At 46.2% G+C, this 69,673-nt stretch overlaps 2 protein-coding genes and 1 pseudogene across 2 annotated transcripts; 2 read left to right on the forward strand and 1 right to left on the reverse strand.

Annotated features, from left to right (window-relative positions):
* The first annotated feature begins 3,573 nt into the window (after window positions 1-3,573).
* FGF22 (fibroblast growth factor 22) lies at window positions 3,574-11,121 on the forward strand. Its single transcript, XM_021009141.2, has 3 exons — window positions 3,574-4,280; window positions 10,324-10,427; window positions 10,691-11,121. The coding sequence occupies exons 1-3, from the start codon at window positions 4,019-4,021 to the stop codon at window positions 10,883-10,885; spliced, it is 561 nt and encodes a 186-aa protein (XP_020864800.1). The 5' UTR covers window positions 3,574-4,018; the 3' UTR covers window positions 10,886-11,121.
* A 12,167-nt stretch (window positions 11,122-23,288) lies between these two features.
* LOC110223369 (small kinetochore-associated protein pseudogene) lies at window positions 23,289-24,062 on the forward strand (annotated as a pseudogene).
* A 2,186-nt stretch (window positions 24,063-26,248) lies between these two features.
* On the reverse strand, window positions 26,249-52,038 carry RNF126 (ring finger protein 126). Its single transcript, XM_021008917.2, has 9 exons — window positions 51,944-52,038; window positions 34,774-34,832; window positions 32,433-32,496; window positions 30,240-30,484; window positions 29,742-29,810; window positions 29,570-29,639; window positions 28,691-28,784; window positions 27,679-27,794; window positions 26,249-27,568 (listed from the first exon to the last, which is right to left on the reverse strand). Exons 1-9 carry the CDS (start codon window positions 52,016-52,018, stop codon window positions 27,419-27,421), a joined length of 942 nt encoding a protein of 313 aa, XP_020864576.1. The 5' UTR covers window positions 52,019-52,038; the 3' UTR covers window positions 26,249-27,418.
* Between the last annotated feature and the right edge of the window lie 17,635 nt (window positions 52,039-69,673).

Here is a 69,673-nt window from a genome sequence, read left to right on the forward strand (position 1 = left end):
GGAATTCCACTCCCCAAGTGGTCTCCCCTGATTAAAACACGCTCCTTTCTCACAAGATTGTTCTGAAGACTAAATGAGTAAGTGCTTGAAGTTTCCATAAATGCCACCTCATGAATGCAAGCGAAGAGGGTTCTCTTGGTCATCCAGTCTTTCTAGGGAACTTTGGGTCTCTGCCCCCCACCAATCTTATGCTCTATTCCACTTGGCTGACATTCATGTTTATTACACTGAAATTTCCTTAAACAGGCGTTTTTTCACCTCTGTATACCTAGGGCTGAGCATAGAGCAGAGTAAGCACACAGTAGGTGCTTACTAAATGAAGGATGAGTGAGTGAGCCACAGTATCCCAGGTCCTTTTTGGTGGGGATAGAGATTGTTGTTGTTTATCCTTCATTCTCAAAAAGGATCATTACGTCAAGTGAATTGGATTACAGTGAGGGAGGGCTGTGCAAAATCACTAGCTTCGGGGCACCTAGGGGGGAGCAGTGGATAGAGCTCTGGCCTTGAAGTCAGGAGGACATGAGTTCAAATCCAGTCTCAAGACACATGACACTTACTAGCTTGTGACCCTGGGCAAGTCACTTAATCCCAATTGCCTCACCCCCCCCAAAAAAAAGAAATTGTTTAAAAATCACTAGCTTCACTTTTTCCTCCGGAGCCACCTGGGAACAGTAGCAAAACATAGATCAGGATGACTGGGGATGGGCCAGGATTCCCAGGGCACCATGGCCTTTTCAAGCTAGAGTCTTTTCCAGGTCTCATTTTGTCTGAGGCAACACCCATTCAGTGACTAAGGCTAGGTAAGAAATGAGGCAGAGAATGGCAGTCTTTATCTAGGTGAAAAAAAAAAATCCATCTGGGAGAGGAAGACCCTTAGGGTTTCTGGCCAAAACAGAAACAATTGCTATTTACATTCACTCTGAGCCAATCAGGGCCCAAACAATTACCAAGTCGGGCTTGGCCTGGGACCTATTGTTGGCCAATTCCTGAGAGCCAGAATGGTTTGGGGTTAAGGTGAGGTCTTTAAAGGAAAAAAAAAAACGGTTTCAGGGATCAAAATTTTCCTTTAGGCAGAGAATCTGCAGGTAACAGTATGATACCCTGTGTGAACCGAGGGAGGAGAGAGACAGAGAGAAACAGAGAGAAGGAAGGAAGATCAAGCTGTGTTGCCTTACTGGCCAGTTCCAGTTGGATCCCCAGGGGGACAGCTCCTATTTTCTACTCACTGAGTTGTTTGTCCTTCATTCTTGAAAAGGACCGTGACATTAGGGAGGTGATGCCATGACCTGCAAGTGAGTTGGATTTAAGTGAGGGACTGGGAGGGATAAAGAAGGATTCTATGATTATGAAAATGAAGCCCTCTACTGCCCAGAGGTCAGATAATGCAGGGTGGGTGAGGGGAGGAGAGGGAGGCAGGGAACTCCCTGAGGGGATAATAGGAGACTTAAACTAGTGACCAGTGTTTCCCCCAAGGCTATATGAGGCTGAGCTCCTACCTGCCTGGGCTTAGATATCCTGGCACATTACACAATAGCCTGAGGTCTTCCCCAGGTAGATTTATGTCAATATCTCTCCCCTACCCCTCCTTCCCCCTACTTTTTTCCTCTCCAAGAGGCGGCTCACCCTATTTTCCAGATGTGGAAACTGAGGCCCAGGGAGGGGCAGAAATAAGCCAGAGGAGAGTGGGGACCAGACCACAAGCCTCCTGGCTTTTAGCCCTAGGCTTTGCCTCTCATTCCACCGAGACTCACCCTCATTTCCATCTCTGGGTCTGGTACCAGACTATCTGAGCCTTGGGCACCAAAGCAGAGGTACCTTCCTGAGGTAACAAGAGCTGCTGAGACGCTCTCCTGCCATCCCACTCTGCCGGTTCGGCTACTCATGGGTGTCACCAAAGCTACTGCCAGGGTGTCACCCATGCCTTCACCTCTTTGCTATTTAAAGAGCCTCCCCCAGTGAGGGGGGAGGGGACAGCTCAGACCTTTCACCCTTCCCTGGCCACTCACCCCACCCAATGTCCCTGTGTGAATCAGAGACTTATAGGCAATTGATGCCTGCATACAGGGAGTTTAGAAACCATCTAAGTCTGATCCTTAAATTTTACAAAGGGGGAAACTGAGGTCTAGAGAATGGCCATACTGGAAGATGCAGAATTAGGATTCAGACCTGATGCCTCTTATCCCAAATCCAGGGCTCTTTCCATTATGCAACACTGCTATATCATCTTCTAACCTAACGACTCCCACCCATTTATAAACAATTAAAAAATGAGGCCAAGAGAGAAGGAACTTGACCAAAGTCCCATAGCCCCCCACTGCTACACTCCCAAGTAGCCTGCCCTTCTGTGATCTTGAGTAAGCCCCAATCCCACCCTCTTCCAGGATCTGGACCTATGAAAATACCGCAGATATCACCTAGTCCATTTTATAAATGAGGAAACTGAGGCCAGAGAACAGAAGAAACTCTCCTAAGGTCACAGAAAGCTGCAGACCCATCTGTGAGATAAGAAAGTCTAGAAAGCCCAGACCTGAAAACCCTGGAGAGCTGGGTTCTAGCTTTCACTCTGCCACTGACCCTCTTATGGGACCCTGGCCAGGACCCCTTCTTTTTCAGTCCTCGGCTTCTCCCCTCTGCAAAATGAGTCTCAGCACTCTGAGGATCTCCTGGACTCCAGCCCAAGCGGACAAGCAGATGGGAGATCCCTCCTTCTAGTCACTGATGTATCTCACACACACACACGTACACACGTGTGACTTGCGTTCCTGACAGATTCAGCCTTTGACACATATGGCCCAACAGACAGACAGACAGACATACACATCCCCACCCCTGCCACAGGATCACATTACGCCTACATAACTGCTAATCTGCCACATCTGCTGCTGGGCACACGCACACAAACACAAACACACCCCCACACACACAAAAATACACAAACATGGCATAGTCAGAGACACCCACGCTAACAGAAGTCCACTTGCCTGCATTGTGACCCTGATGGCCTTGGGGGTCTCTCTCTCCCTTATCTGTCTCTCTTCCTCTCTCTCCCCTCCCCTCCTCTCCCCCTCTTTTCTCTCCCCCTCTCTCTCCCCTCTGTCTCCTCCTCTCCTCTCTGTCTCCTCCTCTGCCCCCTCCTTTTCCTTCTCCTCCTTGTCCCTCTCTTCCTCTCTCTCTGCCTGTCTCCTCTCACCTCTCTCGCTCTCTCTTGCTTTGTACCTGTGCCTGTTTTAGTCCCTTTCTCAATCCGTTCCCGTCTGTACCTGCTTCTGACTTAATTCTGTCCCTCTCTCTGTCTCTCTGAATCTCCCGGTCTCGCTCTCTCATTCTCGCACGCTCTCATCTACGCTCCGCCCCCCTCCCCCCCTTCACTAAGACCCTCAGGGCAGAAACACAGGCCAGTAAAGCCCAAAGAATTTTGTGAATGAGCCCCCACCCCGGACTCTAGCCGGGCAGGGCCGGCCCCCTTCCCCTCCATTCGTTCAGTGGGGGAAGCCCCGCCCTAGTGGGAGGGACTAGTTTGAATCAAGCCTCCGAGATTACCAGCCTCCGGTAGAAGCCCGTGGACCCTGGAGCCAGAGTCACCTGTCCGAGGGGACAGCAAAATCCAGGGAACCAGACACACTCCTCTCTCCTTGCAGCTGCTTGGGACAAGGGGACTCTAGTGGTATCTTCCTGGAAACATCTGTCCAGACTTTCTGAGCCAGAAGGTACCTCCTGGAGTGTCCAACCTGCCCATTTCACAGAGGAGGAAACTGAGGCCCAGAGATAGAGAAGTGACTTGCCTATGGTCGCACAGTGAGTCGGGAGTAGAACACAAGCTGTCTGGATGTGAAGTCTTTAGGGGACCAGGGCCAGGGAGGAGTGTGAGAGTCTGAAGTAAGGCTACCCAGGGCCTGATCTCCATCCTGTCTTGAACTGGACACCCTCCCCAACTGGCTGGGACATGGAGCATCAGCGAAGGTCATCCAGGTCCTGTGGCCTGGTCAGCGAGCAAGAGTGAGCCAACCACCTCTCTACCATGCCCCCGGGGCCCTGGCTTTGCTTGGCCTTGCTCCTTGCAGCCCGGGCCCAGAGCTCCTGGGGTCCCTGGCCCAGCAGGGCCCAGCCCCTGTGGCCCAGTGACCTCAGCATTAGCATCAGCAGTGCCCGTCACGCTCGGAGCTACCATCACCTGGAAGGTGACGTCCGATGGCGAAGGCTCTACTCATCCACCCACTTCTTCTTGCACATTGGGCCCAGTGGCAGGGTCGAAGGCACACGGCAGCCCCACTGCCCCAACAGTGAGTAGGGCAGCCTGGAGACAGAGGCCTGGCCTGGATGGGGTAGCCAGTCCCAAATTACAGGGGGGCCAGAGGTTTCCAGGGGTGTTAGAGAGTCCTAGAAAAGGATGAATAAGAGGGACCCAGTCCAGAATGGAAGAGAGAACTGGAGGAAGGGACCCAAGGAAATGTCAGTGTTTGGCCTGAGGAAGGGGGTGGGGGGCCCCACCAAGAGCAGGACCACAGAAGCCCTGGAGGGCAGCCATTAGATAGCCTAAGTCAAAGGATGGAGATGCTTTTTATCTAAGTCATTAGTGGGTAGGTGCCTTCCATCATCATACATATTTTAGGCTGCCCAATCTAGAAGGAGACCTTTTTATGGAGAAGGAAACTGAGGCTGAGAAGAGAAAGAATTTATCCAAGGTTAAACAGACAACTGTGGGCTAGAACTCCACTCTCCTGGAGCCCAGTCTTTGCCTGTCCCCATGGGGCAGAGGGGGGCAAGGTGTCCTTGTTGCCATCCTGACCTTATCTGTAGACCTCGGAGGGCAGAAGGACCGGTCCCTGAAGTGTGAACTGGAGAGAGAAAGGAGGAGGCCCTTAAGGCCTCAACTGTCTTTGGGATGGATAGGGGAGGGAGAGACACTCACAGCCAATAGTCCTAGATTGGGGGATCTGAGTAGCCCCAACACTGGACTCCAGGCTAATCACCTGCTGCTGTGTTTAATGAGAACCCAGTGAGTAATCACCATAATTAAGGAGGATAATAACCCTCTGCCCTTCCCTAGCCCCTTTCATCTGGGGATCTCAAAGCACTCATTAGCCCATGTGCCTCCCTGGGTGAGGACAGAGGACAGGGGCAAGTTGCTCACTCGATGACTCAGTGGTGGGCTCAGTGGCTGGCACCCAAGCATCTGGCTTCCCTTGGATGGAGGAGAGAGAAAGGTTCCTTTCACAATCAACATTCTGAGATGTCCCTTCCTAGGGATTTTGGGGGCCATGGGGACTAGAGTCCTGGGCCCTTCCATGCACTGTTGGGTGTATCTGGCATCAGTGCTTTGAACATCTGGACTCCAACCTGACCCAAGGATGTCCACCTCTTCCCCACCTCTGGCTCCACCTACCCTAGGACACATCTAGATGGAGAGTAGTTCTCTTCTGGCTGGACTATCCCACAACCACCCCCTAGCCATGTTACTGCTGGTCAGCTCTGACTAGAAGGGAAGCTCGCTGCACCATAAAGTCCACCCTGCAGCCTTAGGCTCCTTGCCCCATTAACCATGTCTGCCCCCCTCCTAAGGTGATACAGCATCAACAGAAGCAAAACTTCCCCAGTGAGAGACAAGGACAGACACTGCTCAGGACCCATCTAGGGTACTCTGCTAAGTTCTGGGGACCCTTTTTAGGGAGGACAGTGGAGGGTACCCAGAGGAAAGCGACCAGGAAGGGGGCAGTACCATAGAAGGAACTGGGAATTTCTGTCCGGGAAAAGAGAAGACGGGGGGACAGAGGAAGCCATCATTTGGTGGCCCTCTTCAAGTCTGAGATCACAGGTCATGAGGAAAGGGTTAGGCCTTCTCCTGCTTGGCCCTAGAGGGCACTGTATATTAGGGAGGGAGTCATTGACAGGCAAACTTCAGCTCAACTCTCTAATAATCAGTTATCTAAAAGGGGAATTCTCTAGTAAAGTAGGGAGTTCCCTCTCACTATAGGTCTTCAGCTGGAGGCTCAATGATCACTGGTCACAGATGTTGTGGAGGGGGCTTCTGCGCAGGTGTAAGGAGGACATGATGCCCTCTGAACTTCCACTTGCCCATGAGGTTAGATGGGTCTTCATATTTATATATATATTTTTTGGTTACACAGTGGGGTTAAGTGCCTTGCCCAGGGTCACACAGCTAGTAAGTATCAAGTGTCTGAAGGCAGATTTGAACTCAGGCCCTCCTGACTCCAGTGCCGGTGCTGATGGGGTTGTGGAAGGGGATGGAAGCTGGTCAGGAAGCTCCAACCCCAGCTTAGGCCTCAAGGAGCCTCAGAGGCTGCCCCGTCTAGCCATAGCTACCAATCCCCATCCCTTCCTCTCCAGATACAGCAAAGAGTGCCTGTATACATGAGTATGGAGGGGGTGATAAAGGATGGGTTCAGACTTGGGAGTTGGTACCCTGCACCCTCTGGGAAATAGAGGAAGGAGGCCAGAGGCAGCCAGAGGTGGACTGTGCTTTCTGCTTCCTCAGCATGGGAGGCCTTGGGAACCAAAGCTCTGTCCTGCCGCAAGTCTCCAGTTACCTCCAGGGGAGAGTAGGCCTCGGCCACAAGGTATAAGGTATGAATACAGAAAACCAATGTGGGCAGCAGGACAAGCTAGGGGCTGGTGAATGTTGTTCCAGTCCTGCCCCTGGCAGACTGTGGGCCAGTTCCTTCACTTTGCCCCTTCACTTCATCTGCTGTAAGGTGAGGAAATGGTAGAGATATTCTCTACGGGCCTTGTCATTTCTAATAATCTGTGAAGTTCTATAAACTTTTCCTGATAACAGGCTCCATTTCCTCTTCCTGGGAAGGGAGCGAGGGCAAAGAGGACACTTTAGTATCAGCAGAACTGAGCGACAAAGTCATTGGTGTCTCGATACCACAGGGTGGGGCTGGGTGTGTATGAGACAGAGATGGAGAGAGAGAGATCTCAGCAGGAATGGAGGGAGGGTCCCTAGAGGAAAGTCCTCTTCCCCAAAGAAACTCAGAATTTCAGAGCTGATGATAGGGATGGCTCATGGCTTTAGAGGTGGAAAGGAGCTTAGAGATATCATCCGGTCCGATCTCATTTTACAGATAGGGAACTGAGGCCTAAAGAAATGAAATCTCTAGCTAGTGAGTGCATGAACCAGGTCTAACTCTAAACCCAGGGCCCTTTTCAACAGTGCATCAGAGTGGGAAAGTTCCTTAGAGACAAGCCAGTCCCCACTTCTCATCTCACAGACACAAAATCCAAAGACCAGGGTCTGAATCCTCACCCCACACTTAACCAGGTGAGTTTGGGCAAATGAACTTGACAGAAAAATGCAAGGTATTTCAGGGGACTGTGAAGTGAGGCCAGTGTGACTGAAGCAAAGGGTCTGTGTATAAAAACTCTACAGGGGAATAGAGAAAAAAAAAAGATGGATTAGGGACCAGTCTTGGAAGACCTAAAATTTCCCACTTTGGACTTTCTCCTGTGGGATATGGAGTCTCTGGGGAGATGCCTGGGAGCTTTAGGAAGACAACTTTGGTGTATTGCACTAAAGAGATGCAACAGCAAGAGAGAAGAGTTAGGGAAACAAAAAAGTCCAGGCCAAAGGGGACTTGGGTCTGAAATAGGATTTGAGTGACTTTGAGGAATCTTCTATTAGAGATTTCCTTGGCCCTGGTCCTAGACAGTCATCTATGTCCTAAGCGTCTGCCATTGCCCACAAGGGCAATCAGATCACTGGATGGGGATGGCTCAAAGCAGGCCTTTCCTACTGCTGCTGGTGGTGGCTGCTATCTTCTGATGGGGGCGGGGCCGGGCAGATTTATGTCATTGCTAAAAGAGTCAGGAGACCCAAGTTTCAGTCTTGACTCTTTCTCCTCCCTGGCCTCAGTTTCTCCATCTCTGACGTGAAGAGGTTGGACATGATGGCCTCTAAGACTCCTTACAGATCTGATGCTCTCTTAAGGAATGGACAGGCTACCACGTGCCCAAGGGGTCTCTACCCCCCACGGTACCGACTCCATTCTCCCTTCATCCCCTCTCTCTGCTGAGATGGAAGACAGATTCTCTGGACCTGAGATAGGCGGCTGACGAGGTAGTGAGATAGAGCAAATAGAGGACAGAATTTGGAGTCAGGAATTCCTGGGTTCTAATGCTGCCTCAGATTCCTGCTAGCTGTGGGATCCTGAGTAAGTCATTTAAGCTTTGGGCACCAGTTTCCTCATCTGCAAAATGAGGGGGTTGGACTCAATGACCCCCCCACTCCCCAGACACACATACAACGTCCCTTTTAGCCCTAAATCTATGATTCTGTGTTAGATTTTGCCTAGCTGAATAAGCAGGGCTCCCCTGGTAGCTTTTGGGTCCGAAGCCAGCCCTGAAGGTGTGTTGATGCACACATGTGGAGGGAAGCCTCAGTTTGCAAAAGCTAAGGACTGACCCCATTCTACAGCCTGGCAACACTGTTGAGCCTTGGGGATTGCCTGCCAGGGAGGTGGGAGATAAGGTTGGATAAGTAGACAGATGGAAGGTTATACAAGGCCTTGAATGCCAGTCTGACAAGTTGGAACTTTTTCCTGTTGGTAATGGGGAGCCATAGAAAATGTTTGAACTGAGAAGAGCTAGAGAATCACAAAACACTAACTATTATCTGGAAAGGACTTCCAAATATAGAATAGAAATTGCCATCACACAAAGAGCCCTTAGAACACAGACAGAGCTGGGAGGGTCCTGAGAACACAGGTTGTCAGAGATGGGAGGACCCTAAGAACATAGACTGTTAGGGCTGGGAGGACCCTTAGAACGTGGAATGGCAGGGCTGAGAGGACCCTTAGAACATGGAATGGCAGGGCTGGGAGGGTCCTTAGGACAGAATGGCAAAACTGGGAAAGACCTTAGAATATGGAGTATCAGAGCTAGAAGGTACTTAAGGGATTGTATAATAATTACAGTAGAAGTAATAATAATAGCATTTCTATAGCGCTTACCATATACCAGGCACTGTGCTAAGCACTTTACAATTATTATTCCATTTGATTTCACCACAACTCTGGGAGATAGGTACTATTATGATCTCCATTTTACAGTTGAGGAAACAGACATTAAGTGATTTGTCCAAGGTCATACAAGTGCCTGAGGCTGAATTGGAACTCAGGGCACTCCATCCACTGTACCACCTAGCTGCTTCAACGTAATTTAACAGAACCCCCTTATTTGACAGATGAGAAAACTAAGGCCCATAGAGAGAAAGGGACTTTCTCAAGGTTACAGAATAAATTAATTGTATAGCCAAGATTAGAACATAGGTCTCTGAATCCCCAGTCTGGGGCTCTTCCTGCCCAATTTAAACGACTTTCCTATCAGGATAAAAAAACCTCAGGATGGTTCAATCAAGTTCCTGTGCATCTGATTGGAAGGTTGCCAAGTAGAGGAGCTGGGCAATAGGAAATAAGGTCAAGTATGAGGTCACTCCCCTCACCCCTCAGATCCCCCCTTACTCCTAGCTACCCCCTCCCCATGTCAGATAGACTCTGCCAGTTCCCCTGCCCCCAAGCTGGCTTCTGTGGTGCTCCCTCCACATTCCAGCTTGCTCCCACGCCCTGGGTCCGGCTGTCCGGCCCTGCTGGCCTGCCCACATTCCTGTGGGAGTTGGGCTCTCCCAGAACCTGCCCTATGGGCTGCTAGCCTCAGCCTCCTCCCTGCATCTTACCCCAGCCCACGAGCCTAGCTATGGGACAAGGAAGATGAAAAGGTCCCTGGAGGGAGATGGCCAGTGATCTGTGGTACCCACAACCCTTCCCCGCCTCCCCAGCACTGTGAACGATAGACTGATGAGACAGTCTTCCTGGTCAGCAGGATGCAGACACCCATGGTCCATCCATCAGGAAATGGCTCATTCCTCTTTTACTAGGATTATAATTAAATAACAGCAATTCCCATTTCAATCCCCTTTTAAGGTTTACAAAGTGCTTTTCTCATAAGGGCTCCATAAGGGAGGTGATGCATTATTATTCCCGTTTTAGAGATGACTTACCCACTGAGCTGGTTAGTGACAGGGCAGGGATTTGGGTTCCTGGCTTCAGCTCTGAGGCTCTTCAGCCATGTTGATGGAGCATTTCAACATTTACAAAGATTAACAGCTCACATTTGGATGGTGGGTGTTTCAGTTCATACAACAGCCCCAGGAAGAGTGAAGACCGTGTATTCTTGCCCACACTTTAAGACCACCCAGGTATCACCAGCAGAGCTGAGACCTAGACTCAGACCCCTATCTCTCAGTTGCTGACCTGGGTGTGAAAATGCCACCGGCTGCCCACGGTCCACCCCAGTGTCTTTTTTCCTCAGGCATTGTGGAGATCCGTTCCGTCAGAGTGGGTGTTGTGGCCATAAAAGCAGTCTACACAGGCTTCTACTTGGCCATGAATCGGAGGGGGAAACTTTATGGGACGGTGAGTATTCACCTGGGGAGGCAGAAGGAAGGGGGGCACGCTACCGTTGAGAACATTTCTGGAAGGAACCTCGCTGGGCAGGGCACCAGGGTAAACAGAAGTCTCACTATGCTTCTTGGGTGTGGAGCCCCTGGGAAGATGGAGATTTGGGTGCTAGTGCTGATACCGCCCCTGATTCCTGTGTGACCCTGGTCGTGTCCCTCTCTGGAATTCTGAGGGGCCCTTTAGGGCCTTTGCCCCGATCCTGTCTTTCTCTTCCGCAGAAGGAATACAGCCCCAACTGCAAGTTCATGGAACGGATTGAGGAGAATGGCTATAACACCTATGCTTCCCTTCGCTGGAGACATGAAGGCCGACAGATGTTTCTGGCCCTGGATGGACGGGGTGCCCCTCGCCAAGGTGGCCGGACCCGCCGGCAGCACCTCTCCACTCACTTCCTGCCCATCTTGGTCTCCTGAGCCTGAAGAAAAGACCACCATGTATAGATATACATATGTATTTTTTCCTCTATTTATTATTTTTTAAAAGACAAGCAAAGGAAAGAAAGATACCTTCCTTTGGAAGACCTGGAAAAAAGGCCTGGAACCTTCTGGGGAGCCCCCAAGCCAGCAACTGCAGAATATAGAGGCCCTGAAGTTTCTGGGATGCTCAGCCCCCAGAGAAGGGGTGGTCATTGCTAGTTCCAGGCCTCTGAAAAGACCACGTATTCATCAAGGATCAGTACAGCTGTATTAACTTGAATTTCTACAATGCCTTATGGCTTACAAAATATTTTCCTCACAACAGACCTATGAAATAGGGAGGGCAAGTGAAATTGTTCCCATTTTACAGATGACCAGAAAAAGAGAAGTGAATTGCTTAGGCTTATACAACTAATCAATGGCTGAGTCAGAACTTAAACGAACCCCAATCTCATGACTTCGAGCTCACTGTCTTCCCCTGTGCATTGTGGTGTAACCCAGTGGCATTGGGTCCCCACTTTCCTTGGGAGAGAAGAGGGTAGGGCTCAGGATCCAGAGGAGATATCTGCTATACTCCAAGGGGGCTCTGAGCTTCAGAGTAAGCAGTGTGGTAACACTATTGGGTGGGAAGCCCAGCTTTGCCTTTAACTCACAAATGGAGCTGTGACCTTCCCCACTGTGGGCCTCAGTTTCCCAATCTGTATAGTGAGAGATGTTGGACTCAGTGGTTTTTAGCATTCTTTGTATTATGAGCCATTAACACTCTATATTGTGTGTTCTAAAAGACCTTCCAACTCTGACCTTCTTTGTTCCACTGGCCTTCTGGTTCAGATATTCCATATCCTTTGTTTTCTGGCCCCTTCTGACTCTGACCTTCTATGAACATCCCATGTGTCTGTAAACTCTCGTTCTGACCTAGGTTCTAAGGTCCCCTCCAGCTCTGATGTTCTATGCTGTATGTTCTAAGGAAAGACAGTAATAAGGGCAAGCCCATTACATGAAAATCCAGATTCATAAATGATAATTAGGACATAAAGCTTTATAAAAAAGATTTTTTTTTTTTGCTTTTTTTGGTGAGGCAGTCGGGGTTAAATGACTTGCCATGGGTCACACAGCTAGTAAATGTTAAGTGTCTGAGGCTAGATTTGAACTCAGGTCCTCCTGACTCCAAGGCCAGAGCTCTGTTCACTGTGCCATCTAGCTGCCCCCATAAAAAGATCTTTGGAAGAGGGAACTTCCTTGGGGAATTTAAAATAGGACTGAATTTATAGAAATTCATTTTCCTCTCTACCTTACCAGGTATCTGCCAAAAAATAAGCCCAACCTCTTTCATTTCTAGATGGCCAGGGGCCAGGCTAGACCTGGAATAGGGCAATAGTATGCTGATAAAGCTTTAACAACCAGGATTTCTGGAGAAAAAGAAAAAGGTATGCAGGCCACACTTAAGTTTAGTCTGCATTATTAACATTGTCTCCATCACTTTCTTAAGTCTAGACAATCAGCAAAACAATAAATCGTGTGCTGATCTATAGCAGTTGCCAATTTCTAAGGTATAAATAAATATTCACAATAAAAATTTAACAATCAGGTCTTGAGAGCTAGTTAGAACTAGCTTTAACATACCTCTGGCTGGATTTGACCCAAAGTGCATCTGAGAACTGGGTGCCTCCTAGCTTCCTCTCCATCATGACAGGCCCCAGGAGAAGGCTGGGCTCAGGCGAGAAGACAGGTTGGCCCTAAGGCTAGACACATAGTGACTATCTATCCCTCCCTGGGAAAATGCTTATGCTTTTTCCTCTGAAATTCCTCTATTTCCCTACCATAATGTTACTGAAATTTGGAAAGGACAAATAGGAAAAAGAATGTCAGAGCAAGAAAGGTCCTTAGCTGCACTAAACGCTCTTCACCTTGCAGACTGGTGCCATTCAAATACAAGAAGTATTACTCCCTGCAGAACATCTTCTCAAAGGGAGTTTGCCACTGTCAAGTCTTCAGATAAGTAAGAATGACCTTCTATTTGTGAGCTTAGCAAAGTGGTTATCCCTTCCGTTTTCATAGGCTTGCATCACCCTGATGAGGAAGACGGGACATGGATTATTACTTCTGTTGTACAGATATGTAAGCTGAGGACTCAGAGCAGGGAAGGGACTTACTTAAGGAGTCACACATTTAGTGTAGGTAGTAGAAGATTCAGTACCATAACTAAGGGGCTAGTCTTATTTCCTAAAAAGAGGCAACTCAAGAGTTAGAATTGGGTCCTGGTCCTGTTTCCATCACTTACTTGTTGTAACCTTCAGCATGCCATTTTCTCTTTTCAGTGCCTCAATTTCTTCCTCCATTAAGGAATGTGTGTGTGAAATAATACCAGCACAGCCAGCCTCACCTGGTTGTTGTGAGCTTTCTAAAGCGCTAATGAAAGATACATGGGTGGCTATTATAAATTCATGGCTTTTTCTACTACTCTGCTATGATGTCACTGAAACTTGGGAGGGACAGATAGGAAAAAGAATGTCAGACCAAGAGATCCTGTTGTCTGGCCCTCTCATTTTATAGTGGAAGAAACTAAGGTCCACAGAGGTCACACAGTGAACTAGTGCAGACTCAGTTCCCAGTCCGGGGCTCTTTTCATCCAGTAGACTGCTTGCTTCTCATATCTGGGTGAAACCACAGGGTTTTATTCAGTTCAATTTCAACAAACACTTATTAAGCACTGCCTGTGTGCAAATGGAGGCTCAGTACAGGGGATACAAAGCAAAAACCAAAACAACCTTTTCTCAAAGAACTTACATTCTTTGCCTGTCCAAATGAAGGGAACTGGAAAGCAGGAGAACCCAAGCGATAATTTTGTTTCCTCTTTACCTGTTGTTATTCCCTTAATTTCTTTATATCGTTTCATTGCTATTGTAAGCATTTCTGGCACTATATCAAATAAGTTACTTGAAGTAAAGGATGATAGTGGACATCCTTGCTTTACCCCTAATCTTATTGGAAAGGCTTCCAGTTTATCCCCACTACATCTAATGCTTGGTTTCTGACAGATAACTTATATTAAGGAAAGGTCCATTTAGCCCTATGTTTTCTAGTGTTTTTAACAGGAATGGATATAAATAAGAACAAGGTTGGAGTGAGGTCCCCACTCCTCCACACCTTCATCTCTCCCTCCTTATCATCTTTCAGCTACCTCTACCCAGGCCCACAATCCTATCACATCACTCTCCTAGCAGGGAGGGAGGATTTTGAGTCTAGGCCACATATTACCTCAGTTCTGAATTCAAACTCTGTCCTCCTCTCTTCAAGGGAGAAGCCAAGGGAATTTTTTCTCTACTCTGTCCAAAAGGAAACACCCCATATTAAGACTAGGGCACATACTTGGGTACCTGGGGCCTGAATCACCAAGAAGCCAAGGCCCTTCCCAGGGAGAGAATGGCAGGATGTGGCAAGAGCCCAGTAGGAACCATTCTCTGAAACAGCAGATCTGTCTGGCATTTGGTACTCAAGCACAAAAGAAAAAAAAAAAGAGAGAGACTCATTTCCATTAGATTGTAAGCTCTTTGAGGGCAGGGATTGTCTTTTGCCTCTTTTTTGTATCTCCAACACTTAGCACAGTGCCTGGCACATAGTAGATGCTTAATAAATGTTTACTGATTAATTGATTGATTCCTAATTCTAGGCAGCCCAATGCAGATAGGGGTGTTAGCTATGGAAACCAGATTGGGAAATGGACTGAATTTGAGTACCCCAGAATCATGTACAAGTGGTCTCAATGGTCAGAAAACTTTCTTTGACATTGACTACTGGAAGGTTCTCATGCCACCTCAATCACAGGCTTTTTGAAGGCTGAACTCCTAGGGCTCAAATGTTCTCCCATAGGGAATAAGGAGATAGAAGGCTTCCCAGTTAATTAAGTTAATTAAAAAAATACCAGGCATTGAGGAAAGACATCTCGCTCTGATGGACCTCTGAGTCCTTGGGCTCAAAGGTTCCATTGTGAGCTGAGGCAGAGGGGAGAAAATTGACCTGAGGCAAAGAACCCCTTGGATAGTGAAGAAGGCTGAAGACCTAAAGCCAATCTTACATGAGGGTCATCTTCATCCTGAAACACATCTTTCTGCTGCTTCTATTATTTCTACCTCTAGTAATGAAAGCATAGCACTGGCCTATTAATGTGGGGACAAGGTGGTAACAGTGAGCAGGGACCTGTCACAGGTACTGGGTTAGTCTTGGAGCTGCTGAATGAGCTGCATGACGCTGGGCAAGTCAATCCTGATCTCTCAGCCTCAGTTTCCTCATTTATAAAAAGAGGATAGCTGCAGGTAGCAGATACGGTGCTGGACTTGGGCATTAGGAAGCCCTGGGTACAAATCTCACTTCTCTCACTTTGTAGTTGTTTAACCAACTCACTTTACCTCTTTTCTCAAAATGGGGATAAAATCTATAGTAACCAGAGGGAAGAACATGGCTAGAACACTGGACTTCGGAGTCAGGAAAACATGAAATCAAATTCTGCCTCACTTGCTTAGCTGTGTGACTCTAGGCAAGTCACTTAAACACTCAGCCTTAGATTCCTCATCTGTAAAATGGGCAACAATGGGGCATCTACCTCCCAAAGTTGTCATAAAACTCTAATGAGATAATGTACGTGAAGCTCTTTGCAAACCTTAAAGCACCATGTAAAGTCCTATTATTCTGTTATATCAAGCCTTTTAAAATAGATGGCTCCACCTCAGATCCATATTTGGATAGTAGAGTATAAAAAAAAAATCTGTGAAAAATCAGAAAATGCAGAGAACTGCCCAAAATTATTCTGGGGGGGGGGGGAATAGCTCCTGATAAGAAATAATTAAGTAAAGTGAGATTGTTCAGCCCAGAAAAGGTTGAGGGAGAATGTGAAGGTTTGCTGGGAGCAGCTGTATTACATATTTAGGGATAATCAAAGAGGAGGTTAGCACAGGCCTGGCATACAGTAGGTGCTACGTAAATGCACCATAAATTGCTTATTTAAAGCAAGAGGATATATAGCTGGATATGTGGAGGAAAACAATGGCAGAGCTGCGAAGGTTCTCAGAGACCTCTTAATCCAACTCCCTCCTTGTACAGAGAGGAAAACTGAGGTTCAGAGAGAGAGAGAGAGAGGCCTACCCAAGGTCACAAAGCCAGGGCTTTGGACTCCTAAGCCTCTTGTTCTTTTTGTAGTGGACTGTAATTTCTGAACTTTCACTAGCCTGGATGTGAAACTCCTTCTAGATCAGAGTACTAAATCAGATCATAAAAATGTTGGTCATCTAGCCTAAGCGAGGAAGGAAGAGCCAGCATGGTAAGCGAATAGCACCCACCTAAAGGCAGCTCTGGAGTCTTTTTTTTTTTTGTGAGACAGTGGGGTTAAGTGACTTGCCCAGGATCATAGAGCTAGTGTCACGTGTCTGAGGCCACATTTGAACTCAGGTCCTCTTGACTCCAGGTCTGGTGCTCTATCCACTGCGCCACCCAGCTGCCTCCTAGAGTCCCTTTCTCAACTGGCTTTGCAATTGCCACCTTCTCCCTTCTAGAATCAAACAGGACAAGTTTAAACCCTCTTCCGTTTGGGAAGAGAGGGGAAGGACGGGAGGAGAGTGCCCTCCCAGGACTGCAGGACCCCTGACTTTCCTCAATCTATTAGCATTTGGGATAATAACATCTAACACACATAGTCCATTAAGGCTTGCATCTATCATCTCATTTAGATACTATTATTATCCCCATTTTATTGATGAGGAAGCTGAGGCTGAGAGGAATAATTGACTTGCTTTTTTAAAAAAAAAAAGTGTCTAGTCTTCCTGACTCCAAGTCCAGTACTCTATCCACTGTGTTACCTGGTGAGCACCTTCTGGAGTTTCAAGTTCTCCAGAAAGGGGAACCTAGACCCCTGCCCCAAAGTACATTCTCCATCCATATCCTTTAAGCTAGCCAAAATTAAGACTGGGAATCTTAGCAGGGGGGAGAATGATTGTCCCATTGTGATCAAGGACAGGTAGGCTGGGCATTGTCTGACATGCACCTTAACTTTTGGGGAAGAACAGATTTTGAAAGGCCCAGAGAAAGACCAGATAGGATCCCAAGTATAAAATCCTACTGGAGACTTCAGACCTCAAGGCATGAAAAGCTCTCAGAGAATGAAATTCTGATGGCCCGGCATAATCCCAGTTACCAACGAGGAAGCTAAGGCTGGCAGATCCCTTGAACTGAGTACTTCTGAACTGCCGTGTCTGAAATAAGTTTGGCATTAATATGGTGAGAGGGAGGAGGGTGGCTACAAGGTTGCCTAAGGAGGATGCCAACAGAAGATTCCAGTGAGGAAATAGGTCACTGACTAAAATAGATTGTTTAAAGACCTAGGTAAAAGGTGGAAGCCGGGACAGCTCATGGTACAATTCTCAAAGAATAGCAGCAGGAATGAGAAAGCTTGGAATTAGCTAAAGCAGATATGAAATGCTATAGGAAAAATGCCTCTTTTTAGTGATAGCTGAAAGTAAAAAAACAAATAGATCAAAGAAAGAACAGCTCCTTGGGGTGGACTGGACAATGCTACTAGGTGATGGAAACTCTTTGCTTCTCTTTACTTCTGGCTAGAATAACCTTTCAAGAACAGACTAAAAATAAATGAATTCATCCTCCCCCTTTTTAGAGCCCAGGAAGGTACCCAGCTGCCAACAATAACTTCTGGCTGGTTCACCTGCCCAGTGGGCCACACTCCAAGTTACTTAAAGAATTATTCCAGGGTGCGATACTCGCTGTCCATAATTCTGGTAACATGATGGATGAGAAACAGAAGGGAAGAGAGGCTGTAGTTCACAAGACAGTGGGAATGATTTGGGCTTCTGAATGTATCGGGATAGCCAGTCACCCTTCCAGAAAGAGAAGCAATGATCTCTACAAGTCAGCATTCTCTAGACCTCTCTTTCCTCCCCTCCCTCCCAAGCCCCCACTTCTTTCAATAGGGACACTTAGCCTGCAGGTCAGGGAAATATCGTAGATATCATCAGCAAAGCATCTTGCACATCCTTGTGGACAAGATGAAGAGATGTGGGGACCAGATGATGGTCAATGCAGAACCAATGAAGATCTCTAGACCCACAGTAGTCAGTCATCACCGGGTTGTTAAATTGGAGATTCTTAAGTAGTTTTCTAGGGATCTGCCTTTGTGTGATTTTAACACTTTTATCAATGACTTGGATGAAAGCAGAGGGCAGCATGTCTGTCAGAGTTTCAGATGACTCAGAGTTAGGAGAGATAACACAAAGATCCCAAAGGGCTAAAAATATGAGCCAAATTTAACATGGCCTTAAGGTGAATCAACTTCACAAGTATAAGGCGGGGAGGGGTAGGCTTGACTAGATGAGCTTGGGTTAAAAAAAAACTGGGGCTTCAGCGGGCTGAAAGCACAACAGGAATTAAGAATGAGACATGGCATCATAAAGAGAGGCAATGTTAGGCTAAACTGAGAGAAACCTAGTGTCCAGAAAGTGGGACATAGCACAGCAGCCCTGGCCTGATCAGAATATATCTGGGGCAATGGGGTTAGCCCTGGACGGCACACTTTAAGGATGTGGACAAGCTGCAAAGTGCCAAGGATGGTGAGGGGCCTTAATACTATGCCAGATAAGCATTGATGCAAAGATCTGGGAGTTTTGAGTCTGAAGAACCGACCTGGGGGGAGGGGGTGAGAAAGAAGACACATGATAACCATCTTCAATTATCTAAGAGGCTGTGACATGAAAAGGATTAAATGTGTTTGGTTCTAGAAAAAAGCATGAACTGTAGGTGGTAACCGCAAAGAGGTAAGCTTTGGCTTTTAAAAGGAAAAACTTCCTAACTCTATTTCTTTTATTTATTTATTTATTATTTCTTTTATTTTTTTTCCCTAACTCTATTTCTCCAAGTGGAATGGGATGCCTCCAGAGGGCGGGGATTTCTCTTCACTAGAGGCATTCAAAAGGAGGCCAGAAGCCCACTCCCTGGATAGGCTATATAAGAATTCTTGGTCAGGTAGAAGGGATGAGATGGATTCTAAGGTTCCTTCCAACTCTGACCGGCTGACTCTCCTCCCAGTCCCCAGTACCAAATGGTGCTATAGAGGCCACCTATAGCCGCCTGGCGCCACCTAGAGGCACTGGTTACCAGGGCCCCAGAGTAGAATCCCAGAATCTCAGATCCTCCATCACTCACTCACCTGTAAGGATTCTGTCATCTCCCTCTCTCGTCCTCTAGGGATGAGGCAGCCCATTCCACTGTGGAACGTCTGGCTGCTAGCCCAGTCTGGGCCCCTAGCATCTCTCGACTGGACTATGGCAATAGCCTTCCAATTTCTCCTCCACTCAGTTGTCAAGGTGATTTTTCTCTGAGACGGGGCCTCCCTATCTCACCAAGTGGCTACCCATGGGCCCAATCGCCCTGCTGATCACTGTGGGAGCTCTGGCCTGCTCCATTTCAGAGCTGGAATGGTTCGCCTCTCTTCAGACAGCTTGGTTGCCCTTGGCTCCCTGGGGGCTCATTACATCAGTGCCGGACTTGGCGTCACAGCCAATTAACAGGCTTCTCTCACTACAGCCCCGAATCCCCAAGCTCAAGCAATCCTCTAGCCTCAGCCTCTTGGGTAGTGGCAGACACCATAGATGAGGGGCACGACCACAACCAGCTGATTTTTTAAGGTGTTCAGTCTGATCGTGTCTCCTACCCCACCCCCCCCACCCATTTGATCCAACGAAGCAAATATAAACTTTTGTTTGGCATTTAAAGCTCTCCATAACCCAGCCCCTTCCTATCTTTCCAGCCTTCTCATTATTATTCCCCTCTAGCCCCCATAGAGCACCATCTCCAGTCCCTGTGTATGGCTTCAGCACTCAGCTCAAATCCTACCTTCTGCAGAATGCCTTTCCCTTTCAGATTATGTTCATTCATACTGTATATTTGTATGTGCCTAGACATTGACCTGTTGTCTCCATCACAATACATATGCTTTTAAAGCGGGAATTGGTTTTCCTTTTTTTTGGGGGGGGTATCCAAGTGTTTAGCCCAATGTGGGGCACACAGTAGGTCTTCCTTATACTGAGACTAAATGTTTCCCTGCCCCATCCTGTTAGTCCTAAATCTGCTCTCTACAAAAATTTTTTAAAAGCCTAATTAAAAAATCAAACTTATCTCTAACCACTCTGCCCTAATTGCCTGATCCTAACCAATCCTTAATCAAATGCCAAACTATTCTGCCCAGTGCTCCTCGCCAGCTTTTCAGATACTAAACCCGAGTTATCAGGTTTCCCCATTCCTGCAATCCCCAATCTTCCCCAGGCCCGATATCTGTTCCCTCAAGCAATCTTGACTGACTCAGGAGAGCTAGGGTGAAGCCGATTCCCATACTTCCATGCCTGTAATCCTTGCTGACATTTCCTAGAGGCAGCAGCACGCCATGGTGAAAGAATGCTAGACGTGGGGTCTGAGGCTCTTAAGGTCTATCGCTTACTAGATGTAACCCGAGTAAGCTGCTTTTTCTCTCTGGCCTTAGTTCTTCTGTAGGAGTTGAAGCAAGGTCCCTTCCAGCTTACTTTAATGGCTGTCAGGGTCTTACTGAGCATTATAGGAGGTAACCATGATTTATCTGGAAGGGTGGTATGTCCTTTCATGTATGGGTTGGTTGGACTAAAAGGACAGAAGTCCCTTCCAATTCTCAAATGATGTGGACAGAAATACAAGAAGCAATGGACTTAGGAGCGAGGACAGTTTGCATCTTGGTTCTGCAAATTGGGGCAAATCACCTAACCTGAATCTCAAATATGTTATGTGTAAAACAGAGTTGTGTAACTTACTCTGTTGTGAGGCTCAAGAGATAAAACAAGTCAACACCCTTTACAAACCAGAAAGCACCAAAGAGAACACAAATTTGGTAACATGCACACACATGCACACACACAGCTGCCAGGCTTGGTCATCGAGCCTGGGTAGCAGGCAGCGTCAGGGGAGGGAGAAAGCAGAGTCAGAGCCCGGACATCAAAGGAGGTGGGGGGTGGTAGGGATTTCTTTTTGGTTTTGTTTTTTTGGTTGGGCAATGGGGGTTAAGTGACTTGTCCAGGGTCACACAGCTAGTAAGTGTTATGTGTCTGAGGCCAGATTTGAACTCAGGTCCTCCTGAATCCAGGGCCTGTGCTCTATCCACTGCACCACCTAGCTGCCCCTGTGGTAAGGATTTCTTCCCAAGTATTATGATGATGGGGACATGACCGTGGATCCCCAAGGGCCTGGTTACCAGATGGAACAAACAACAACCAGTATATCTCCAGAAAAAGAAGTCTTGTCTCAAAGTCCTACCTGCAACCTCTGAGGGAGCAATTGCTAACATCTGGTTTTTGGTGTTTTTTTTTAAAAGGCAATTCGGGTTAAGTGACTTGCCCAGGGTCACACAGCTAGTAACTGTTAATGTGTCTGAGGCAGCATTTGAACTCAGGTCCTCCTGACTCCAGGGCTGGTGGTCTATCCACTGCACCACCTAGCTGCCCCCAATTGCTAACATCTGGAGCTTTCCTCCTGCCAACCCCCAATGCATCTTGGAAAAGCTAGATGGGTACAGGAAACAAAGGGGTAAGGTGTAGGGTGAGATGTCAACTATATGGCTGCAGGCCAGAGTTTCAAGATCCCAAGATTACTAGGGCTAAACCTAGGAATTGAGAAAATATAGGTTCTATTTGCAGGCTCCGTCACTAATCACTGTATAACCAGAAACAAGTTACTTTTGCCCGCCACACCTGAGTTTCCTTATCTAAAAAATGGGCTTTAACAGTTGACCTTACCCAGACTAGTGTTGTGAAAATCAAATGTGGGGGCAGCTAGGTGGCACAGTGCATAGAGCACTGGCCCTGAAGTCAGGAGGACCTGAGTTCAAAATCCGGCCTCAGACCAAACACTTGACACTTACGAGCTGTGTGACCCTGGGCAAGTCACTTAAAAAAAAATCAAATGGGATGTGAAAAGGTTTTGAAAAGTATCACACATTTATACACACACGAGGTGACATTTTTAGAGCAAGATTCCTTGTGTGGTCCCTAAGACTGGGTTCCCCATGGACCAGGCTAAGGTATGATTGGTAAAGATCGAAGCTCTCTGTTTCTAGAGCTGAGCACCTATCTCTGGGGAGGAGGGGGAGGGAGCATCTCGCCTTGGTAACCCCCCAGTGGCCATGAGACAACTCATCAGAGAAGCTAGTTAAAGCAGGCCTGAAAAACTCCTGGCTATTAGTGGAGAGATGTTGGAATACTTCTTCATGCTCTTCTGGCTTCTAGATGTGACCAAAGCACCTGGCCCTGAGAGCACTGGCCAATGAATTCCTCTGACTTACATTTGTGCTGGTGAGCTAAGGCAAGCTTATGATGAGAGCATTCAGATTTAGGAGGCAGTGCTGTAGCTGGTCCGGGTCAGAGCCAACCAGGGATGCACATAAGCCTGGAGAGGTTCCCATGAGTAACAACCATAAAACTGCCTCTAACCTAGAAAGGGACTTCGAAAGCATCTAGTCCAATCTCATTCCCAAGGTCAGAATTCTAATAAAGAATTTCAGAGCTGACATATATGTACCTGAGGGTTTAGTCCTCTATTTGGCCTAGTAATCCTCTCTCCAATTCCCTGAAAAATAGTCCCCAGGCCCTTGCTTGAAAGCTTGCAATAACAGAGTACGTACCACCTTGTGTAGCTGGCCAGTTTTGGTATTAGGCAGCTAGGTGGCACAATGGATAAATCACAGGGCCTAGAGCAGGAGTGGGAAAGCTGTGGCCTCGAGGCCACATGTGACTCTCTAGGTCCTCAAGTGCAGTCCTTTGACTGAATCCAAACTTCAAAGAACAAATTCCCTTAATAAAAGGATTTGTTCTGGAAAACTCAGACTCAAAGGGCTGCACTTAAGGACCTAGAGGGTCACATGTGGCCTCAAGGCTGAAGGTTTCCCACCCTTGGCTTAGAGTCCAGAAGACCTCAGTTCAAATTTGGATCAGACATTAACTGGATGATTCTGGGGGCAAGTCACTGAACTTGCCCCAGTTTCTTCATCAGTAAAAAATAACAATACCTGCCTCCCAGGGTTGTTGTAAGGATCAAATGAGATAATAACTATAAAGCATTATATAAATATTAACCATTACAGTTAAATGTGGCCTTAGATACTCACCAACTGTGTGACCCTACATAAATTACTTACTGTTTGCCTCAGTTTCCTCAACTGTAAAATAGGGACCATAATAACATCTACCTCCCAGGGTGGTCGTGAGGATTGTATGAGATCATGGTGGGTTTCAGTGAGTGTGTCTGGGTGCGATGGAGAGTGTGTCCCCAGGCTGGGAGCTGGGCATTCTGAAGACCCATTCTCGGGCTGTTTCTAAGAGTCAAAATGCTCCACGACAATTTCAACTCAACAGACCCAGAGAATGAATTGTACAAAAACACCAGGCTGAGGCAGATGAAGACTGTGAAGCCTGCTGTTAAGAAGAACATTAAAAAGAGATACAGACCATTAAACTGACAGAAAACTGAGAAAAGCTCAGACAAGAACCATTTGTTAGGGGAAGTTAATGGGCAGCTGCACCTGAAGTTGACTGAACGCCAAGGAGAGCTGAAGGTGGAGCTGCTGGAGAAATTTTAGGATACTTACTAAGCAATTTTGGATTAGATGATTTTTTTTTTGGGCTAGGCGATGGGGTTAAGTGACTTGCCCAGGATCACACAGCTAGTAAGTGTTATGTGTCTGAGGCCGGATTTTAACTCAGGTCCTCCTGAATCCACAGTGCTCTAGCCACTGTACCACCTAGCTGCCCCATGGATTAGATGATTTTTTTTTTTTTGGCTGGTGGATTAGATGATTTTTTCTTTTTTTTTGGCTAGAGTTACTAGGCAATTTTGGAGAGTGGCATATTGACCCAGTTATAGGAACCAACAGATCTTGGAAAGCCAGCAAGAAACACTAAAGTATCAGAGCCTGTTGCTCTTGGGAAGTCTGAAAGTTGAAATGAAGCTTTTTAACTAGAGAGCTACAAAGCAGATGGAGGAGTTATGGGCATTGAAAGTGAAGATGGAAGAGGAGGAAAGATTTCTTTTCCTACAAAAACGGGCAGCATTTAACCACCAAAGTGATGATCTCACAGCCACCATTGAACAAATGGAATAATTATTAGCACTCTGAGAAGAAAGGGGGGTTCATTCCTTCAGTTAAGGTCATACTACAAGAATGTTCTCTTAAATTTTCCTAGCATAGGACTTCTCAACACTCTCCCAACTAAAATACCTTCAGAAACAAAGTTGGAATCATCCAGGTTTGTATTGAGGGGCGCTCCAGTCTTATAAGCATGTGCTGATCAAGTAGCTAGGTATCTGAATCAACTGCTAGCAGACAGCTTAAGGTCCAACAGGGAGAGGGGATCCTGGGCTGCCCTGCTGTAGTTACTACATAGCAATAGTGCAGCTCAGGGGCAGAATCAGAAATTTAAACAAATAACAGAATCAAGAAGGATCATTCTCAGACTGGGAATTAGAAATGTTAAAAAGTTTGTAGCGTGGACAAAAAGGAGTCTATGGAAAGTCCCATGCTATCAGTCCAATTTGAGCCATACACTTTTTTGGTTGGACCTCCCTAGTTGAGATTTAAGCATACCTTATGGCATGAACTCTGAAGTTATGCATCTTCCTTTCTACTCCTAGTCAAAGTTCTGAACTTGAAATGGGTCAGCAGCATACATTTCCCTAAACAAGGAGGGAGGCATACAGATGGATGGATAAAATCTTCCTGAAATACCTGAACAGAACAGTAGACTTGGAATAAATTCATTACTGTGGTCCTCTTGGTCCAAATGCCCTAGTGTTTGTTTTTTTTTTTAAGCTAAAATACTTTTATAAATAAATATTTCTTGGACTGGAAAAAAAATGAGATCACATTTACAGAGAGCTTAGCACAGTGCCTGACACATAGTAGGTGCTATTACTTTTAGGTTATTTCATCCATGAACTGAAACCTGGCTCTTGAACTTTCTCCCACTGCTCCAAGTTCTGCCCTTTAGAATCAGACACATCTTCCTTTTTCCATGGAATATTTGAAGATGTCAGTCATGTCCCCCCCTTAAGTTTCCTCTTCTCCAGGAAAAAGATGCCCAATTCCTTGTACTGACTGCAATCTGGCATGGTCTTTGGTCTCACTGTTCTAGTCAGCCCCCTCTGGACATGCTCCAGTTTGTGCAATATCCCTTCCAAAACATGGGCCCAAGAGGACCACGGTATTGGTGTTAGGTCTGACCAATCCACAGCATGCAAGGGATTATCCCTTCCTTCCTCCTAGACACTAGACATGGTGAAAGCAGATGCATCTCTATGAGGATAAGAAGGGTTCAGGGTTCAGTTGGAAGCATGGGTCAAATCTTGCTGTTCTGTGAAAGATTGTAAAATTTATCTGGCTGTTCCTGAAGAAAGAAGGCATGGAACTTAAGTGGACTGACTACTCCCTGAAAAGTTAGGGGAAAGGAAAGTATGGTCAAACACTGAACAGGTTAGAATCTAAGAAGGTCAGTGCTGGAAGGGTCCTCAGGGATTTATCTAAGTTCAACTTCCTTATTTTACAAAGGAGGAAACTGAGGCAGAGAGAATTGACTTGCCTAAAACTATGCAGAGATTCAGTGCTCTGGAGAGATGAGATTAGAACCCCAAGTCTCCCCATTTTCAGTCCAGGACACCTTCCACTACATTATAATACCTCCCTGAATATGAGCTGACACTCCTTCCTCAGTTTCCACAACTGCTGAAAAGAGAAAAGGATGTGTGAGCCAGTCAGTCTTTAGAAGCTCAGCGATGGTCGCCTGGCTCAGCTTCATCAATTTCACCCACCAGCTGTCTTATCAATGATAACTCTCACTCAGGTCTTCTCAGCCGTAAAGACCTGGGAAAAACCCCAACCCACAACTTCTCTTCTGTCTTCTCAACGGACTGTGGCTCTCAACCCTCCATCAAGCAGGGGGCTTTTGGTGGTAACTTTGCTCCCAGGGTTTCTGCCATCCAAGCACTTGACTAGACATATTTTGGTGTAGGACAGGCAGGTCTGTGGTGTAGTTTGGAGACAGGGAAATGTTAGTCTACTAAGTCCACTCTGTTCAGCTTAAGCAGAACTGGATGACTGGGGAGAGACTGCCTGCATGCAGACCGGCTCCTTAGGCTCCTTGACCTCCTGGTGAGAAGTCAGGGTGGAGATGCCCAGGGAAGGCAGAGGGGCCCCATCAGAACAGATGGGCCTGGTGGGCCCGAGACAAACACACACAACACGACCAGGCTTGACAAGGAGTTGGCGTCTAAGGAAAACTCCAAAGCATCTGCTTCTCGTTTTGAAGTAGCTGTATTTTTAAATAGCTTTCAAGATACACATTTCTTTCTTTCTTTAAAAAAACAAAACAAAACAAAATCTTAAGAGCAACTGACCACTAGGGCAGTTTCTTTTTGCTGGTCCTTGTTGTGGTCCCAGTCCCAGTGCTCGACGTAATTCTGACCTCATCCGAGCAGTGAGGCAGGAGAGTAGGGGCAAAGGGGAAGGGATGACTGGGGAATGGGAAACATGTCAGGAGAAGAGGTTGCGAGGAGGTTAAATGCCAGACCCAAATGGGTTCTTGGCTTTGTTCCTGTGAGCCAGGCATGGTGGAGGCTGGGGAGTGACAGCCTCTTGGGCTAGCAGCCGACAACTGGGCTTCCACTTACCCTAGGAGAGTCTTACCCTGTTTTCCACAAATCATGCATCACCTCTTGTTGAGCTAAAACGTCCATTTATTTAATAGCAGTAATAATTTAAAATTATAAAAACCCTTTCCGTTGTTGAGCATTAGAGGGCGAGGTTATAAAGACAGACAGGATGATGGGGGAGAGGACAGCTGATGGGGAGTGGACAGTTCGCACGCTGGATGGCAATGAAACAGCCACACTCCACCGGCCTTCCCACCTGGGAGCATTGTCTATGTTCCCTCTGAGGGGTTACAAAGGTTAGGGGGGCTGTTGGGGAAAAGGGGAAAATGAAAAGTATCTCAAATCCACAACCACAGAGATGGCCTAGCCACATCCATCCTTCATTTCAAACAACCTGGTACCTGCTAGGATCCAGACTGATGAAACACAATGTGACCGGGGGGCTTTGCAAGCCAGCGCAATGGGAGCCATCAATTGGCAGGAGAGACAGAGCTTCCAGGGAACTGGCAGATGAGTTGGGGAATGGCGGGTAGAGAGGGGGGAAAGGTCTAAAGGCCTTTGGTGCTTCCAAAGCTTGTTTAAAAAAAAAGAAAAGAAAAGAAAAAGGAAAGAAAAAAAGGAGGTCTTGGGGTCTCTCCCGCCCCCTCCCCCTCCCTCCCACTCTGTCTCCTGGGTTCAGTGGAGGGGTGGGGGAAGATTAGCTGCTCCCTCTGACCAGGAAGCAGTAGGGCAATAGACAAGGCAGGGTTGGGGGCAAAGGGGAAAGAGGGAAGAAGGTCGGGGGTGGTTGACTGGACTGGCTGGTGGTGAGATTCATGAGTTGTTTGTTGAGTTTTCGTTACTTGGCGAACTGGAGGAGGAGGAGGAAGAGGAGGAAGAAAAATTCATTCCTGTCAGTCCCGGGGGATTTGTGGCAGTGTTCTGTCCACTTAAGCTTTTCCGACACACTGGGCAGGTATCATGCTTTGAGAAGTGGAGAGTGGGAAAGAGAAAAAAGAATTAGAGCTCATATCCGAATGTGAGTGAGGCTTTAGGATGCTGAAGGTGCTTCATGCAGAGGGTTACCAACTTACCTGTTCCAGCCAGGGAACTATGCAGCCGTCATGGAATAAGTGATTGCAAGGTAACTGCCGGACATTCTCACCCAGCGTATAGTCATCTTTGCATACAGGACATTCTAACCCTGAACCTGAAAGCACCAAGGAGGAGACACAGCATGGAGACCTCAGACTCCCAGGGTTAAAAACAAAACACTCCCCCCAAATTCCTCACTGGCTTCCCAGTTTTATTCTGTCCTACAGGGTGGTTCAATACCACCATTTGAAACTCCCAGAGAACCAGCAGAGGTACTGATTTTGAAACAAAAGCTCCCTCAATCTGTCTCCAAAATCACCACCACTGACTTCCTCCATGTAAGCTAAGTTAAGCCAACGAAGACTTTTGAGGAGCCCCAGGAAGCTGCCAATGACAGAATGTAAGGGCTAGAAGGAACCTTAAAGATCCAACCCTCTTGTAAAGGGTCCAACCCTTGTAGGAGAAGTAGGCTCAGAAGGAGAAATGCAGTTGAGGACTAAGACAAGTTTCCCAACTCCTAGCCCCATGCTCTTCCAATCCAGTAGGCTGACTCTCCCACAGACATCTGTCCTGATCTACCTCAGAAAATCTTGGGAGCAAATAAAAGGGATGTTACAGGAATGTCTTAGTAGGAAGGGTCTATTATATTTGGGTATCTCAAAATACAACCGGGTATTACATCTCAGTCAGTGAGGTGTTAACCTTGCTTTACCAGAGAACAGAGGGAAAAGGGCAACATACTGCAGGTCAAGGGAGACAGAAGAACCCACAAACTGACTAAGAATGGCCTCCTCCCATTTCTGGCCCCACTGAACTGCCCCTGACGCTGTCACGGCTGAAAACTGAGCTCCAGACCAAAGGATCACACACCACAGCATGTGAGACTCCAGACTCTATCCAGATGAATTTTACAGGTGAGAAAACACGAGTGCAAAAAGGGGAGTGGACCTTGCCCAAGGCCACACAGAGTCAAGTGTAAGCCTGAGCCAGGTCTGAGGCTGGGGTACCTACCTACGTGTTCCTCTGTGACTTGTATGGTGGGAAGGGCTTGTATTTTCTCTTTGTCTGCTGGTGGGGGACCGGTGTTTTCAAACTGATTAAGGAGCTGAAAGACAAGAGGCGAGAGTGCCGAGATCCCTGGTCTGGGGCATAGCTTCTTTTGCCAGAAGAAATCAGTTCACTGAGCTCAATGTGTCTGGGGTCTTGCTTTTGGCCATGGATAGTAACTGAGGCAATCCTGCCACCTGAATCCCAGGGAAGGCCTCTTCCTGGGCCCTTCTGGAGTCAGTTTAGGCTCTGAAAAGCAAGGACAGATTGCCTGCCAAAGCCCTACAATCTGCTATGTATCCTTTGCCCAAGTCTTTGGGAAAGCCTGCCTAGCAAAACAAAACACTATTCTGTTCATGCTCAGGGGAGTGAGCTTCCGGGATCAGCTGGATTGGGCTGAGCTGACTTTTCCAATTTAGTTTGGGATGCATCTGCTGTTCATCTCACCCACTGAAATTGGCCCCTGCTCAGCCTCTAGTTACCCAGGGTGTCATAAAGAAGAGGAGGGCCACCATCTGCCTTTCCAAATGAAATAAAGTCGTGAGAGACCCTGGGGCTATTTCTCAGGAGCCAGGGTAGTTTTGCAAGGAGAATTCCAAAGGGTTCAGGCCATTTGTTTTCAAACAACAGTACTTTTCCTAAAGAACAGGAAAGGATTTCAGTTTGGGGGATGGGGAAGGAAGTTCAATGTGGGGATCTCTGCCTGCTCCTGGGTATTCAGCCTCCACGCCCCAAAGAAAGTCCAGAGCCACCCCCAGTAAGAAGCTTGGCCAATTCAGTGTGCCTCCCATTGCCTCCTATGGTGGGCAGACAAGCCACAGGGTTTGAGACTCTGCCTTTTACCTGTGTAATGATCGCATCCAGGCCATTAGCACCCCACGCATAGTCCATTGGATTTGAATGCAAAACACCCCTTGAGAACAGAGAGAAAAGACCGAAGGTTAAAATGGATTTGAGGGAGAGAAGAAAAGAGGCGCAGCCACCAACAGCTCACTTTTGACGCTTCTTGACTCACCAAGGGCCCAATCCCAAGTTTGGTATTGTTGCAGGTGCGATAATTCCATTGACCAATTGCTGAATAATCCTAAAAGGAAAAAAAAACAGCAAAGGAGAAATCAGATTAAAAAGAGAAGGCAGCCAAAAGAGCCTTTCTGAAAGGCTGAACATTTGAAACCAAGAGGAAGGCAATGTGGTACAGTGGAAAGAACACTGGTTTGGGAATCACGGCCTGGACTCAATTCCTAGGTCTGAGATTCACCAGCCAGGTGATCCTGGCCAGGTCACTTCCTCTCTCTGGGCCTCAGTTTCTTCAATGGCAAAACAGGAAAACTAGCACTCGCCCTGACTACCTCTGAGGGCTGTAGGCTCAAATGTGATCACAAACGTAGAGTGTTTTTGAAAACCGGAAAGTGCTATAGAAGTACAAACTGTTATTACTGTGCACCCCAGAGGTGGGACACTATACCGACGGCTGGGAATCACTGCAGATTTTTGCCTGAGCCCCGATTCTCACCCTTCTAACGTTGGGACGCCTTCATGCCTGCCTGCAGCACGCCGTGCAGTGAGGCGGGCCCGTGGCTGCCGTGCGCCATAGCGATGGCGAGACTGGTGTTCTCTCTCCCGCCTGTTCTCCGAGTCTCTGGCGTCCTCAGACTGCACCCCAGAGCCGAATGTGGGAAATTCAAAGCTGTCATCAAAAATCCCAAAGGCAAACTGGCCATAGCCCTGTGGCAAGGTGAATAAATGCTGATCCACATTCTACAGAGGGGGAGAGAAGGTTAGGTGAGAGGAGCCTGGTGGGGGTAGTGATCATTTTAACAATAAATTAAACCCAACAAACATGTTTTAAGTGCCTGTAATATGTAAAGCACTGTGTTTTGACAAGGGAAGATGACTGAATCTTGAGATTTGTACAAGGATCTGGAAGCTCCCCTAATCCAATCCCTGAAAGGGCATGATCCTCCATCTTCTGGATAGGTGATCATCACTGGTTTCTAATCAACCGTTTCCAGGCACAGGGCACACGCTCCTTCCAGAAGGCAGGGCCCCCACATCACTGATAGATAGCGCTCATCTTTGGAAATCTGCCTCTTGGTGGTTTTGCATGTTCTACTTCTGGGACTCACCTGAGACCACACAGAACAAGCCTAATTCCTCTTCCTCATGAGGGTCCTGCCTTCAGATATTTGAAGACAGTCATCATGTCCTCCTAAACCTTCAATTAAGCCTAACCTAGGTCAGTCCATGGAGCTCTAAATGCCTGTGGCTCCCCTGTATGCATGGCTCTCCCTTCAGGGCTCACACCTGACAGAGAGGATGACTCCTAAGTAGTCTGGAGGGTAAGAACAGACCACTGGACTACCCTAAGGCAATTCGGTGGGTAGGAACACAAAGACACAATCTAAGAAGGCCTGCTTGTCCAATTGCTAAGGTACAGCAAGGAGCTTGGAAACTGTGCCAGATTAAACCTGTGAGGTCTATGCTCCATTTCCAATTCTGCATTTCATCTTCCACCTGGCTGCTACTTGACTCTCTGACCTTACTCCAACTGCACTCATGCTGACCCCTTCACTCTAGGCAAACAGGGCAAACGCACTGATGCCTAACACATTTCTACCTCCAGCTCTGCTCCCATGTATCCCTGCTTGACCCAGCTCTCTCTGCACCCCCATCTCCTCCTCTACCTCTCCTGCAAAGTCTTCTCTACCCCACTCTAAGCCCATCTCACTCTTCAGGGCCCAGTTCAACCATGATCTCCTCTTTGGAGCTCTTCCAGAGCCCTTCATCTGGGTGACTCACTGGGCATCACACCTATTACATACAGTATTTGCCTTTGTGTCTATGTTCTATCTCCATGAGTAAATTATGAGTCCCTTGAGAATAGGGACTATGAATTATCCTTTTGTGTTTTCCCCAGCACCTACACACAGCAAGTGTCCAACTGATATCTGTTGACAGTGGTGACATGGAGGTGGCCATACTTAAAAAGGGTCCTATGGCCTTGATTCATTGCATCAATGAGATAACAATAACAGCTCACATTTCTATAGCACTTTATGGTTATAAAGCACTTTATAATCCACTGATGCTCAGAGAAAGGAAGTGACTTGCTCAAGGTCTCACACTTAGGAAAGCAGCAGAGCTGGGACTAAAATCCAGGTCTCTCCTGACTCCAAATCCAAGGTTCTTTCCACTATACTGAGCTGTCTCTCCCTGAGACAGAGAGGAGTAGATAAATCAGGGCTGAGGTTTGAATGCCAAGTCATTAAAACCACTAAACATCAAGCATTGCCCAAGGTACCATACATTGGCCTGAAACGTTCTGATAATGGCCTAAAAGGTTAAATATGGCAAGAGATTCTTCTTGTGGAAGACTCTTGGTCCTTCCCACCTGACAGATATATTTTCAAAGATGCATGGATTTAGATGTCACTTAGCCAAACTCTGATATAAGACACAAAGATCCATTCTCGGAGGATGACACCTAGGTCAAATACAGGTGCTGGCTCTGAGTGGGTGACTCTGGATGAACGGACACCTCTCTCCCCTCAGAGGAGGAAGCGTTGTGTGTGTATACGCACACGTGCGTGTCTGTGTACGTGCATACGTCTGTGTGTGTGCACGCATGTGCTGGTCGACTTGCCAGAAGGAAGCTGGGAGGAGTGGGGAGGGAGGGGAGAAGAGGCACTGTCAGTTTCCTACTTACCTCAAATGGTTGTCTGTTCTGATCCGTGGGAGCTGTAGCAGAGCTGGAACTATTTTCAGTATTTCTGAGGAGAATGATATCACATGTTAGAAAGGATTATGAAAATATCAAGTCAGGGCAAGTTGAAACTCTCCTTCTTCTTCCCCTCCCCTCCCTGCATCTGCAGCAGGAGCTGTGGGATGATGGGAATCGTACCCAGTACTAGCCCCACGCAAACATCTACCACTGTGAACACTACAGCTGTTTTCTTCTTTGGCCTGGACACAATTATTCTGGCCTTTTTAGCATGCTTTCTTATTTTTGTTCAATTCTTTGTTGGCTGTGTATTTACTTAACTACATTTTATAGAATCAGAATTGAGACGGACCCAAGGGCATCTAGTCCGCCTCACCCATCAATACAAGTTTCTCTATAATGCCCCTGACGAGGTCATCCAGACTCTGCCTGAACATCAACAGTGATAGAGAAATCACTCCCTCACAAAAGAGTCTATTTAGTTGAAAAGGCAGCTCTGAATGCTGGGAAGTTATTATATGGAGCTGAAAGTGCCTCCTAATTATTTTCCCAATGATGCCGGTTCTCCTCTTTCTTGCCTCCCCCCACCTCAGGCAGAAATCTGCTCTCTCTTTTATGACAGTCCTCTAGCTAAGTGAAGAGGCAATCGTGTTTTTCCACATCATAAACTTAAGGTAAGGTCATTTCAATAAAAAACTAATGGTCACTCTCATGAGCAATACTATTTCTAACTATTTAACTATGTCAAGTGTTCAGGTCCACTTAAAAGAATAGTGCCTTGCTCCCAATTAAGTCAGCCCTGGGAAAAGGCTGAAAAACATTTAGTGCTTAATCCGCCCGCCCGCCCCCCCCCCCACACACAGAGAAGGCCAAGTAAAGCCTGCTCCATTGTTGGCAGGCATCCATTTTTAATCTAAGATGACTAACAGTTATATCATCTACCAGCTATACCCAGACAACCAATTTTACCTACATTAGCCCTTTTTACATCTCCACTCTTCTTGAACAAGACCAAAAAGAAAGCAAGGCCACGTTCAGAGAGATGTGTGTGCCTATCTCACTTCTGTCTGCTAACTCCCCCTGACTTATTTCTGAAGGGTAGAGTGTTACTTTTAACTATTTAGTCCAATCTACTCACGGTCAAATGAGGAAATTCAGGCCAAGAAAGTGAAAGCGATTTGCACAAGGTCATACAACAATGTAATGGCAGAGTTGAGCCTCGGGCCCTGGACCTGATTCCCAGGCTAATGCTGTCTCCACTACCAAGGTCACTATGGTGTGCTAAGGAAAGGTCAGGCTCTGCCTGGCTGCAGGGCCCTGCTGCCCCATCAGCACCACTTCCCTGGACTCCTAACAGGTGCAGAAGGTCCTAATGTCAGGCCACAGTTCTGGTGGAGTGGTGCAGCATTGGCAAAAAGCCTCTTCTAAGGGGGAAGGGAGCTCAAACTTGAGGTGAGCTTCTTATATACTTCTCTATACAGAACACAAAGTGCACCCGTTTCTCTTGATGACAGCTACACCTAGACTTAAATGCACTTTAGGGATAACTTATGTTACTTTTTGGTGTACCGGCTGAAGCTGCTTCATTAAGAAAGAAACCCAAAAGGGAAATCTGACCAAGTCTATCTTGAAGAACAAGATCTTCCAGCGGTGGGGTAGGGAAGGGAAGCAATAAGTTTTATACTATTGCACTCTTACTGTTTCTAATGTGGATACCAACGGGATTGCCCTTATCATCCTCAGGTCAAACATATCACACAGCCTCAAAGCCCAAAGGGACCTGAGGAGTCGTCTGATCCAACTCCATCTCCAAGGCAGAATTCCCTTTAGAGCACACCTAGGAAGGAGCCATTTAGTCTCGGTCTGAATACAGCCAGGCCCACCCTGGGGGCTGGGGAGATCTGGTTCCTCCTTCCCGAGAGGATCCTTTTCCTTGTCAGATAGCTCTGTTTATTTGAAAAATCTGACCTTCACCTACTTCTTTCCTCTGGAACCAGTCAAGGGGAAGGAATTCTACTCCTTCTACCCCCATGAATCTTAATGTTTTACAGACTGATTCCTCACACGAAAAAAAGGTCCTCTGGAATTTATAGGCATATACAAAATTCTGGAATTAAAGAAGGTATTGGTTTTGTGAACCCAGAGCTTTCTGGGCCCTCTTCAGAACTTGATGAGAGACTAATTGGTCAGCTTTGGCTTCTAGGGATAGAGGAAAGAGTCTCTTAGGCATCCTTAGCCTGAAACAGGGATACTTTCTCTTCCCTGGGAAAGGCCACGAAAGAGAAACCACAAAACTGGGAACTTAAACAGAGGGGAGGAAAATGACCTGGTCTCTTCCGGAAGCTCTTCAATAAAACCAGACTCACACCTTGGGCAGATATAATCCTGGAGAAGAAGAGAGACACAGAAAGGTGAATGGCAAAGATAATTAGTGGAGTTTCAATGGAATCAACTGCTTCAGTCAATCTGAGCTGATGGTTTTTTCCCCTCCTCAGTGCTGATGGAGGACATGGCAATCAGTTATGACAGGCAGGTGGGAATGCCCAGCGTGAGTGGCATTCAGCAAAGTCAAAGGGCCCGCCCCACTTGTCTGAAGAGGTCAACGTCACTGCACCTGAGCACCCAGTTAGTTCAACCCATACATGAAAGGAATTCCCACAGAATGTACCCAGCAAATGATCACTCAGTCTTTGCCTGAAGATCTCCAAGGAGGGGGATACCACAGCAGCCCATTTCCTCACATCAGTCCCGGTTCTTCCTCAGGGGCCAAACAGAACAAGTCTAATTCTTCCTCCACATAATAGTCCCTCAAATACTCTCAGAGAGCATTTTGTCCAGGCTAATGTGCCCAGCTTCTTCACCCGATCCTCATGTGACCTAGACAGAAGGCTGACATTCTGGCCGGCCTCCTCTGGACATTCTCTCTGCAGCTTTTCAAGGTCCTTTTGGAGCCTTGGCTGACAGTTTACTGGAGTGACTTCTTCCAGGAAGGCAGGTGAAGTTACTATACCTTTCCGGGCTGTGAGTCAGAATATCTGGGTTCAAGTTCTGGTCACTGTGTGACCTTGGGCAAGTAATTTAAACCCCTCTGTGCCTCAGTTTCCTTATCCATAAAATAGTGAAAATAAGATGCTGTCCTGCTGTCTTCATGGTGTGTTGTAGGGATTAAATAAGATGATGGTTGTAAAAGCATTATGTTAAGTATGAGTGCTACAGAAATAGAGCCTGTAAGATCTACTCAGTTCAAACCCTAATGAGTTCAATAAGTAAGAGGCAGGGTTTTTTCATGTTTTGCTGATTTCCCCCGCCTTTGTTTATTTAAAAAAAAATCTTTGTTTTATGGGATGGCCCTCTGGGAGGGGGAAAGATACAGTAGGAAAGGTGATATAGAAACAACCACAATAAATATTTTAAAAAATAAGTGAGAGGCACATGGCATAGTACTTAAAGAGCCAGCCCTGAAATCAAGAAGAATGAGGTTTCACAGGAGAAGCTGAATAAATGCCAGATTAATAGAAGGAAAACAACACCGACCTACTCAGGGGGTCCAAGGATCTCGCCTGACAGAGAGGCAAACTCAGGCTTAGGGACATTACAAGAGCCTCTTAAAGTTCTATGAGCTAAGGAAGATGCAGAAGCCCAAGCAGTGCTCCTGATTCTCAAATAATGTGAAGTGTGTTGTAAACTCTAAAGGCACATAAGGGTCACTCACTAACTGTTTACTGAATAAAATACCAGGTACATACTGTTAAAGACAATTTCTAAAAATCACCATTAAGAACCTCATCAAATCCACCCACTTGGACATTCACACAAGCCCCAGGTGTAGGGCATATATATCTGAGAGACAGTGGGACCTTAAAGCGACTTAGCGGCACAGTGTCCCCAAGAAGACTACAAACTACAGATAAAATGCCAGGTGTCAGCAGCGGGAGGGATTTTCCACGCCACTGAAATCAGAAGTCTTGACAGTTTCACCAGCTGCCATTCCCCCAAGGGAGCTCAGTCTTCTTTTGTTGCTGTTGTTATTGTTGTTTTCTTTTACTTTTTGGTGAGGCAATCAGGGATAAGTGACTTGCCCAAGGTCACACAACTAGTAAGTGTCAAGTGTCTGAGGCTGGGTTTGAACGCAGGTCCTCTTGACTCTAAGGCTGGACATCTATCCACGATGCCACCTACCTGCCCCATGGGAGCTCAGTTTTTGATCCAAGAAAACCAGGCAAAACAAAAAAGCTAGACATAGAACCCTGTCTATAACTAGTTTATAAACCCAGGGACCAAGGGTAGCCCAGGAAAAGTGCTGCTAAGGCTTCTTCTTCCTTCCAATGCAGCAAGCACCAAGGGGAGCTTCTCAAAGGAGAGAACGATGGACCTGAAATCAAAAGAACAAGCTCCCATGTTTACTAGCTGTGTGACCTTGGGTAAATCATTTACTTTCCTCAACTGTATAAATGGGGCCTACGCTAGCTTCTTTTATAAGACTTGTCCAAGGACCAAATGAAAAAATGGATGTAAAGCATTTTATGACCACAAAGAACTCTATTAACATAAGCTATTATTTATTTTTAGGAGCCTGAGAAAAAACAAACACAAAGAATCATACAATTTCCTCTCGCCAAGTTTTAAGCTTGGAGCGTTTTCCATGAGCTCAAGCACTCTATGTCACTTGTTGGGACTCCCATGCAGTGGCCCTTCTAGTCCACACACTTTCCTGTGGCAAAGGAAATGTTAGCAGAAGTCCTGGTCCTTCAAATTTAGACTGGATATAGACCTGTCCATTGCATTAAAGGATCAAAATACTTTCAAAATATACATGCACAATTTTGGCAGTTCTAATGCTCAGTCTCCAAAGTCAAAGGGTTTGTACAACAGGACTCTGATGGTAGCCAGACCAGATGAGGTTTTCAAACAATTTAGAGTAAGTCTTTTTGCCATATATATACACCTTCCTTGGAATTACTCTAAGACATACATATCTCAGCAAAAACCTGAAATGTGCGTCAGATTGAATTCTGATCGAGAAAGCCAATAAGAAACTACAAGAAATGTATTCTTGCACTCCAGAAATGCACAAAAAGTCAATTAGAACCAATAGGAAAGGAGGTCATCAGCAAAGCCAGCTCACCAGCACAAGCAAAACAAATCCAGACTCCCAATAAGGTCAAAGGGCCTACAGGACTCCTGAATGTAGGTAGCAAAAGTAGAAAGCTCCCCCAAAAAGACCCAGAGAGGTCAAAGAGACCCAGGGGGAATCCCTGGAAGCCCTAGGAACAGCAGAGATCAGAGAAACACTTCAGTGCTCAGATTGGGACGGCTCCAACTCAGGGGCTCTGAGGTCTCTAACACTCAGTCCTAAAAGAGTCTTGAAGAGCCAACACGGAATCGGAAGAGATCTAGGAGCCCGGAACCCTGGGAGGTTGAGGTCAGTACAAGAACTCAGGGCAAAACCAAGCACGGTCGTACCAAAAGTACAATAGAGGGTGGGGCCTAGTCCTAGCACAAAGCCTCAATTCTAGAACTAAAGCTACAAAGACAGTAAATCAAAGAAGCATAAACCCTTATTGTTGATTTAGACATCCTCCCAAAAAGAGGAAGTTAACTATAAAAACTACAAGCAGTGACTCAAAGGAAAAAAAATGGATGTTCTACAAGGACTACATGAAAACCTAGAAGAAATGCAGCAAGCAATAACAAAATGAAATAAAAGCTCTGGGGAAAAGATGAGGAAGGAGAATAAAGAGCTTGGAACAGAAAATTTTTTTTTTTATGTGAGGCAATTGTGGTTAAGTGACTTGCCTAGGGTCACACAGCTAATGAGTGTTATGTGTCTGAGGCTGGATTGGAACTCAGGTTCTCCTGACTCCCGGGCCGGTACTCTAGCCACTGTGCCACCTAGCTGCCCCCAGAACAGAAAATTCTTACACAAGTTATATAAGCCCTAAAACCCAAACAGACTAAGTATAAGTCGTTGATTCTATGAGAAAGTAAAAAATATTGCAAGAAAATATAAGATATTTGATAGAAAATAAATTACAAGGGAAAACAGGTAAGGAGCGATAATTTAAAAATTGTTGTATTCCCTGAAAAATCATGATTAAAAAAATCCTGGAGATCATATTTTAAGAAATTATAAATTTTAAAAATGCCTAGAATTATGAGACTAGAGGGCAAAGTGGAGATCGAGTCCAAAATCCAGAGTTCCCACATAAAAAACAAAACAAAAAAAAAACTGCAAACACCCAGAAAGAAGGCAGTTCAAGAACCAAAGGAACCAGTCAAGATCATATAAGACCTGGCAGCTTCTACTTGAAAGAAGAGATCTTGGAATATAATATTCCAAAAGGCAAAAGAGATAGGCTTACAATCAAGAATAACTTAACCTGTAAAGCTGAGTAGTCCTAAGGCCCTCTAATGGAAGAGAGAACTTTCAAGCATTTCTGATGAAAAGAGCAGAGCTGTGTCTGGAATATAAAACACAAGTCAAGAAAAACCCAGAAAAGTAAATTTATTTGAGAAACTGGAAAAGGCTAGATGACACAAACTACAGGATACAATGTTAACATCCTAACAAGAGGAGAATAAATAAGAGTACCTTTTGAACCTTAATGTCTTTCAGAGGAATTGAGGGAGTTAAATAAGAAAAACAGAGGGTGGATTGGTTCTGTTCTGACCACTTTAAAAGGCAAAAGAGAAGGGAAGGAATATATGACACACATGTGACCACTCCCTGGAATTCATTATTCACACTAATGAGGAGCTTTCTGCTGTGAAAAGGAGGAAGCTGGTGGGACTTTCGCAAGTCCCAAGAACAGGAGACAAACATGAAGGAAGAGGTGGGAGGAGTACGCATCAGAGGAATATCATTTTTAGCTGAAACAGAACATACAGGGTTAAATACGCATGGGGGGCTGAATTCTGTATGGAAATGCATCAAACTCAACGGAGTGCGGTGAGATGAACCAAAAGAACAATTTATACAAGGCTAAAAATATTGTGAAGAAAAACTGTGACAGACTGAAGAACTCTGATCAGTGCAACCAGCCAATGTTTCCAAAGACACAGGATGAGGCATGTTATCCACCTCCTGACAAAGCCACAGACACATACATTTCTGGACTAGGCTACTGTCTCTATTTATTTTGTTGTTGGAGCATGCTTTTCCATTACAAGGATTTTTTCTTCTTTCTCTCAATTTTTAATTGGGAGTGGGGTGGGATTCGATAGAGAAGGGGAAGAAGTCGTGATGCAAAAAAAAAGGGCCATTAAAAGAAAGAAGCTGAGAAGAAAAGCCCACAGTTCCCATAACTGCAAATGAGTTCCTCTTTAGAGATAAAAATGCCTAGCTGAACCTCTGGAAGAGTGGACAACAATGGGCGGCTAAGTGGTGCAGTGGATAGAGCACCAGCCCTGGATTCAGGAGGACCCGAGTTCAAATCTGGCCTCAGACACATAACACTTTACTAGCTGTATGACCCTGGGCAAGTCACTTAATCCCAATTGCCTCACCAAAAAAAAAAAAAAAGAGTGGACAACAAATACCATTTCCTTTTACCTTAGAGGATGAACCCCTAACATAGTCAAGATCAGAGAAAAGACTCTTTCAGCCTAGTGAGGGGAAAAAAAGAAGCAGGCTGTGGTGTGGCCTGGTGGAAAGACCCTCCCAGTCCCTGAGGCTATCCTTCACTCCTCACTCCCCCCATCTATCCCCACCCATATCCAACAAAGGTGCCAAATCCTGTGGATCAGACCTTTGGTAACATCTCTAGTATATGGTCCCTTCTCTCCGCTGACCCTGGTCTAGAGCCTCATCACCTCATGTCTGGATTATTCCTGTTTAGTCTCACTACCTCCCATCTCTCCTCACTACAGTCCAACCTCCACTCAACTATTAAAGTAACCTTCCTACAGTGTAGGTCTGACCATGGTAACCCTCTCCCCTACTTAATAAACTCCAGGGATATGCCACGGCCTCCAGGGTCAAATGTAAAATCCTGTGTTTGGCTTTCAGAGCTCTTCACAACCTGGTTTGGTCCCAGCTTTGCAATCTCCTATCACACTCTCACAATCGAGTGATACAGGCTTCCTTGCTATTCCTTGCACAAGAACCTCCATCTCCTGATTCTGGGCATTTGCACTAGCCGTCCGCCATGGTTGGAATTTTCTCCCTCCTCATCTCTTCCCCAGCTTGCTTCGAGTCCTAGCTAAAACCCTACATTCCACAAGAAGCCCTTCTGATCCCCCTTAATGCTAATGCTTTCTCTCTGTTGACTGTCTACAATTTATCTTGTATGTAGCTTGCTTATACATAGCTGTTTTTATGGTCTCACCCATGAGAGTGTGTGCTCCTTTGAGAGCAGAAACTGTTCTGTGCCTTTCTTTGTATCCCTAACACTTAATAGAGTGCCCGGAACAGGGCCAGCACTTAATGCTTGCTGACTTGACAGGTCTTGGTAAGAAGCTGGCATTCCTTCCTGAATGCCAAGAGTTCATTCAGCTCCAGAATGTTTCTTCAACATGGCTTCAAGTGCCGCCTCTGACATAAACTGTCTTTGGGACTCGGGACAAGTCACTTGATCCTCAGTATTCCAGGCAGCCCTCTAAGACTGTTGACTGGAGCCGTGGTGCTGGCCTGTGCTGGCAGCAGGAGTTGCCTCATCCAGAAGTTCCCTGTATCAATGAACTCCTGGGTCTAAGTAGTGTCTATCCAACCTGTATCATAATGAAATGAGCAGAAGACTTGGTGTCACATGACCTGGGTTTGGATCCAGCATCTAAATTTTCTGTCTGTACGCAAGACATTGGGCAAATCAACCCCTTTCTCTGAGTGTTTCCTCTTCCGTGAAATGAAGAGGCTGGGCTAAATGAGCTCTAAATCCCTGTTCAGTTCTTATGAATTTAGAATCCTAGTATTCCCTAAAAGTAAAAATCCTGTCATTCTATGGAAGTACTTTCCTTTGGCTTCAGGCAAGATCCTTTCTAGAAAGTCGGGGAGAACAAGATTTGCCAGTCTGTGACAGGTGCCATGTCTCCACCGGGAAACACTCCAGGGCCTGTGCCAATGACAAGGTGGCACAGCATGCAAGGCAGCCTAATTTTCACCAGAGTTCTTAAAAGGTGCTGGTCCCTGCCAGCTGCCTAACTCGGAGAGCTGGATGATCTTGGAAGGCTTCAGTTAGAGACAAGCTGAGCAGAGTCTGGGCAGAGACCCTGACTTGCTGAAAACACACTTCTTCAGCTTTACCAAAAGCGCCCCCGTCAAACACTGCGAGCAGAGCCTGGCACCGAGGGACCAATACTACCCTGTGGCCGGGCTCCAGGCCTTCTCTGAACTCCCACTGCCATCGACCTAGCCTGGCTGTGGCCCACTGGGACTCAGCTGGAATCTCCACCTCAGGCGTCTCCTTCCTCCGCCCATTCTTCACAAAGCTGTACACATAATACTCCTACAGCACAGGTAGGAATGACCAGGTCACTCCCCTGCTCAATAAAATTTATTAAGCACCTACTGTGTGCCGGGCACAGTGATAAGTGCTAGGCATACAAGGAGGCAAAAGATAGTCCCTCAAGGAGTTTCTGCTTTAACCTTGCTGACTCCTTAATTCTTTCAGAATAAAATACAAACAGATGAGTCTGGCCTTAAGGTTCTTCACCATCTGGCTCTAATTCACCTTTTCAATCTTATTTTACATTACTCCATATTCCAGCCAAACTGAATTACTTACAGCTTCCCATACTTAATACTGCATTTCAGGATTCTGAGCACTAGCCATAAGCTGTTGCCCACACACAGAATTCACTCCCTTTATCAGCAGCTTTCCCTGACCCTCCTAGCTAAGCAGTTTCCTCTCTCCCTCAACAAATTCTCTCCTAAGGCTGATCTGGACCTCTCCTTTCCTACTGTCACTCCCATGCCTTTCTTTTGGGTTGCCATAAGGAGTCCACTCAACTTGCTGGAGGCCTTTATAATCTTTTGACAACGAGAGGATACCAATACTCAAGCAGTCCTCCAGCCATCCCTGGCCCTCCCTATGTGACCTGCCCACCTTCTTTTTCTTTTTTTTCCCTTTTTTATTTTTAGGCAATTGGGGTTAAGTGACTTGCCCAGGGTCACACAGCTAGTAAGTATCAAGTGTTTGCTCTGAGGCCAGATTTGAACTCAGGTCCTCCTGACTTCAAGGCCAGTGGTTTATCCACTGTGCCACCTAGCTGCCCCTCTCATTCAATATCTTACACAGCCTTATGTAGTGTAGGGAAAGAGCTACTGGAGCTGGAAGGAACCTGAGCCCACTTAAGCCAGCCTAAGCAGAAGACCTGGTTCGAATGCCAGTAACTTCCACTCATCAAATGTGAACTATTGTATCAGTATGACCTCGGACAAATCCCTTGCTCTGCTTTGAACCTTAGCTCTAAGGACTCTTCCTTCTTGAAAATCCATACACACATCTCTACAGCTGGGTTTTAGTCATGGTTCTGGCATTAGTTAACTAAGGAGGAATTACTTAAGTTTTTCTCCAAGGGAGGAGGAGGATTGGGTGGAAATTGCAAAGACATCATGGTACATGTGGTGGAAAAGACATTAATGTTAGAATCAGATCTGTGTTTAAACCCAATCCGGCTACTTGACCTGTGTGACTCCAGTCAAGTCACTTTACCTCTACACACCTGTTTCCTCATCTGTAAAAATGAGGGGGATGGGCTAGATTACCTCTAGATTCTTTCCAACTGTAAACAGATGATTTTATAATCTGTAAAGTGAGGCTACTACCAACTTCACAGGGATGATAAAAGAATCAAATGAGAAAAAGGAGGTAAAACACAATATAAATGAACTACTGTATCTGACTTTATCCTCAAAAGCATCCTGAGGTAGATCAGAGAGAGCTGTGTTACAGACAGGAAAGCGGAGGCCCACAGACAGAAAGTGGTTGTCAGACCCAAACTACACATGGTCCTTGGCTCTGACAGGTCATCTAATAGCTAGCGCTTTACTGTCTGTGATATATGCTGTCTCATTTGGTGCTCAGGTCAGCCCTGTGAGGGAGGTGCTATCATTGTTCCCATGTATTATCCAAACATACACCGCCTGAACTGGAAGAAACCTTGAGAAACCTTGTTTTACGAATGACGAATATGAGGTTCAGATAAGAGACTCCTGACTCCAATCTCCAACTGAACATCTTGACCTGGATGTCCTTATAGACAATCTTAAACTCAGCATGTTCAGAACTGAACTCATTATCTTTCCCCTCTGTAGAGGGCCCCACCATTCTCCCAGTCACCCAGGCTCACAACCTGGGTATTATCACCAACTCCTCACTTATCTCTCATCTTCCACAGCCAAACCGTTGCCAGGTCTTGTCAATAAACTCCAGTGGTTCTCTATCACCCATAGGATCAAATATAAAATACTCTGTTTAGCATTCAAAGCCCTTCATACCCTGGTCTGTTCCTACCTTTCCAGTTTTCTTACACCTTACTCACTCCCACATATTCTGTGATCCAGTGACATTGTCCTTCTCACTGGTCCTTGCACAAGACATTCCGTCTTCTGACTCTAGGCATTGCCAGCTGTCCCCCGTGCCCAGAATTGTCTCCCTTCTCATCTGTCTCCTGACTTCCCTGCCTTCCTTCAAGTCCCAGATAAAATTCCATCTTCTATAAGAAGCCTCCGCATTAACTTCTTAATACCGGTCCCCTCCCTTCGTTGACTGCATCCAATTTATCTTGTATAGATCTTGTTTGCACACAGTCATTTGCTTATTGTTTCCCCCATTAGACAGAGAGCTCCTTGAGAGCAGGGACTGATTTGCCTTTCTTTTTATTCCCAGTGCTTAGCTTAGTGCTCAGCACACAGTAGGTGCTTAATAAATCTTCACTGACTAACTTGCCTAAAGCCACAAAAGTAGGAAGAAGTAACAAATCCAGAGTTAGAACTGAGATCCGAACCCAAGGGCCAGGTTCAGGCTCATTTTTTTACATCACAGGGCCCAAACAGAGGAATGCATACCATCTTAAAAACTCTAGCTTTTGCAGCCTGCTCCCCCAAACCACATTCTCTATGGCCTCTTGAAAGGGTGGCCATTATACATGGCCAAACCCCATTCAAAATTCTACACACCTCTATCAGAAGCCTTTGGGGGGGGGGAATCACTTATTCTCTTTACAGAAGTTTGCCCGGAGTCTCACTACTAGATGACAAGCTTGGGGTCCAGCAGCCTTCCATTAAGTTCACCAGAAAGAACCACTGTGAGTGCCACACACACACCATCCACAAGGGAAGAGACTCCTGTGGATAACACTCAGAAATTTACAGCTGAAAGGGACCTTCAGGATCACCCAGTCCAAAGCTCATTTTGATGAGGACACTAAAACTCAAGAGAAAGAAGTGATTTGCCCCACTACAGCTAACAGTGATTAACAGAGCCATGACTGAAACCGAGGTGCTCTAATTACAAAGTCGGTACTCTTTGTGCAATACGCTGCCTCCTTTAGCAAGTGACATTACAGTCTCCATTTATAGGTCTCTGGTGATGGGGAACCCTTTCTCTGCTGAGGCAGTCCATCCAGCTTTTGGATGGTTCTCACTGTTATGAGTTTTTTCTTACACAGAATCAAAACTGGCCTCTCCAAAACATCCGCATACGGCTTCAACCTGCTCAAAGTACCTTCCAACATACTCTCTCATTTCAGTCTCATAAGCACCCTGAGTCCATCGAGGCAGTCACTATCATCCCTACTGGACAGAAGAGGAAATGGAGACTCAAAGAGTTTCAATAACTTGCCACAGGTCATATGCCTAATATTCATCCTAACTTCAGAGTTAGGAAGAATCCCACAGACTACACAGTCCACACGCCTCATTTTACAGAGGAAGAGCTAAGCCCCAACGAGGTTCAGAGACGTGCCCCAGGTCAGGGGGCAATAACAATTAGCAGCCCTGAGCGCTCAATCCCAGGCTCTCTAGTTCTAAGCTCTTTCTACTCCATGTCACCGTGCAGCCATGGCAATTTCCATCCATTTCTAGTACCCTGATGGAGAACTTCATTAACTCCTCTTCAGTTGACTCATGACAAACCCAGACTGCCTACAAAGGAGCAAAATGGCCCACACAGGAAATGGAGTCAATAAAAGCTCCCCTGCTCGGATGAGGAGTGGGATCTAGTCAGAGTAAAACCGAGGTACTCCCAGCTCCTTCTTCTCCCCAGAAAAGATAACGTCCAAGACTCTTTCTATAACACCAGGTTGAGTTTTTCTGACAATACAGGGAAATGATGAGGAAGAACATAGAAAAACTTAAAGTGCTATATACATACAAGGGATTATTTGTGCAGAGAACTGAAGGACAAGTAACATCTGATGGACAAGGGATCTCCAAATATATAAGCCATAAAAATGTCAGCTGAGCCAAAACCCTTTCTCTACTGACCATGATGGCCGAACTATTTAAGATTAAACACATATTCATGGTCAAAGGGGCTCTCTTTTGGGTATTCCTTAATTCATGGAATGAATATATTCTGCACCTTCCATCTGAGAAACTCAGTTCCTCACAGGACTTCCATTTAATGTACATCTTTCCTTTACAATTTTAACAGCTCCAGGTATGAGGAAAGACATTGAGGAAGAGAGTGAAAAAAGACTGCTGAGCCAAATTCTATGACAAAGAATTCTAAATTCCCCAGGTCGTGACATTTTTGGCATATTCATCAATCAGTCAGCTCACATGTATTTATTAAGTGCCTAACACATGCCAAGTGCTAGTCTAAGGTGGCAGACAACATGCAAAAAACTCTGTACGTACAAACAAGATGCAGAGAGGATAAATTAGAGATAATCACAGAGGTATTAGCATTACAGAAATCAGGTGGGATTTTCACTTGGATTGAAGGATGCTAGGAGACAGATGAAGAGGGAGAGAATTCCAGGCCCAGGAGGGAGATGGGGATTTGTGTTGCAATGGGACTGTTTTGTCAGTTAAGCTTTTTTTCAGTTATGTCTGACTCTCCATGATGCCATCTGGGGTTGTCTTAGCAAAGATACTGGAGTGGTTTTCCATTTCCTTCTCCAGCTCATTTTACAGAGGAGGAAACTGAGGCAAACAAGGTGAAGTGACCTGCCCAGGGTCACACAGCTAGTAAGTATCTTGAGGCCATATCTGAACTCAGAAGGAGTCTTCCTGACTCCAGGAATGACAGACACTATCCACTTTGACACCTAGCTGCCCATGTAATGGGATTGGTATTTGCTTTATGGAAAGAATATCTTACTAACAGAATGATAACAGGCCAACCCAGTTTTGGAATTCAACTTGAAAATTTACATTAACCTTCCTCCCATTACTGTTGGTTTAGTGGACAGAGGACTAAGGTTGGAATCAGGAGACCTGATTCAAATCCTGCTACTTCCTACCTGCATGGCTTTGACTAAGCCTAAAGAATCCTGTCTTTTTCTCTCTTTCTTTTTTTTTTTTAAAGACAACTGGGGTTAAGTGACTTGCCCAGGGTCACAAGCTAGTAAGTGTCAAGTGTTTGGTCTGAGGCCAGATTTGAACTCAGGTCTTCTTGACTTCTGGGCTGGTGCTCTATCCACTGCACCACTGAGCTGCCCCAGAACCCTGTCTTAATACTGCATTCAGCTTCTAAATGGTCCCTTTAATAATAAAAGCTAATATTTCATACTGTGATTCAAGGTTTGCAAAGTGTTTTATATCTTACTTGGATCTTCATAATAATCCTGTGAGAGAGGTACTATTAGTCCCATTTTACAGATAGGACACTGAGGATCAGGAAGGTTAAATGATTTTCCCAGGATCATACAGGTAGTAAGTATCTGAGGGGGATTCAAACCTAGGTATTCCTGACTTCATGTCCAATCCCTCTATCTACTATAGCAAGCTGCCCTCCTTTCATGAAGCCTCTTTTCCAACCCATCCTCCAAATTAACAGTCCTAAAATAGCCCACAGGCCTATGCAGGTCCTTTGGCAGATCAAGAAAAGTCTCAGTGGCCCCCTACTGCCTCTGCACTGAAACATCAATTCATCCTGTCTGGCTTCCCCTTCACTTGGCAGGCTGATGCCTCCTCCAGACATCCTCAACATTCCAGCCAGACTGGCATCACCTGAAGGCTCTAGACCTCAGGACCTCTAGTTCCTTTCAAAGGTCAGCTCAGTTGCCTCTTTTGATGGGAGGCCTGACACCCCCCACCCCAGTGGTGAACACGCTGGTACCCACCAAGGCCTTGAAATGACTTTGTATTTAAGTGGTCCGTATTTTATCCCAAACCCTACCAAGAAAATTTCTCCTCCCATCTCTGCTCACTAGTTAATCCCCCTAAGGTTGAACCTTGATCACATTCCTCTTCAATGGCTCCTTGCTATACTACCCACGACCTTCCACAATCTGTTCTCAGTCTTCTACTTTTATCTTCTATTACTGCTTAACTTCATGATTCAAACCAATCAGTGCCCTCTAATTCTCCAAAAAATGCCCAGAACTTCTGATCTTCACTTATGTTGACATTTCCCTCTGCCTACCCTCTGTCCCATTTAAACCTGACCTTCAAGGCCTAGCTCCAATACCATCACCTCCATGAAAAGCCTTTCCAAAGTTTCCAAACTAGAAATGAATCCTATGTCAAAGTCCACTACTTGTCTAACATAGCAAGTACCCAATAAATATGTTAGTTCTACAAGACCTGCATGAATAACTCAAGGTAACCCATGCCCCGAAGGTCTTAGGCACATGTATATATGACATGTTGATGGGGATAATGGGTAGATATCAAAGTCTTTTTAAATCCAATTCCTTTCATTAGGATGTAAAACATCATCTATTTCAACTCTCATGGTTGCAACTTTGCAACCCATTCAACTATAAAAAACAGACACAGTTGGCATCAACACAAGAATCAGCTTGGCAAAAACAACAAACTGCAGACTAGCAGAATCAGAGATATTCCTAAGGATTTTAAGGATTTAAATTTTACACTGATCAACCTAATTTCTTAAGCTATAAACTTAAAAAAACCCAAAAAACCAGACTAAGTATCACACAGCCATCATGAAATCATTCCGCAGAATAATTATTCCTTTAACCACATTCCAAAAAGAAACATGGACTGAAATATCCCTATTTCAGAGGCGGGTTTTTTCCCTGGGTGATGTTGTTGGGATCTGGGCCATTCCTTGGAAGAGAGGTGACAAACAGCAGGCCAAGCATCCTCTGAACGAAACAGAAGTCACTATCACCCCCCTCCTTCCTGAGCCCCAATCCATCTCTCTTCCTAACTTCCCTATTTTTGTTAAGGTTATCGCTTTCCTTTCCATTTGTCTTCTCTTCATCCCTACCTCTCCACCTCACAAGACCACCACCACCTCTTCAGTGAACTACTTCAGTTGCTTCTGGTCTCTCCCTTATTCAATCCAGCCTTCACAGAACTGTCAACTTTATAGACCTAAAGTGCAGGTCTGATCACGTTGCTCCCTTGAAAAAGAAGCCTAAGTGCCGATCCCTCCCCACGATGCTTTAAGGGTAAAACACAAAACATTCTGCGTGCCACTTAAGTCCTTCAAAATCTGGCTCTCACCAATAATGAAACATGTTATCTATCCACCTTCCAAAGAGGTGAGGGACTCAAGATGCAGATCAGACATAATTTTTGGCCATGGCCAATTCAAGGATTTGTTTTGCTAGATGATGCATACTTGTTACAAAGGTTTTTGGGGTTTTTCCCCCTTTTTCAATTGAAGGGAGGTGATGGAGGGAGTCAATCAGTAAGTATTTTAAAGGCTTACTACGTGCCAAGCACTGTAATAAGTACTGGGGATACCAAGAAAAGCAAAACACAGTGTTCCCAAGGAGAAATATACTAAATAAAAAACAAAGCTTAGAATGGAGGCACAAGCCATGAGCATGTTTCTTCAAAGCACGATGGTTATAACCACTGAATGGTGTTTCAAGAACTATTAATTTCCCATTTCTGAGATGTTATTCCGCTTTTTTCTTTTTGATGCCTAGGAATTCTACTGGCATCTTTACAACAATTCTTCAGTCTACTGGGGAAAACAATATGCAAACAGCTATGAACAAAGAGAACATATAAAGAATTGGGAATAATCTCAGAGGGAAGAAAGGTAAGATAAGTAAGACTGGGAAGACTTTTTGCAGATGGGGAGACTTTAGAAAGGGAAGCCATGAGGCAGAAAAGAGGAAGGAGAGAGGGATGTTGTGTTTGAGGAATAAATAAGCAAGGCCAGGGTCACTGGATCACAGAGTACAGGCAGGGAAGTAAGGAACAGAAAGATGGGAAAGATAAGGAGCCAAAAGGTTTTCGTTCATTCACTGAAAAAAAAAAATTCAATGAAATTTTTAAAAATCTGGCTCCAATCTTATCTTTCTAGACTATTCTCACATTATTCCTCCTAACACACGAATTCTAGCCAGGCGGGCCTCATGGCTGTTCTCCCTGGAGGCCCTTCCATCTTCCCCCTCAGCACTTTTACACAAGTCTGCCTGGACTTCTCTCCTAGCCTCACCTCTGCCTCCTGGGCCTCCCTAGCTCCTCTTTAGGTGCCACCTTCTAGGCCTTCCCCAATCTCGTCTGCCTTCTTCCACCCCTAAAATGACTTTTTTATTTACTTTGCACGTAATTCACAGTCACTCGTTAATAATGGCTAACATTTGCACATGGCCTTTTCATTTGCAAAAGTATGTTATTTCATTTTCACAACAACCCTATGATACCTACTATTAATATCTCTATTTCACAAATGAGGAAAAATGAGTCAGAGAGAGGTCACAGAGATAGCAAACAGGATTTGAACTCAGGTCTTCCTGACTCCCAGGGGTCCAGGGCTCACAGAGTGCCTTTTACTGTAAATAGAACATAAGCTCCTTGAGGGCAGGGGCTGTTTCATGTTTTGGTCTTGGCATTCCCGAGTGCCCAGCCTTTCACGTAATGGAAAGGAAAGTGATGTCCTTGACAAAAACAGGAAGTTAGGAAGAGAGATGAATTGGGGCTCAGGGAGGAGAGGGTGATAAAAGATAAAAACACAGAAATAAGCAGATTTGCACTGTAACCTCAGACACTGTTGAAAGGAAAGAGTATAGGAAACGAAATACTCCCCTCCTTTTAGAGCTCAGGCATAAATAGGCAACACACTGGTGAATAACCCTACAATTCCGTTTTGTCTATCTTTCCAAGCCTTTCACTGGTCCTCTTCCCAAAGAAATCAGTCTTACGTGTATGGATCAGCGATGACACCAAAGCTGGTCCCCAAATACAGGGGCTTCTTTTCTACCCTTATGCCCCGATAAACACAACTATCCACTGTGAGGGAGTCCCCCAAGCCTAAAAAGGCTGCTCAGCCAAGCCTACAGCCAGTAATACGAATCCAGAGGGAGTTCTGATAGGTCTCTGCAGAAATACTAGAAAACTGTAATGCATTCGGTTCAAAGAAGTTAAGCAATTATTCACACCCTCAACTCTCCCCATTTCAAATTTTTAGAAGTCAGAGCACTCAGGAAGGGAAGCCCTGGCCTGAAAAAAAGGAATGGACTTTGAGGGAGCCCGGGGGGAAGTGATAAATCTGGAGGCCTGGAAGGTGAGGAGCCAAGTGTCTCGGGATGGGCAGGCCTCACACTTGCTTCCCTAAGCATTTCTGGGGGCTGATTCATCTCGTGTCTCTTGCCCCTCTGGAGATCAAAGAAGACCAACTTCCCTGGCCCGGAAAGGGGTAGGTCTTGAGACGAAGTGAGATGCCCCCTTAAGCGGCCCTCCCACCTCCTCAGCACTTGAGGCAGGGGTTTCCAGGCCAGACCAGAGGCAAGTACTGCCCAAGGTGCCCACACTGCTCAGTTCCTGGCCATCCCCACTCCTCTTCCACTCTTACTCTTTCCAGAGGACCTGAGGGAAGAATGGAGGAGGAGGAGGAGAAGGTCTAGGAGTGAGGGATGGCCAAAAGGGAGCAAAAGAGCAGGGTGGGGAGGGAAGCCCAGGAGAAAGAGAAAGGACGGGCCTCTGATGATGGAGCTAAAGAAGGGGATGGGCAGGCCCGGCGGGGGGGCAGGAGAGATGAGAGAGGGCAGGCCGGGGGGGGAGGGGAAAGAGGTGGGGGAGGGGAAGGCAGGCCCGGGAGCGTGGGAGGGCAGCCCTGGGCAGGAAGCCGGCAGGCCAAGGAGGGGGTAGGCCCGGGCAGGAAGGAGGGGGCACGTGGGCCGGAGCGGGGTTAGGAGGGGGCCAGGGGGAGGGAGGGGGGGAGACGTGGGAAGGGACGGGGCAGAAGGTGGCAGGCCTGGGGGGGACGGGGCAGACCTAAGGGTGGCGTGGGAAGGGGCAGGTCTGGTGGGGGGGGAAAGAGGGCAGGCCGGGAAGAGGAGTGAATGGGAAAGGCCTGCGGGAAAGCAGAGGACTCAGGCCTATTAGGCCCTGACCCGACGGATGAGGGGCGGTGGCCTGGTCCCCGGTGCTGGTCCTAGTCCCCGACCCCTGAGCTCACCGGCAGTCGCGGGGAGATCTCGGCGGAACAGCAGTGGCAGAAGTACCGTCCGGGTTGCGGCGAAGCCTCCGCCATTTCCCTTCCCCCCACCCTCCCCCCCGGAACCCCAGCGCGCACGCGCAGTGCCCTCGCGCCCGCCGGGCCTCACGTACGCACGCACGCACGCTCGCACTCACGCTGTACTCGAGATTTCTCGCACGCACGCACTCGCCTTACTTGCCCTCCCCTTACGCATGCACGCACGCGCATACACGCATAGAAGGAGCTCGAATAGGCGGTGCCGCCGAGGTTGAGCAAGTATCGAGGAACGAGGCTGCTGACTCGCTTATGGCAGCCGGAAAGGACCAAGAAACATGGAAGGGAGGTTCCACGCGCCTGCGCGCCTGAGTCCCTTACACGAGCCGGGAGACAAACGTGTGCGTCCCCTGGCGGAGGACCTTGGGAAAAGCTCAAAGGAAAGCACGTGGCTGGGGAAGGGAGAAGGTCTGGAGGCAAGGACCCAGGGAATCTTTCCTCTCCAACAGCCCCAGGGAAAATTGTAACTCCCGGGCGGTTATGGATGCGGAAGCTCTGAGGTTAAAATAATTAGAAAGATCTTGAGGTTCTAGCTCCCTCTCCCAGGGAGGGATCCCAAAGAGGGATCTGAACCCAGGCTCTTTGCCTCCCAGCATTGGACTATGTCAGTGACTCATAAGCTTGGGCTTTTCCTTTCGGCATCCCTTCCAGATGATGTCCATGGCGACTGACACTCATTCCTTCACACACAGCATAGGGCTGCAAGCAACCTACAAACCCACGGCACCCTAAAGCCCCCTCATTTTAAAGATGAGAAAGCTGAAACCCAGAGAAAGGAAAGGACTTGACCAAGGTTTTAGAAATCACCTTACCAGACCCTCTCATCATGCAGATGGGGAAACAAAGTCATGGAAATCTGCCCAGTATGACTGGTTAGTAGCATGGCTGGAACTTGAACCCAGGTCTCCAGTATCAGTCCAGTGCTTTTCTGCCTCCCCTATTTTTGCTGGAAATAAAAAGCATCAATCGCTTCTCAGGACAATGTTGAGCACCCCTTCCCCCAACCCCCATAAGGTTAAGCTATTCTCTCAAAAACTGTTATTTTGGTTCCTATTAAGTGGATTGTGATGGCTAATTAAGAATTTTGGCTTAGAAGATCCTTTTCCACTGTGGGTTTCCCACAGTGTCCGTTGTTGCTCAAAGTGTCACTTAGAAGATCAGTCAAGCATTGATTTAAGTTCCTCTCACATGCTGGGAACTGGGGGATACAGAGACAAAAGCAGAATTCTTGCCCCTCATGATCCTACCTTCTAGAGAGGGACAAAACAGCTCAGCTAAGAACATGCTGAAAGATGTCCTGGCGTCTGAGCCTTGACAGCAGTGTCTGGAGGTGAAGAGATGAGGAGGTGAATTCCACAGAGACAATTCAGCTTCATCCAACAGCCTTCTAGACCGTAGAGTACCCCAGAGAGGGGAGTAAGGTTAAACTGGAACAGTGACAGATTGGAACCGAATTGGGGAGGCCTGGGGGGTACCTTGCTGAATGCCTGTCGAAAGACTTGGTTTTTGTCCTAGAGACAATGGGGAGCCATTGAAGGTTGTAGTCAGGATTTGATAAGGTCAGATCTGTGGCTCATTAAGATTGTTTTCAGCAGCACCGTGGATTGGGGAAGGGAAAGACTGGAGGCAAGAAAATCAGAAGGTAGTCCCTAGTAATGCAAGTGAGTGAAGATGAAGGGCAGAGCTAGGGTGGTCAATGAAGGAAAAGGGGGTAGATGGAAGTGATGTATGGAACTAGAATTCAAGAGGACTTAGCAACTGAAAGGATGGGGTAGAGGGGAGGGTAAGGGAAAATGAAAAGTCAGATGGCTCTAGGGTCAGAACTTGGATGCCCAGAAGGACAGGGGGGCACTTAAGAGAAATAGAATGGGGGGCAGCTAGGTGGCCCAGTGGATAGAGCACCGGCCCTGGAGTCAGGAGGACCCGAGTTCAAATCCAGCCTCAGACCAAACACTTGACACTTACTAGCTGTGTGACCCTGGGCAAGTCACTTAACCCCCATTGCCCAACCAAAACAAAAACAAACAAACAAAAAGAAATGGGATGTCTGGAGGACAAAGTTTAAGAGAAAAGATAATCAATTCTGTTTTGGACATTTTGAGTTTGAGATACCAGTGGGATTGAGAGGGCAGGCACTTGGCGATATGGGACTGGAGTCCAGAAGTGAGGTTAGAGCTAGGTATATAGATCTGAGTGTAACTTACATAGAGATGACACTTCAACCCATGGGGGATGAGTCAGTCAGTCAACAAACTTTATGCATCGCTTGCTATGTGCTAGGTGCTGTAGAAGAGAAGCAAGAGAAAATGCATGTCTTAAGTCTTGGAAGAAAACCAAGGGAAAAGAACAACTCTAGGAAGGAAAAGTGGTTAGCAGCGTCAGAAATAGCATAATATTAAAAAGCATAAGGCTGAAAAAAGGGCTTTGGGTTTATCAGCAAAGAGATATCGGGCAACTTTTGCGAGCATGGTATCATTATACTCTTGTAGTCTGAAGTCAGATTACAAAGGGTTGAGGAGGGTCAGGAGGAGTTCATCTGTAAGCGGAGCTAGACACATAGAACAGTAGTTTCAGGGGATGGTTCACAGTCTGCGTCTGATCTGTCTTTCCAATCTGATTTCATATTTCTCACCCCAAAGCTTTCAAGTCAAGTTAACAAGCGTATATTAAGGGCCTACTATGTACCAGGCACCATTCTAATCACCAGAGATACCAAGAAAGGCAAAAGACAATCCCCGTTCTGAAAGAACTCTCAGTGTAATGTGGGAAACAGCACGCTAAGAGCTGCATACAAGCAAGGTGGGAGCAAGATTTGTTGTTGTTGAGTCATTTTTCGGTTCCATCTGACTCTTCATGACCTCATTTGGGGTTTTCTTAGCAAAGATTCTGGAATGGTTTTCCATTTCCTTCTCCAGCTCATTTTACAGATGAGGAAACTAAGGCACACAGGGTTAAATGACTTGCCCAGAGTCACACAGCTAATAAGTGTCTTGAGGTCACGTCTGAACTCAGGAAGATGAGTCTTCCTGATTACAGGCCCAGCGCTCTATCCATTTCGCCGCCTAGCCCCAAGGACAAGCTGAATTGTGGATAATCGAGAGAGGGAAGGCATCAATATGAAGGAGCGCTGGGAAAGGCTTTTTGAAGAAGGTGGGACTTTATCAGGTCTTGAAGGAAGCCAGGCTTCATTCCGGCCAAAGTAGCTTTCTGGCAGTCAGTCAGTTGGCCGACCGGCACTTATGAAGTGTTCTAATATGCCAAGCCCCAGGCATAGGAAGAAAGGCAAAGGTAGTCTCCTTCTCTCTAGGAGCTCACATTCCAATGGGAGACACAACACGCAAACAATTATGGACATACGAGACATATACTGGGGTGTAAATGGAAAGCCTTCTCAGAGAGAAGACGCTAACAGGGTGGGGAACTTGCCACTAGCAGATGGAGAGGACCAAGAATTCTCTCTTACAGAAGGCGGGATCTAATTTTGAAGAAGGCAAGGGAAACCAGAAGGTGGAGGGGAATCTAGAGATCTTCCATGTATGGGCAGTAAAAAGCCATAGAGTCAGACTTTGGAGTGTTTGTGTTGGGAGGCCGGTGTCTCTGAAAGGGAGAAAAGCGGCAGAAGGCTGGAAAGGTGGAAGGGGGCCAGGCGATGAAGGGTTTGAAAAGCCAAATCGAGGATTGTGTATTCTCTCCTGGAGGAAACAGGGAATCACTGGAGTTTTATTTACCACTGGGGAGGGGAATGGGGTGGGGTGGGGGGTTAACAGTGAGATCTGTGCCTTAGGACAGAATGGATTGGAACAGGGAGAGATGGGCATGGAGACTTACCAGAAGCTAATTTGAGGAGTCCAGGGTTGAAGTGCTGGAGGCCTGGGACCAAGATGGTCAGCAGAGACAAGTGAAGGGAGAAAGGGGAAAAAAACCACAACAAAATATCTTAAGGATTTACTCGATGCTACTGTGCTGAAACAGCAAGATTTGGCAGCAGATTGGGTCTGCGAGGGCAGAAGAAGGGAGAAGTCAAGGAGGATGCTAAGGTGACTGGAAGAATGGTGGTGCCCTCAATAGTAATAGGAAGGCTGGGAAGAAAAGAGATCTGGGTGGATTGGCAAGGCTATGAGTTTGGTCTGGGCCTTGTTGAGTTGGAGATGTCTATAGGACATCCAGTTGGACACGTCCAAAAGGTGGCACTCTCAGGAGAAGAACGATGTCTGGATTTGTAGATCTGAGGAGTGTCTGCTACTCCCCACCATCCATAACACCCCCATCCATAGTGCTCTACCTCTGCCTCAGTGTCTACGTCTGCTATGCCTGGGATGTTCTCCCTCCTGTCTCTTGTCATTCTGACCTCAGTCGGAAGTTGAGGCCAAGTACCACCTCCTACAAGAGCACTTTCTTCATCGGACATTTTGAGTTATTAGCAATCCCACTTTCAAAATTACTTTGTAAGGTCTTATGTTGGAAAATGCCATCCACATCCAAAGAAAGAACTATGGAGTTTGAATGCAGATCGAAGCATACTATTTGCCCTTTTTTTCTTCTGTTTTGTTTCCTCTTTCTTGTGGTTCCTCCTATTGGTTCTAATTCTCCTTTAAACATGACTAATGTGAAAATACATCTAATAGGAATGTATATGTAGAGCCTATATCAGATTGCAGGAGGGAGATGGGGAGGGAGGAGGAAAAATTAAAAACTCAAAAGCTTGTGGAAGTGATTGTTGATAAATTAAAATAAATTAATAAAAAATAAAATAAAATTTTTTTTAAATTACTTTGTATATACTTTGAAAAAAAAAATTTTTTTGGCTGGGCAATGGGGATTAAGTGACTTGCCCAGGGTTGCTACATGGGCTTTCCTGATTCCTCCCTAGCTAGTCAGCCCCATACCCACAATACTCCCAAGAGCCCCAACCGTGTCTGAGGCCACATTTGAACTCAGGTTCTCCTGAATCCAGGGCCAGTGCTCTATCCACTGCACCACCTAGCTGCCCGTGAAAAAACATTTTTTTTTTATCTGTGAACATGTTATTTCCTCCCAATAGAAAGTAAGCTCTTTGAGGGAAGGACTATTTTTGTTTTTGTCTTTGAAGTCCCAGTGCCTAATAAGCGCCTGGCACACAGTAGGTAGTCAACAATCTGTCAATCAACAGCAACAGTAATGACAGCTAGTTGAATTTCTAGAAGTGCTCTCTGTCATCTCGTTTGATCCTCACAACAACGCTCAGAAGGAGGTGCCACGATTATCCCCATTTTACAGATGAGGAAACTGAGGCTGAAGGCTGATGATTGACTTACCCAAGGCCAAAGAGCAAATTTTGAGGCGGGACATGAACTCAGATCTTCCTGTCTCCAAGTCCAGCTCTCCATTACACCGCCTATCTACCAACAAGCCTTTATTAAGCACTGACTATGGGCTGGGCACTGTGCTAATAGCTAGCTAATGGTAATAATAGCTAGCATGACATAAATAGCCAGCATTCACATAGCCCTACAGAGTCTGCAAGGCGCTTTACAAAATCTCATTTGATCCCCATAATAACCCTGCAAGTTGGGGGCTATTATTATTATTATTCCCGCTTTACAGCTGAGGAAACTGAGGCATAGAAAGGTTCAGTTACAGTTACACAGCTAGTAAGTATCTGAGGCTGGATTTGAACTTGAGTCTTCCTGACTCCAAGTCCAGAACTCTCACCCACTTATCCTAGGAATACAAAGAGAAGAAACTCTTGATGATCTGGATTAAAATTGAATGTCTTCCACACCTTCCTTCCCTCCTTGTGTCATTAAACAACCTCTTCTCCAATTAAATCCAGTTCAACAACCGCTTATTAAGCACGCTATTAGGGATATAAAGACAAGATCAAAAACAACCCTTCCTTCAAGTAGCTTATATTTGAGGGAAGATGGGGAGATACAAAATAAAAACATAGATTGTATGATAGGTTCACACAATCTGTCCAAAACACCTTCCACAATGTCATTGATTGGCCTCTATTGTACTTTGCCTTTGCCTTCTTCATTAATTACCTGTCTCGGTGTCTTCCTTTCCACCTCAATGGTTGCCTTCAGCCCAGAGGATTCCAATATTGATGTTAATGTCCTATAAGAAGCTGGGGGTGGATGGGTGGATGGGGAGTTGACCTAGGGAGTTCCCTTAGGTAAATTCTACTTGATAAGTTTGCCAAGGGAGTGAAGCTCTGGACACTTGATGGGCACCTCCCCACGGAGAGTATGGTCATGCCCATTGGCACCTAATGGCAACCCCTAATTACGTCTCAGGGGCTGGGGCATTGCCAAGATGAATTGGCTTGATCACCTGTGATAGGGCAATGAAATACTATGTGATTGGCATCGAAGGTCAGGGAGGAGGAAAAAGAATTTCAGAAATATAAGACAAGTTACAAGATAGTCTGTTATAAACAAGTCCCATAGACCGTCACCAAGGCTACAATAGTTAGGCACTCTGAGCCCCACCAGAGATATTGAGTCTCCCAGCTAATCAACCTTTTTTTTTTTTTAACTCCATTCTCATGACATTCCATATCTCTACCTTACTCATCCACAGGGGCAATTAGACTTCACCATCATTCAAAACTCTTTTACTCCCTCCCATGTTCTTGCTGAAGTTATGCTCTCTGACCACAGCCTCCTATCCTTCCTTTTCTCCTTTGTCCTCCGCTCCTCTTTTTCTCCCTTTTATTCATTCCTTAGCTGCATTGTAGCCAGAAGAGGATAACCAGGATGGTGAGAGATGCACCCTGAGATCTCCACAGACAGGTAAAGATCAGCAGAGAGGACTGGGGACGCTTATCCTGGAGGAGAAATGACTGACAGAACTATAGGAAGGACCCTCATTTAGAAGAAGAATCTGGCATTTGATCTGGCCCCAGAGGAAAGAACTAGGAGCTCTGGGTGCAAGGTGCAGAGGGGCAGATTTCACCTCATTGTTAGAAGGAACTTTGTGGGGCTTCGACCTTGTCAAAGTCCAAGATGAGACTAAGTTCAAAGGGGGAATGGGCAGCCTCCGGAAGCAGCAGGTTCCCCCTCATTGGAGGTCTTTGAACAAAAGTTAGGGCACCACTTATTGGGCACATTGGAGAGGGCATTCTTGCTCAAGTTGGGTTCTGAGAACCTCAGATGGCCCCGAGGTCCTTCCCAGGGTTAAGGTTTTGTCATTCTATGACAGCCTGTTTCCTTCTTCACACTGGGGCTCCCCAAGGGTTGAGCCACTTCTCCATCTCAGACTGGGGGGTTCCTTTAGATCAGAAGCCATGCCCCACCCTGCATGCCCTTCCCCTCCCCGGCCTCTCCCTCCCATCCCAAGACTGTAGGCTTCCCTAGGACAGGGCTTAAGTTTCCTCTTCAGAATCATTTTTATTACCCTCAAGGGCTAGGGCTGGGTGGCCCCATCAGATTCAGGCAGCTGTCCCTCCATCTTCTAGTACTCCTCTCTGCCTGCCTGTCTTCACTGCCCCCCCCTTCCATCCCTCCTACTGGAGCCCTGCAGTCTCTCTTAAATCCCAGTCTCGTGCTGACATCACCCCGTGTTTACCAGAATCCCAGATGTGTGTCCACGTCGGCACAGCCCAACTCAGCTTCGGGTCTTTCCAATGGGAGGTTCCCTCTCTGGCCCCTCAGCCCCGGCTCCCACAGGCATCAGGCTTGGGCCAAACCCTGTCAGTCCTAGCTCTTTCCCCGGCAGTCAAGGGCAGAGACCTGGGGATTTCTAGGACTTTACGTCAAAAGCCCAGGGAGAGATCTCAAGAGGTCACAGGGTCTTACCCCTGCCTTATGGCCTGGCTGAAGACCAGCCCCTCCCCCCAAGCTCCCTACATCCTCTTCTCCTTCACTAGTTCCAGCATTTTCACCTCTAGAATCACAAAACATAGAACATAGAATGTCAAAGCTGGGAAGGACCTTAGAACATACGCAAAGAGACAGATTCGATCTTGATGTAAAGAAAAACTTTCTAACAGTTCATGCTGTCCAGAAGAGGCATGGGCTGCCTGGGTGAGGGTGTGGGCACCCCTCACATTGGAGACCTTCAGATAAAGTCTGGATGACCACTGCTCAGGTCTAAGGGGGGGGTGGGGATCATTTTTCAGGTATGGATAGGGCTGGATGATTACCGAGCCCCTTCAAAGCCTGAAATTCTGAGATTCTATCAACATTGACCATGGATTGTCAGAGCTGAAAGACATCATAGGACACAGGATGTCATTTCTAGAAGGGACCTTAGATCATAGAAGGGCAAACCCGAATTCAAATTCTTTCTCAGACACTTGTTAGCTTTGTGATCCTGGGCAAATCACTCAATAGCTTTCTGCCTCAGTTTCCTCAATTGTAAAATGGGGATAATAATAGCACAACAACCCAGAGTTGTTGTGAGGCTGGGCAGCACAGGGAGGAGGACCCTGAGGGATCATCTAGTCTAGCCACCTCATTGTACAGATGGGAACACTGATCCCCCAGGGAAGGACATCTGCCCAGATTAGTGGCTGAGCTGGAACTTGAGATCCAGGCTTCCAGCTCAGGGTTCTTTGTCCCACTCTACCTTCACTGAGGTCTACCCTAAATTCTGTACTCTGCAATTCTCTTACATCCTTTGGGAGTGTTTTTGTAACAGGGGTACAACAGAAGTAGATACCACAGTGGAAAGAACAGCAGATCTGGAGGCTGAGGACTCAAATTCACACCCTCCCTCAAAAATTTCCCCTTTCTGGGCCTCTGTTTCCTCAATGGTAAAATTAAGGGATTAAACTAAATTACCTCTAAAGTTCCTTCTGTGACTCTATAAGGGCAATTAGGTAGTGAGGTGAAGTGTTACATTTGGAGTCAGAAAGACCAGAGTTCAAATCCTCCCTCAAACATTCAGTTAGCTGTGTGACTTGGGCAAATCTCTTACCCTGATTCAGCCTCAGTTTTCTTCATCTGTAAAATGGGGATAATAATACTAGCCTCCTGCCTTCCAGAGTTGTAACGAGGATTAAATGAGATGACGTGCCGCCGTTAAGTCTTCATTAGTGAAGTGGTGCATGTATTTGAATTCACACTGTTCAAAGTTGTGATTATATAAATATGGTCATTGGTTCTGACCCAGTGGAAAGTTACAGTCGGAATTCCCACTTATTGAGACTTTGCCATGTGTACCCAGCAAAACTTAAAATACTATATAAATGCTAACTGTTCTCAGTCTATGAAATAAGCTTGAGGACAAGCACCCAGACAATTTTTCACCTTTTATCTCTCAAGTAATAGGAATACAATTTAATTTAATTTTTAAAAAGTGTTTATTAAGAACCTACTATGAATTTGGAACTTAGAACTTAAAACAACAACAATGATTGTTAAAAATTGTTTTACATGTAATCAGGGAAAAACAAAATATTTTTTTTAAAAAGAACATACTATGGGGGGGGGGGAAGACCCTCATATGCACCAGTAGCTATTCTAAGCACAGGGAATTAAAAAGCCAAAAACCGATTTCAGGCAAAACTGATCTCAGACCGAAGTTAGATATAACTTGTTCAATAATCCTGTAATTATTCATAGCAAATGAGGCATAAAACAAAGAGGCTGACATCTTGGGGGTGGGGGAGGGGGGAGATGGGGAGAAAATTTGGAACTCAAAATCTTGTGGAAATGAATGTTGAAAAATGAAAATAAATAAATTAATAATAATAATAAAACAGAGGCTGAGGCTTCCCCAAGGATGGGAAGAGAATCAGCATTTATATGGCATCTACCATGTGCTAGGCGCTATTGTAAGTGCTTTTTACAAATACTATGCCATTTGATGCTTTCAACAACCCTGCAAAGTAGGTGCTATTATAATCCCCATTTTATTGGGAAGGAAACTGAGGCAAACAGAGGTTAAGTGACTTGCCCAGGGTCACACAGCTAGTGAGTGTCTGTGGCTGGATTTGAACTTACGTGTTCCGGCTCTGTCCACTGCATCACCAGCTGCTTCAATGCCAAAACCAGGGCAAGAAGAAATTCCCAATAAAAAGTAAGGTCCCCCAGGATGCTCCCGTGTACAGTCGACAACATTGCAGATCCTCTTCCATTAATACTTTTTGTTTTACATCACCTTTATTTCCAATTATCTCCCTCCTCTCAAAGGGCCATTCCTCAGGATCAAGAATTTAAAAACAAAGAAAAAGAAAAACACTTCCCGAGGCATGCCCCTACTAAGTCTGTCTAGATAATGCTGCATACCAGCAGTTGCCCACTAGGTGGCACACTTAACAGAATGCTGGACTTAGAGTCAAAAAGATCAGGGTTCAAATTCTACCTCAGATACTCGTTAGCTGTGTGACCTTGCACAAGTCACTTACCCTCTCTGTGCCTCAGTTTCTTCACCTGTAAAATAAGGTGGTTGGCCTCGATGGCTTCTAGGGTCCATTCCAAGGCTCTGTCTATGACACTATGATAGTCTCCCGCTTGTGCAGAAAGGAGGAAGGTACTAACAGAGATCCATGATGACAATTTATGTGACCATTTATCAACATAGGGAAAACAAAAGTGAAGGAAGAATTCCTATTGTCTATCTTTGATGTCCTTCTATGATCCGACCCTGGTCTCTTTGGCCTCCTAGGTGATTTAATCCACTCAGCTTTGGTCAAAGATGTGCTGGTGCCAGATCTACCAACTCCAGAGAGCCCAGTGTTCAATTTTCTTTCCTTTTTTTTTTCTTTTTTGGCAATTGGGGTTAAGTGACTTGCCCAGGATCACACAGCTAGTAAGTGTCAAGTGTTTGGTCTGAGGCCTGATTTGAACTCAGGTCCTCCTGACTTCAGGGCCAGTGCTCTATCCACTGTGCCACCTAGCTGCCCCCCAGTGTTAAATTTTCAGTGTGGGCATATATAACTCAGAAATCAGCAATTGCCACAAATCAGGCCTTGATTCATTGTTTTGTGGACTGTGCAAGCTTAAGAAAGTGATGTAGAAAATGTTGATAATTCAAATTAAATTTAAAAGTGTGTTGCACATATCTTTTTTTTTTCTCTGGAGAGTTGGTTGTTAAACATTTATTAGTATACCTCTGGCTTTGGTGCCACCAGCCTGGGGCTGTGTCATCCTAGCACATGAGCAATTGTACCTAGCCTGCGTCAGGCCCCAGTCCATATTTCCCATTCCATCCAGCCACCCACCCTGGCCGTGTTCCCCACCGTAGCTTATAAATGGCCATCCTCTTCCCACCTCTTTTTCTGGGAACAGTCATCATATCACTGCCACCACCACTCTGGGAAAGATGGCTCCAGCCGAACCTTCATGGCAAGGATGTCACTGTTAAGGGGCTGGAGACCATTAAAGGAACACCGTGAGCCCAGCCTGCCCTCTTCCGCTCATTCCTTTCTGGGCCGGCTCATTATTCCTTTGCAGCGTCTGTCCAAGGTGTACATACAGATGGACAGGATGAATGAATGAATGAAAAGAGCTTATTGAGACCTTACTGCAAAGCACAGTGCTAAGTGCTGGAGACACAAACACAGAAGCAGCCAGTCCTCACTCCCCTTGACCCCTCTGCAGCCTCAGACGCTGCTGGTCGCTCTCTCCTCCTTGGTGCTCTTTTCTCTCTAGGATTGCAGGACACTGCTCTCACTCAGTTCTCCTCCTACCTGTCTGACTACTCCTTCTCTGTCTCCTTTGCTGAACTCTCTTCCTGAGATCCTTTGATTATTTTGTTCTTTCGTCATATTTTTTAGTCACGTCTGACTCTTCATGACCCCATTTGGGGCTTTCTTGGCAAAGATACTGAAGCGATTTGCCATTTCCTTCTCCAGCTGGTTTTATAGATGAGGAAACTGAGGCAAACAGGGTGAAGTGACTTGCCCAGGGTCACGCAGCTAGTAAGTGTGTACTGAAGTGGTTTTCCATTTCCTTCTCCAGCTGGTTTTACAGATGAGGAAACTGAGGCAAACAGGGTGAAGTGACTTGCCCAGGGTCACGCAGTTAGTAAGTATGTACTGAAGTGGTTTTCCATTTCTTTCTCCAGCTAGTTTTACAGATGAGGAAACTGAGGCAAACAGGGTTAAGTGACTTGCTCAGGGTCACATAGCAAGTAAGTGTCTGAGACTGGATTTGAACTCATAAAAATGAGTCTTCCTGATTCCAGGCCTGGCACTCTATCCACTGTGCCACGTAGCTGCCCATTCCATGATTCATAGGATCCTAGAGTGCTGGACTTGGAATAGGGAAGGCTGGTTCAAATCCTCCCTCTGACATTTGTTAGCTGTATAGCCTTGAGCAAGTCACTTAACCTCTCTGTGACTCAGTTTCTTTATCTGTAAAATGATAAGGTGGGACTAGATGCTCTCTGAGGTCTCTTCTGTCTCCAGTTCTAGGGTCCTATGATCATAGAAGAGCAAAGAATTGAAGGATGACCCGAAGGGCAGTGGAGAAATGCATTGTGGTAGGGAGCAAGCTGTAGCACCTTGCAGCTGGCAAATTGGGCAGAAGTGGTATGAAGGATGTCATCAGAGAAATATGGGGGAGAGGGACAGAGAGGAAGGGGAAGAAGGGTGAGCCAGTCACTTACTAAGAGCTTTTGCATTCCATTGGTATCAATTTATCAGCAGGAGAACTTGAGGAAGGCTCCAGTCAGATAAAGTGGAACCCCAGTGGTGAATTAATGGGAAGAGGGGCAGCTAGGTGGCGCAGTGAATCGAGCTCCAGCCCTGGAGTCAGGAGGACCCAAGTTCAAATGAGACCTCAGACAGCTAGCTGTGTGACCCTGGGCAAGTCACTTAACCCTGATTGCCAAAGCAAAAAAAAAAAAGAAGAATTGATGGGAAGAGAGATCCAGGATGGCATGTGCAAATGGACTGGGACCTGCACTGATTACCCTTAGGCCTGTGAATTTGTTTTTTTTTTTATTTGATGTTTATTTCGACAGAATTAGATTCTTTTGTAATCCTACGTATTTTATTTTATACATTTAAAAACATACTTCTGACAAGGTTCTATAGGCATGAATAAAGCCTAAGGAAATGCTCCTATGATGAAGTCTAAGCTCCAGTAGTTTATTCTAGTGACCTCCCAGGGCTTAGAACAGGACCTTTCCTCTCCCTCTTCCCTGAGACCTTCTCTCTTAGGAAGATGCCTCTGCCCCTCTGGGAGTCCCCTTCTCCCAGTTTCTCCTTCCTTCTGGAGTTCTTCCAGAACCTCCATTTTTTTCTTTTAAAGAATATTTTATCTTTTCCAATTACATATAGAGACAATTTATAACATACATTTTAAAATAAAATTTTGAGTTCCTAATTTCCTCCCTCCCTCCTCTCCCACCTCCTTAAGACAGTAAGCAATTTGATATAGGTTATGTGATCATGTAAAACATATTTCCATATTAGTCATGTTGTAAGAGAAGAAACAGAACAAAAGAAAAAGCTACCAAAAAAAAATAAAGATACTGAAAATAGTATGTTTCGATCTGCATTCAGACTCCATCTATCAGTGTTTTCTCTGGAGGTGGATAGCATTTTCCCTCCGGAGTCCTTCAGAATCGTCCTGGATCATTGTATTGATAAGTCATTCATAGTTGATCATCGTACGATGTTGCTGTGACAGTGTACAATATTCTCCTGGTTCTGCTAGCTTCACTTTGCATCAGTTCATGTAAGTTTCAGAACCTCCATTTTAAAGAAAGGCCCAGGCCAGCCAACTTTCTCTCCTCTCCTGGCTTGCTCCTATCTCTCCAGACTTTTCCACCATGCCACCTCTTTTCAGCTCTGTTTTATGTGTTCTCTTTCCTCAGTAGAATGTAAGCTCCTTGAGGGTGGGGTCTGCCTTTCTTCTTATTTGTATTTGTATTTTCAGTGCTTAGCACGGTACCCGTGATGAATGCTTATTGACTTGACCCACACAAAAATGGTATTGGTTTGTTGAATCGAATTTGTTTAATTAAAAAAAACTTTTTCTTTTTTTACTGAACCTAGATGTTACCGATTTGTTTATTTTGCCCGCTTGAGGTGGGTGGAAGACCTGTTCCTCAGACAGTAAAAGGTTGGGACTTAGAAGCCCCAAATGTGACAGAGAGGAAAAATGGAGGGGAGAAGGCAGGGAGATCTGGGGGTCTTAGACAAGGAAGCCCCAGGGAGGAGCTGAGAGGACCCAGAGATACAAGGAATAGAGCAGGATGATTTGGGAAACTTGCCTGGGTGACTTGGCTCACTTTCTACCTGACCTGGACAAGTCACTTCTCTCCAGTTTCCTCATCTGTAAAATGAGGCCTAATTTGTTAATCCATATCCCAGGGCTGTGGGATGTGGGAAAGCACTTGATAAACCTCTGAGAACTCTAGAAACGGGAGATTTGCAGACCCAAGGAGGGAGAATTGCAGGGTCCAGAGCCAACCTGTCGCCATGGGCCCAACTCACCAGAAGCTCTGACATCTGGCTCTGTTCTATTCACTGCCTGTATTTGGTTTCCTACCTTCCAGCCCTGACCTCATGCTTGGGGAAAAGTCACAGGATGAAAAACTGCAGCATTTCAGAGCCAGAAGTGAACGCATAGAACATGCAACGTCCCCCTTGTTTGATAGGGTGAGTCACAGAGAAGAGAGGAAAATATACGCAAGTTCATGAGAAATTAGAAGCAGAGATGGGGTTCCAGCTCTGGTTTTTGACTCCATTGTATGTTCAGTGGTAGTACTGGGGCAGATGGTTAAACTGAAGGAGGCTATGCCTTAATAAGGGCAGGGGACAGGAGAAGATGGGAGAAGGTCCTGGTTTGGGGTCCCCATAACTCTGCAGCCATGCTATGACCCTAGTTTGAGGATAATCCAGTCAGTTAACAAGTACTACGTATTAGTCATTGCGTTAAATTCTGGGGATTCAAAGAAAGACAAAAACATGGTTCCTCCTCAATGAGCTTCCATTCTAATGGAGGAGAAAACATGCAAATAACTATGTACATGCAGTGTGTGTGAGTGTGTGTGTGTGTGTGTGTATGAAATGGGAGGTAATCTTAGAGGGGCACGCACAGCTTGGGGGACCAGTAAGGCCGCCTACAAAAGGTGAACCTTGAGTTGAGTCTTGAAGGAGGGAAATCAAGAGGCAGAGGGGAAAAGGGAGAGCACCAGAAGCCCAGGGTATGATCAGTCAGTCAGCATACATCTAGTAATGCTTGTGCGAGGCACTGTGCTGAGCCTGAAGATACAAAGAAAGCCAAAAACATGGCGCCCAGAGCTTGTACATAGGTCCTAAAAATCACAGCGCTACCCCGACTTTCTTAGACATACCTAAAACAACGTGTAGCAGCATCTGGTGGTTAGAATGCCAAGAGGCACATCCCTGAGGGAGCAGGATATCGTAGTATTTAAATATTCACCGACTGGACCAGGATATCGGAGCGTCTCTGAGCTGATGGAGACTTTGGAGGATGGAGGATCACCATCTGATCCTGCAAGCCCAGGCCCTCTCACCCACCTGCCCAGCATTGTTCCCCACCACTCCCCTTTGCCTAATCTATGTTCCACCCAAGCCAGACAACTCCAGATCTCAGCATCTTAGAGCTGGGAGGGACCTCAGGAAGCCTCCAACCTAACCCTCACCTAAGCAAGAACAGCTGACCCTGAACCTCCCTCCCTGTTCTCACTCTTCCCTGGGAGGGATCCCCTTCTCCCACCTCTACCCATTGAAATCCTGCCTTCAAGGCAGACTCAGATGCCTCTTCCCTGGTGACACCCCAGCCCCTGAGTGAAACTGATGCAGCACTTCACCAGGACCTCTCCATTGGACTCATTTTATTCTGCCTTGGGTCAGGATGACTTGTGCATTTGCTCTTCTCTCCATTAGGGTAGAAGCTCCTTGGAAACAAGACTGGTTTGGTATCCATCTCTTTATCCCTAGGGCCATTTGTGGGGTCTTGAACACTGGAGTTGACTCATGTTTGTTGACTGAACTTTCCTGTCAATTCAAGATTCTCCCCTCCTGTAGCAGAGCACCCCCAATAATGGGGAGCTTGATTCCCTCCTCATTCCACCATAGGACAGCCCTCGCTGCTAGAATGTTTTCCCTTACCTCAAACTTTAAAAGAACAAAAACACATTGCATTTGGAATTAGAAGACCTAAGTTCAAATGCTGGCTTGGCCATTGACTTCTTTGGCCATTGACCTTGAGTTCCTCTTTTAGAGAAGCATCTGTAAAATGAAAGGGTTGTACTGAATGACCTCACAGTCATTCCGGCTGAATCCCTCTTCCTTTAAGTATTAGACTGCAGCCATCAAGGTCTCCTTTCTGTAGGTTTTTCCATCCTTAGTCCCTGTGGCCAGGTTGCTAGGCCTGTATCATTCAGCCCATAGGCTCTCTTCACTCTTGAGTAGCCTCCCAAGGAACACCAAAGGGGTGAGGGTGGGGCAGTGAATTGAGCCCAGATCAGTTTGTCTGGCCTAGAGCTGGCCAAGCTTCTAGTTTGAATCCCTCCGGACATGTCCAAATGGCCTTGAAGCCCAGAAGGGAGAACAGAAATATGTGATGCTCCCTCTGGTTTGGAATGTTTCCCTCTGAGGCAGAGAACTCTGGGACAGACCTGACTCCCTGTCCTTGAAGCACTTAGCAGAATTGTGTGTTTAGGGGTGACAAGAGAAGGGGGCAAAAGGCCTGGCAGTCCAGAATCCCTGGGGCTGGACGGACATCATAGAGGTCATCTTGTCCACTCTGGCCTCCTCTTCTTGTCTGCCCCTCCTTTCCTTTCTCCAGGTCAAAAATAGGACTGTGACTTTGTAAGTTTAAAGAGCACTAGGGTTGGGACTTAATCTATTCTATCGTTACAATGAGCCCTAAGTGTCTGAGGACAGGTCATTTCCTTGAAGTTCTTCCTCACATTGTCATTTGGGGATTTTGTGGTATGGTGGAAAGCATCTTATGTGTCCTTCATTTTCTTTTTTAATTTCTTTTAAATAATTAATTAATTAATTTTTAGTTTTCAACATTCACTTCCATAAGATTTTGATTTTCAAATTTTCTCTCCCTCCCTTCCTGTCTTCCTCCCCAAGACGGTGTGCAATCTGATGTAGGCTCTACTTATTACATTCATGTGAAGCATATTTTCACCTTAGTCATGATGTAAAGAACAATTAGAACTAATGGGAGGAACCGCGAGAAGAAAAGGAGAGCACATAGCCTGCTTCCCTCTGCCTTCAGACTCCAGAGTGCTTTCTCTGGATGTGGATTGCATTCTCCATCATGGGCCTTTTAGAGTTGTCTAAGATCTTTGCATTACTGAGAAGAGCCAAGTCTATCAAAGTCAGTCATCGCACAACGTGGCTGTTACTGTGTACAGCGTTCTCCTGGTTCTGCTCACTTCACTCAGCATCAATTCATAAAAGTCTTTCCAGGTTTTTCTGAAGTCAGCCTTCTCATCATTTCTTATGGCACAATAGTATCCATTACATTCATATCCCACAGCTTGTTCAGCCATTCCCCAATGGATGGGTATCCCCTCAATATCCAATTCTTGGTCACCACAAAAAGAGCTGCCATAAATATTTTTGTACATGGGGTGTGTCCTTCATTTTCAAAGATGACCAGTGAGGGCTAGCTAGGTGGGGCAGTAGACAGAGTGAGCACCAGCCCTGGAGTCAGGAGGACCTGAGTTCAAATCCAACCTCAGACATTTACTAGCTGTGTGACCCTGGGCTAGTCACCTAACCCT

This window comes from Phascolarctos cinereus, unplaced genomic scaffold (assembly GCF_003287225.1).
Source record: "Phascolarctos cinereus isolate Bilbo 61053 unplaced genomic scaffold, phaCin_HiC Scaffold_4;HRSCAF=312, whole genome shotgun sequence".
Lineage (NCBI taxonomy): Eukaryota > Metazoa > Chordata > Mammalia > Diprotodontia > Phascolarctidae > Phascolarctos > Phascolarctos cinereus.

What these genes read in the sequence shown, in the direction of transcription:
- FGF22 (XM_021009141.2), top strand. Translation starts at nt 4,019, where the DNA reads ATGCCCCCGGGGCCCTGGCTTTGCTTGGCCTTGCTCCTTGCAGCCCGG. An exon ending in GCAGCCCCACTGCCCCAACA is followed by an intron (nt 4,281 to 10,323) that starts GTGAGTAGGGCA and finishes TTTTTTCCTCAG; the next exon opens with GCATTGTGGAGATCCGTTCC. An exon ending in GGGGGAAACTTTATGGGACG is followed by an intron (nt 10,428 to 10,690) that starts GTGAGTATTCAC and finishes TCTCTTCCGCAG; the next exon opens with AAGGAATACAGCCCCAACTG.
- RNF126 (XM_021008917.2), bottom strand. Translation starts at nt 52,018, where the DNA reads ATGGCGGAGGCTTCGCCGCAACCCGGACGGTACTTCTGCCACTGCTGT. An exon ending in GGCGTCCCAACGTTAGAAGG is followed by an intron (nt 29,811 to 30,239) that starts GTGAGAATCGGG and finishes TTTTCCTTTTAG; the next exon opens with GATTATTCAGCAATTGGTCA. An exon ending in TAGTTCCCTGGCTGGAACAG is followed by an intron (nt 27,569 to 27,678) that starts GTAAGTTGGTAA and finishes CACTTCTCAAAG; the next exon opens with CATGATACCTGCCCAGTGTG.